General features: G+C 36.8%; 1 long non-coding RNA gene and 1 pseudogene across 1 annotated transcript, besides 1 other annotated feature; one reads left to right on the top strand and one right to left on the bottom strand.

Moving 5' to 3' along the window:
• Positions 3,275–3,775: an enhancer, noted in NCBI's record as "H3K27ac hESC enhancer chr13:79426863-79427363 (GRCh37/hg19 assembly coordinates)". NCBI's record gives its function as "activates a minimal SCP1, AML or CMV promoter by ChIP-STARR-seq in primed H9 embryonic stem cells {active_cell/tissue: H9 hESC(primed)}" and the evidence as "EXISTENCE:reporter gene assay evidence [ECO:0000049][PMID:30033119]".
• HSPD1P8 (heat shock protein family D (Hsp60) member 1 pseudogene 8) lies at positions 4,997–7,384 on the bottom strand (annotated as a pseudogene).
• Positions 16,453–69,184, top strand: LINC00331 (long intergenic non-protein coding RNA 331). The gene is made up of 5 exons (NR_046869.2): positions 16,453–16,563; positions 31,647–31,759; positions 64,201–64,342; positions 66,919–66,986; positions 69,024–69,184. It is a non-coding gene; the product is annotated as a long intergenic non-protein coding RNA 331 (long non-coding RNA).
• The last annotated feature ends 2,905 nt before the right edge of the window (positions 69,185–72,089 follow it).

The following is a 72,089-nucleotide window of genomic DNA, read 5'->3' as shown; positions in this document are numbered from 1 at the left end:
CCAAGGTAATTTATAGATTCAATGCCATCCCCATGAAGCTACCTATGACTTTCTTCACAAAATTGGAAAAATCTACTTTAAAGTTCATATGGAACCAAAAAAGAGCCTGCATTGCCAAGTCAATACTAAGCCAAAAAAGAACAAAGCTGGAGGCATCACGCTACCTGACTTCAAACTATACTACAAGGGTATAGTAACCAAAGCAGCATGGTACTGGTACCAAAACAGAGATATAGACAAATGGAACGCAACAGAGCCCTCAGAAATAATGCCACATATCCACAAGTATCTGATCTTTGACAAACCTGACAAAAACAAGAAATGGGGATAGGATTCCCTGTTTAATAAATGGTGCTGGGAAAACTGGCTAGCCATATGTAGAAAGCTGAAACTAGATCCCTTCCTTACACCTTATATAAAAATTAATCCAAGATGGATTAAGGACTTAAATGTTAGACCTAAAACCATAAAAACCCTAGAAGAAAACCTAGGCAGTACCATTCAGGACATAGGCATGGGCAAGGACTTCATGTCTAAAACACCAAAAGTAATGGCAACAGAAGTCAAAATTGACAAATGGGATCCACTTAAACTAAAGAGCTTCTGCAGAGCAAAAGAAACTACCATCAGAGTGAACAGGCAACCTACAGAATGGGAGAAAATTTTTGCAATCTACTCATCTGACAAGGGGCTAATATCCAGAATCTACAATGAACTCAAACAAATTTACAAGAAAAAAAGAAACAACCCTATTAACAAGTGGGTGAAGGATATGAACAGACACTTCTCAAAAGAAGACATTTATGCAGCCAACAGACACATGAAAAAATGTTCATCATCACTGGCCATCAGAGAAATGCAAATCAAAACCTCAGTGAGATACCATCTCACACCAGTTAGAATGGCATTCATTAAAAAGTCAGGAAACAACAGGTGCTGGAGAGGATGTGGAGAAATAGGAACACTTTTACACTGTTGGTGGGACTGTAAACTAGCTCAACCATTATGGAAGACAGTGTGGCGATTCCTCAAGGATCTAGAACTAGAAATACCATTTGACCCAGCCATCCCATTACTGGGTATATACCCAAAGGATTATAAATCATGCTGCTATAAAGACACGTGCACACGTATGTTTATTGTGGCACTATTCACAATAGCAAAGACTTGGAACCAGCCCAAATGTCCAACAATGATAGACTGGATTAAGAAAGTGTGGCACATATACACCATGGAATACTATGCGGCCATAAAAAAGGATGAATTCATGTCCTTTGTAGGGACATGGATGAAGCTGGAAACCATCATTCTAAGCAAACTATCCCAAGGACAAAAAACCAAACACCGCATGTTCTCATTCATAGATGGGAATTGAACAATGAGAACACATGGACACAGGAAGGGGAACATCACACACCGGGGACTGTTGTGGGGTGGGGGAGAGGGGAGGGATAGCATTAGGAGATATACCTAATGTTAAATGACGTGTTAATGGGTGCAGCACACCAACATGGCACATGTATATATATGTAACAAACCTGCATGTTGTGCACGTGTACCCTAAAACTTAAAGTATAATAAAAAAAAATGTTAAGTAAAAAAATAAAATAAAATAAATTTTTGATGTTGTAATTTACATGTTCTTATGTTGTATATACCACAATAAATCACTATAGCTATTATTTTTAATAGTTTTGTGTTTTCAGCTTTATAGTAAAGATATAAATGATTTAAACATCACCTTTACAGTATTAAAGTATTCTGAATTTGTGTATATACTTTTTTCAGTGAGTTTTATACTTTCAGCTGTTTTTGTGTTACTCTTTAGTATCCTTTTTTTTTTCAGGCTGATGTGCTTCTTTTAGCATTTCTTGTAAACAGTTCTGGTGTGACTGAACTCCCTCAGCCTTTGTTCTCTGGGAAACTCTCTCTCCTTTATTTCTGAACCACACCTTTTTCAGGTACAGTATTCTTACTTGGCAGTTTTTTTTTCTTTCCAGCACTTTTAATGTATCATCCCACTCTCTCCTGGCCTGTAACACCTCTGCTGAGAAATTAACTCCTATGTGTACTAGAACTTCCTTATATGTTATTTGCTTCTTTTATCTTGATACTTTCAGGATCCTCTTTCTTTCCTTGAGTTTTGACAGCTTTATTTTATTATGTCTTGGCGTAATCTTGTTTGGATTGAATCTGATTAGAGAATTTTGACATTTCTGTACCTAGATATTTATATCTTTCTCCAAAGTTGGAAAGTTTCCTGCTAATATTTCTTTAAATAAACACTTTAATTCTTTATCTTTCTCTTCTCCTTCACAAACTCCTATAACCCAAACATTTGCTCATCAATCTTATAATCTTACTTCATTCCTTTTCATTCTTTTTTCTTCTCTGACTTTATATTTTCCAATAACCGGTCTTCAGAATCATAGGTTCTTTCTTCTGCTTGATCAATTTTGCTATTAATGCTCACTATTGCATTATTTATTTTATTCATTGTATTTTCCAGCTCCAGAATTACTATTTTTTTAAATAACTTAAATTTCTCTGTTAATTTTTAGTATTGGTACTTTATTGTTTTCCTGATCTTATTGAAGATTTTTAAGTATTTATTGAAGTTGTCCTATGTTCCTTAAAAAAGTTGTTTTGAATATTTTGTCAGGCAGTCCATATATCTTTATTTCTTGTGGGTCAGCTACTAAGAGATTATTGTTTGGTGTGTTCTTTGGTTTTGTTATATCTTCTTGGTTTTTTGTGTTTTCGTTACCTTACATGGATGACTGCACATTCAGAAAGTGAGGACTTATTCCAGTCTTTGCAGACTGGCTTTGTGTGGAAAAGCTGCTTCAGGCAGCCTGCCTAGAGATTCTGGGCAGGCCATTTGGCATAATCTGAAGGTAAGCTTGCTGTTGGAGTCCTGAGATAGGCTGGTGTGGTGCCTGGGTCAGCAGGTAGGCAACCTGGTGCCTGGGTCTGCGGGTTGGGCATAAAGCCTGGATCCATGGGGGCTGATCTTGCATGGAATAGACCTGGAGCCTGAGTCCATGGAGGCTGGCTCAGTGTTGGAGTGGGCCTGGAGCTCGAGTCTGTGGGGATGGGTTTGGGCTATGGACCCACAGTTGCTGGCCTAGAACTTTGGTCTTCATGGGTAATCTTGCAGCCTCAGTCCATGTGGTCTAGCCTGGTACTGGGGTCTACTGGGGTCTACTGGGTTGAGCTTGGGCCCTGGATCTGTGGTACAGCACTAGACTCTGGGTCATCTGAAGCCTGGGACCACAGGGACCAGCCTGGCACTTGGGGTTTTCTCAGTGCTGTAGTTGGTATGAAGCCTGGGTCCACAGGACACAGTCTGGAGCCTAGGATTACAGGTGTTGGTTTAGTGCATTAGACCCTGGTACTGGCCTGGAGCCTATGTCCACTAGTGTTTGCCTGGAGCCTGGGTATGCAGGTGTTGGCCTAGAGGATAGGCCCATGAGGGCTGCCCTAGGTCTTGGGGCCTTGGGAATAGCCACTTACCTGGGTATACAGGGGCTGTCCTGGAGCCTGGGTCCATGGGGGTTGGTCAGATGCTGGAATCTATTGGGGCAGCCTGAACCCTGGGTCTGCTGGAGTGAGGACCTACAGGAGCTGGCCTGGAAGCTGGGTCTGGGGGTGCCAGTCTGATGACTAGGACTGCAAGTGTTGGTCTGGTGCTGAGGTCGGCCTGAAGCCTGGGTCCATGGGGGCCACTTCACTGTTAGGGGTGGTTTGGACCCTGGAGTTGTTGAAATCAGGTTGGCAGTGGGGCAGCCTGGAGACCAAGTCCACTGGGAAGGCCTAGAGCCTGGTGGGGGACTTTGCCTGGTTCTAGTGCTGGCCTGGAGGCCCAGTCCTTGGGTAGGGGCCTCAAGTCTGAGGTCATGGAGTCAGATCAGTGCTAGATTTTACTGAGGAGGGTCTGGTTTTGGAGTCTGAGGCACAGTCCTGTGCTCACTTCCTTCTTCCTCTCCTAGGCAGTATCTGTCTCCATGCCGTGCTGTCCAGGGTTGAAGAATGGGCAATGTGGCTAATGTCCATCCTACTCTCCTCAATGCGTCTTTTCTTTCTGTGCTACATCCAGACACTATTGTCCTTCACCAGGTTTCTTTAGCACTTGGAAAGATATTTCCGTGTGTGGATAGTTGTTTGCATTAATGTTTCTTCAGGGAACAAGCATTGGAGAGTTCTATTTCTCCATCTTGCTGATGTTCTCACTCCCTGAACCTATTTTGTAATAGAAGTTTTTAGAACTCCGAACCCCAATTAACAATCAGCCTTTTTCCCTCTCATATTTGCCACCTAGTGTTACTGAATTTAAACTGCTCTTCATACTCTTGAACTTTACAGCTTATTTACTGGTTCATTTATTTTTATTTTTTGACCTGAGACATCTTCTTAATTTCTAGTGAGCTAGAACAGAAATAAGGCTACTACTCCTTTTGCCCTGTTCTTTGGCAGTGTACCCAGCTTATATTCACAGCAGACTCACAGATTACCATCTCAGGAATACAAACAAAGGATTCTTTCTTCAGGTGTTTGCTTAATATCCATTTTTCTAGGACATCTTTTTCTGGCCACTCTTTTCTTCTAGACTCAAGTGCTCCAGAAGAGTTGCCCCTCTTACCTAATTGTCAGCTGGCTATGGTGGGCAGTGAGCAAATGTCAACTACTATGTCTTAAATACTCACTCAGCATCTAACATAATCCTTTACCCATGATTCAAATGGTCCTTAAAAGTACTGAATAAGCCTTTTTTGCATGAGAGCCAATTTGGAGAATTTAAAAATATCTTCAGGCTGCATTATTTAAAATTTTAAACTAATTTTTATTACGCAAAGGCTGTCACAAAATTGGATATTTCTCTACTTTGTACACAATTTTTCTTACTCTCCACAGAAAGGCTGCTTCTTCTCATCTGGTGATGGCAAGCACTAAAATCCTGATTTTAATAGAATGGCTGTAAAAACGTCTCAGTGATTTAGGTTGAAAGCACTATATTAGTTCATGGCTCTTGCACCCAATATCAAGAATGTACAAATGTTTTTTCATTCAAAAATACAAAATAAATTATCTGTAGGCATGGGCAATGACAGCAGTAAATTATTATATATTGTCAACTGAAACCAGTAACTGATGGTTATGGTGATTTTCTTAAATTTCAGCCAGCCTTCTCTTCAGTCATTTTCTTCACCTGACTTCTAAAGTTATTGTTGAGGAACACTGTTTTGAGCTTCCTGTCACAGTTCAATAACAAAGGTAAAGCACTATTCTAGGAATTAGAACAAACCATCTCCCATTCCACCTATTGCACTCATTCCAGGGTTCTCTTTTTTAGGAATTTCTATGACTACAACTTCTGCGGTAGGTAACAGAGAGGCCACCTCAGCAGCATGCAGTAAAGCAGTTCTCACAATGTTTGTTGAGTCAATGATTCCTTTTTCTACCATATTCACAGAATCTCCAATCATAGCATCATAACCAACTTCAGAGGAATCTTGCATAATTTTTTCAGCTATCAAAGATCCTTCAACACTTGCATTCTTAGCATTGGTCATTGAAGGAATTTTGAGTGTTCTTTTAATAATTTCTATACCACTTAAAAAAATCGTCATTAGTTGGAGTTAATGAGTCCAAGGCTGGAATGCACTGAAGCAGAACAATGCCATCTTCAATAGCAGCTCTTGTAGCATTAAGGACATCGGTAAATCTGTCTTTCTTGTCTTTCACCTGAACATCACTTGTCTCACCAACCATCAACACGGCTACTCCATCTGAAAGTTTTGCCAGATATTCATTCAGTTTTTTCTTTTCATATCCACTAGTTATGATATCTAACTACTTAATGATTTCTTGAATACATTTTTCAATTTAAGCTTTGTCATCTTTTCCTTTTAATAGCATAGCATCATCTTTGGCCACAATGACCTCTCCAAATTTTCCTGAGTCATGAGGCTGAGCATCTTCAAGATTTAGGGTTAACCCCTCTTCTCCAAACACTGCACTACCAGTAGCAATAGCCATATCTTTAAGCTGGCTCCGTTGTCACCAAAACCTGAAACTTTGGCTGCTACAACCTGAAGACCAACTTTTAGCCTATTCAAGATGAGCGTACTTAACGTTTCTTCATCAATATCTTCAGCAATTGTGACCAAAGGCTTAAGGTAAGCACTGGCAATTTCAAGAGCAGGTACAATGGACTGGACACCAGAAATGTTCTTTTCACTCAGTAGAACATAGGCATCCTGGAATTCACATTTATGACCTTTTGATGTATTAATAAGCATGGAAAAATGTAGCCTCAATCAAACTTCATGCCTTCAGTAATTTCTTTTTTCTTTTCTTTTTTTTTTTTTTTTTGAGACGGAGTCTCGCTCTGTCGCCCAGGCTGGAGTGCAGTGGCGGGATCTCGGCTCACTGCAAGCTCCGCCTCCCGGGTTCACGCCATTCTCCTGCCTCAGCCTCCCAAGTAGCTAGGACTACAGGCGCCCGCCACTACGCCCGGCTATTTTTTGTATTTTTAGTAGAGACGGGGTTTCACCGTTTTAGCTGGGATGGTCTCGATCTCCTGACCTCGTGATCCGCCCGCCTCGGCCTCCCAAAGTGCTGGGATTACAGGCGTGAGCCACCACGCCCGGCCGCCTTCAGTAATTTCTAATTCATCATTCAATGTTTTTCCATCTTTCACTGTGAGCACAACCTTTCTCCCAACCTTTTTCATTGCACCAGAAATGATGCTACCAATTTTTTTTTGTCTCCCTTTGCAGAAATTGTAGCAACCTGAGCAATTTCTTCAGGGGTTGTCACAGGTTTAGACTGCTTCCTAAGTTCAGCAATTACAGTATCAACATCTAACCTCACACACTTCCGATTTCCACTGGATTAGCACCTTTGCTAACCTTCTCAAGGCCTTCTTTGCAGTAGAGCATGCCAGTATGGTAGCAGTGGTGATACCATCCCCAGCTTCTTTATTTGTGTTATTAGCAACATTTTGAACAAGTTTAGCTCCAATATTTTTATATTTATCCTTTAAGTCAATTGACTTTGCAACAGTCACACCATCTTTTTTTACTTTGGAACTTCCTCAGCTCTCTTCAATAATAACTGTTCTTCCCTTTGGCCCTATTGTAATGGCTAGAGAATTGGCTAAAAGGCCTACACCTTGAAGCATTAAGTTTTGGGCATCTGCACCAAAGTTTACATCTTTGGCATCAGCCTGAGGAAGATGAGGCTTCAGTACCCTGGACACCAGTCTTATTTGGCAAAAAAAAAAAAAAAAAAAAAAAATACTGTGGGTAATTGAAGCATTTCTGCAGGGCTGCAGCGGGGCGTGCGCACAGTGAGACAGGTCATTGGCAGTGAGTGAGGGACAGAGTGTAGGGCCCATTTTTTTTTTAATTCAAAGTGAAAATAGCTTCATCACATTCCATAGAATTATTTCTAAATTTTGCCATAATTAAGAATACTGCTTTATTAAGCAAAATAATGTTAATAAACAAATGGTGCTGCTTTTGAAGCCACAAAAATGTTGCTATCTGATCCTATTTGAGATGTAGTAACTCATACCACCTCTACTCATTCATATCTTACATTTTTAAAGTTCTTTACAACTCAGAAGTGAGTTCACAAACATTTTCTAACTTCAATCTCAAAGTTTTTCTTCAAATACATATCAATATACCCACTTCTCAGTTAGGGAAAGTCACAGCTCAAAGAAGTGCAAAAAAATATTGCCCAAAGTGACTCTGTTATACTTGGACTTGAATGAGCTCAATGCCTTTACTGTTATGTGAGAACTCCAGAACAATGTGAGTTATTGTTTAGTGAGAACTTCAAGTGAAGCAAGTCTGTTTCTAGGCCTCAGATGATAAACATTAAATCCCAAACAGCTTCCAACCCAAACCAGATTCTGATTATAGCAACGCCTCCACATTCAAATTGCGAAGGCTAAGTGTACAACCTGAAGAGCTCCAATGTCCCGAAATTTCTCAGAAAAGCTGGGTGCTCTGTGCTGGTCCTAGAGTCCCCAGGGGCTACTGGTTCTTAAAGGCCCCATCCTGCTTTTGACCTGATCTGGGTCTGAAAGTGGTACTTTCTCCCATAGTTGACCTCTACGTTGGTCATCACACGGCTGGAAATAAGAAATTCTAAAGCACATTCACCCTTTTACAGGGTCTAAAGTCTTTCCCTATGCCTAGCAGTGCTTCAGAAATTTGAGCAGGCATTAGAATCACCTAGAGAACAGGAAGTCTTGTTAAATCAGTTTGCTGGACCTTACCCCCAGAGTTTCTGATGCAGTGGGTCTTGCGTGGGAACAGAGAACATCAGTTCTTACCAGTTGTCAGGTAATTTCTTACCAATTACCAGTTGTCAGGTAATGCTGCTGCTGTTTGTCTGGAGACCACACTTTGAGAACCACTATCCTAATTCTTCATTTGATTTTTCAAGAGCTGAAATGTTTTAAAATCATTTCTTTTGAAATCAGATCTTGAGTCCTTCCAGAAGTTAGGCATTTCATTCACTCATAAATCTCAAGTTGCTCAATTACAAAGCAAGAGAAAAGTACCTTGGCTACAAATGTTCCAAAGCCAATTATTAATGCCAGTTCCACCATTTCACAGCTTTTAAGCCTTGAGCAAAAAGTAGCTCTATTTTCTCAACTATATGTCCAGTCCAATAACTAACATGAAGATAAAATTATGCCTCTGTTAAAAAAAAACTGATAGTGTTTACTTGAAAATAAGGTAATGTCTTAGGTATGAAAATCTAAATGAGATATTCCCCTGTTGTGGAATGGACCAGGTACTGGTGTAAGGTTACTTGTCTAAAAATATACAGCAAGGAAAGTCAGAATCAGATATAGAATTCAGGCCTATTCATTCCCCTTTACAGATTTCCCCCAGGTACACTACTCCACAACGATAACAATAGTAGACAAATACTCTAATGGGCTTTGGAAAGCCTAATATAGAACCTGACAAGAAATAAAGTGATCCATCCACTCCTCTAGGTATCTATTTCAATGGTTCCATTAGTAATAAAATTTCTCTTCTGGATGCATAATTGATAACAAAATAAAAATAAAAATATATCTTTAATCTAAGTATCTGAGTACAATACATATTACAGTGCAGTAATCATTCCTGCAAAACTCAGGGGTGTGATTTTATTATGCCAGGTTTCAAATTCCCTTAAAGCTCATCAACAGGGCTTTCAGCTAAGTTCAGCCTGTGAGACTTTTATGTTTGTGTCTGGGGGGTTACTTCCTTGTTCTGTAAGTGAGAGCCTCCTTCATTTCCAACAAATAATTTTATTACTGTAAATCTTTTACTCCCTTAAAGTAAATAATTTAAAACTCAAAATCCAAGAATGATACCAAGATAAGATCTGTGCTGATGCTGAGAACGAGGCACATCTAGAAGTTATCTAATAGGTTAGATGGGGGAAAGCTGAGGAAATTACTTCAAAGTCAATTTGTTTGCTTTCTTCTAAAAATAGGAGAGTAGACAGTAAAGATTTGCAAATGGTTTGCATGAAGTAGAAGGCTGCCCAGGTACTAATGATTTGCTATAGACTAGCAAAAAAATTCAATTCTATTTCACTCAGTTCAGTGAGCATTAAATAAGTACCCTCTATGCACTCAGTAATATTTTAGCCACTGAAAATGCAAAGATGAAGAGGACATAGCCTCTGTCCTCAAAGAATTGAAAAAAGTCATTGCAATATTCAAAATGAAATGGTTTCACTTCCACACTTAGATTTATATTGCCAAGTTTTCAACATGGGTCACATTTTTAAAACTCAGTTATACTTTAGGTTGGTTTCATTCAAGTCAACAAACACATATTGGGCATTTAGTATGGGGTAAGGAGCACATGATAAACAAGACATAGTACCTTCCTGCAGAGTGTGATCAGCTTCTTATAAAAGTGGCAGAAGGAAAAGGAATGATAAACAATATGTGATAAACATTGTCACTGAAAAAAATCATTTGTAATTCCTAATGAGTATATTTCATTATAAGAAGTATTTATGTCTCTCCATTATCTGTGCTTGGGACCTGAGTTCATCAAACAGCCCTGTGCTTGAGCCTGCATGAGCTAGAAGAATAAGGGCAGTTATGACCTATGATCATGTCACCTTCAGAATAGTCAGTCCCAAGCATGTTTTAACCTAGATTATCTGTAATTTTTTCCCTCACTTTGGGACATTAGTGTTGGCTCAGGTGGGAAGTAAATATTAACAAAATAGCTTTGAGCTTAACAAAATAGATGAGATCATTTAGCTCACGTGAGACCACAAGATGATCTGAAATCACAAGAACTGACTACTTCTTCCTCTGTGCGCTGCTCTGCCTTATGACCTTAAGCAAGAATGGCCACATGGCACTTGATTTTTGACAGTCCCTCAAGATTCTTGAGTGCAGGGACATTGTTTTATCATTCTAGACCTAGAGATCAGCATAGAGTTGAGCACATACATTACTTTTCACAGATGTTTGTCAAACACAGAAGCCTGGAGAACATCAAGTGTGAGGTGGCAGGAAAGAAAGACCAGTGAAGTTCCTTGTATAGTTTCTTTATATTGTGTCCCTGACATCCACATCTCTTACTATTCCTTGCAGCACTAGTAAATATTGAAGAAGAAAACAGAAAAGAGGAAGGAAGATAAAACTCATTATGCAATTTTTTTAATGTACAGAAAAAGAAACAAGACTGGGCGGACTTATGCCAACATTTTAAATCTTTCTATATAGTGGGATTATGAGTGATGTTTTCCATATGTTTAAATGTTTTTCTAAAATTTCAAAACTTCTAAATTTAGCCTTTCTAAGCATTACAATAATTTTGTGAGTTGCAAAATTGACTATATATATACCCCCTTTTCTTTTGTCTGCTAAAGAGAGGTTGGTTGCGGTGGCCTAGGACTGTAATCCCAGCACTTTGGGAGGCTGAGGTGGGAAAATCACTTGAGTCCAGGAGTTCAAGACCAGCGTGGGAAATATAGTGAGACCCTGTCTCCTCAAAAAATAAAGAGTTAGCTGGGCATGGTGGCACACATGTGTAGTTCCAGCTATTCAGAGGCTGGGGCAGGAAAATCACTGGAGCCCAGGAGGTCAAGGCTGCAGTGAGCTGAGATTGCACCACTGCACTCTAGTGTGGACAACAGAATGAGACCCTGTCTCAAATTAGTTAATTAATTAATGTATTAAAGCCAAATATTTTTTTAAAAACCATGTAATTATATGTTACTGTTTAGCTGAGTTGCTATGAAAGTCTATGTCAGTTATCTGAATGAAATACGAATGTTTTGAATATATGCTAAGTCTCTCTGCCAAAAAAATAGTGCCAGTTCACTGTGTTCTTATTCACAATTATTACAGTATCAAACAAGTAATAAATAATAATTTTATATTTCTGGGAGTATAGATTAACCTTTTCCTTTTTTGAAAAGGATTTTACAAGGGAAAATTCTAATTTAAAATACAAAGTGAATAACACTTGCAAGTAAAACCACAAAAACTTCTAAGGGCTGACACTCCTTTAATGTGGGAAATATTTGTTAAAAGTTATATTTCCTTTTTTTATATATTTAATGAATATGACTTTGCCTCCAGAGTCTTTTATTTTTCTTATATACTCTCCAGAAGCACTTCAAAGAATATCATAATCAAATGTATTTTTAATGCCTAGAACATATTAGTAATAATTAGTGTTTCATGTACTGTTTTGTATGCAATGTTCGACCTTTGGAATTAATTTTGAAATGCATGTTTCTACACCTCTAATCAGGCTTTTATTTAACTAAATTAGTAAGCTAAAACCTGATAAAACAACAAAGATTTTCATATTATTCAAAGGAAGTGGTTTTATTTAAAGGGTCCACTGTCTTATTGTGTGGTTTCACAAATTCAGGAATTATTTTTGTCAGCACATTCATGAGCACTAGATAAAAGTCTGTACTAGGCACTATGGAAACACAAAGGTTAATATGGAATATGGATATTGCTTGCGAGAAGCTTAAAGTCTAATTGAGAAAAACAAGACTTGAGAACACAATCATTTAAAATATGACGAAAGTGATTAAGATTACAAGAAAAGCACAGATAAGCACCATGGAAATAAGAGAAGGGAATAAGAGATTAAGTAGCATGTGGACTAGGACTGGATGAGTAAGATACAGACACGAGAGGATGGCTATGACAAGCATTACAGCTTTGAGCGCTTATCTACCATATTAAATTGTAACTATTGGTTTACATGTCTATCTCTGTTTTATGAGACAATGAACTCTGAAAGGACCAGGTCCAATCCCTTTGTACAACCTCAGCAGCTAAGACAGGAACTGAAACAGCACTAACATATATTTGTTGAATGTTGACTGATTACAGTGGGAACGAGTACAACAATGGTAAATCATGGAAGCTCCAAGGAGGGGCAAAGACAGCGTATCAAGTGGTGATGAGCTGAGTTTGCTGGGGCGATAGCAGTACGAAGAAGAGTTGTGAGAGCCTAAGTGAGGAATCTGAGCTGGAGACAACTATTAGAAGACCTGGGATGTCAGGTCTGGACTTTGTCTTTGTATAATGGGGAACTGGTTGAACATTTTTCAATAGGGAAGGACACCACCTGAGCTGTGGAAAAAGACTGGTGGTAGGATGTGAGGAAACCATTATTGTCTGGTCTGAGATCACACTAGCATTCAATAGAGGCCGTGGGTGGCAGGGGGTGGCGGGGACACAAGGGTGGTAGATGGAGAAGATCTGCCGCATATAGAACCAACAGGACATTGCAACTGAGTGAATTTAGGGCTCACAGAAGGAAAATAATGAATGAAAACAGGTTTTCCACCTTAGCTGGAGAATATTGTGTTCATTATTAAGTGAAAGAAATGTACATGTGTAAGGTAAGACTAAGGTGTCTACTTTGACTATGTTGGGTCTAGAATGCCCAACTTTACACAGCCAACAAATGTCCCAACCAGTCCTCAAATTCAGATCTTCGACTTCCAACTAAGTGCTATTTTGGGGACACAATAGCCCTCTTATTTTTAATACATGAATGATTGGCTTCTATTGGAAATCTTCCATTGAAATAAATTTCACCTACAGTTTGAAATAAATAATACACTGCTATGGATTAAGTTGTGTATCTCCAAAATTCATATGTTGAAGCCCTAACCCCTAATATGACTGTATTTGGAGATGGGGTTTTTAAGAGATAAATAAGTTTAAATGAGGTCCAAAAGGTGGACTCCCAATCCTATAGCATTGGTGGCCTTATTAGAAAAGGAACAGAGTGAGATCACTTTCTCCCCGCTTGTGCACACACCAAGGACAGGCCATGGGAGGACACAGTTAAAAGGTGGCAGTCAAAAAACCAGGAAGAGATCCCTTACTGGAATCCCACCATGTTGGCACCCTGAACTCAGACTTCCAGACTCCAAAGCTGTGAGAAAGTAAATTTCTGTTGTTTAAGCTGCCTTGTCTGTGGTATTTTGTTATGGCAGCCTGAGTTAAAACATGCATGTTTCCATACAGGACAGTAAGGAGCTGAGTTATCACTCCAACCCAAACTGTACTTTCACTCTCAAGCATGAAATAAGCTTTTCATTTGTGTTTTTGCTTTTGTTTTTAATCTGAATTAACTAAATGCTCTCAACTATTGAATGACCAAAAGTCTGTACCATCCTTGAGGTAAAACTGGCCTTCTGTCTACCGTGGTAACTAACACACAGAAGGCACTAGTTTTTCTTCTGAGTGAATGAGCATTATTCATTTCCCTGCCTGGGTGGTAGAAAAGCCACTAAACCCAAACCTAAGTAGGAGTGCTCTTAAAAACCTCTAACCATCATCAGAGACCCAAATGACAACAGCCTAGGGAATATGGAATGTCATTTTCCCCCAAATATATTATATTCTTTCTTAAATTCTCTTCTAATTAAAAATACTTCTTGTAGTCAACCAGCATCACTAAATAAAGAACACAGAAATTGTTTTAGGCAGCTCACTAACACATATGGAATAGTAGCTCTATTTTACTAAACTATTTTAGCCTGTTCAGACAAAAAACAAAACAAAACATTGGATGTCTATAAATAGCCTAAATGAAGAAAAATATTAAGCAATACAGCAGGGCAAATGAAATATTTTACTTTTATTTCTATGTATGAAAGAAAAAGTGAGGTTTGATATCAGGGATTTTATACTATATTGGGAAAAATAACTAATACTTCCTTAGAGTTTAATGGCACAATTTTACTCTACTTGGATTTAATTTACAAGAGTATATAATTGGCCCTTTAATATTGCCACATTACAATGATCATCTGCTGTACATCCTGTAGTTAATTCCACTCTACCAGCACAACCTGGTGATTAATTTCCAGTTTGGTGGCTTGACTTCTGCATGTCTCATCATCTTCTTCAAACCTGTCCTCATGATCAAGACATAACAATTTTAGCTTTCTTTACATTAGTCAAAAGCAGTTAGCATTGTCAGGTAACTGCAAAAAAATTCTTATTGAAATTGAAGAGACTGTGCAAAGTATATGACTGTATAAACTTATTAAGAGAACTAAAATGGTTCAGTTCTGAAGCTAATTTTTGCATGGAAAGATCAGGGGGAAGGCACCATTCACAATGATTTCTCAGACTATCTAACCTGATTGTTGTCATAGAGCCTGTCTGCTCTGCCGTTTGTGAATGTTTACCCAAGATCAGTCCCTATGAGTGGTATTCATGAGGCAGTTCAGTGGTGCAACCCTGTGCTGGGAACTAACAGGCCATTACTGACTCGTTGTCTATTCATTTTAGATTGTTTCTATGGAGGATTTATAGAAACAATACCAAGGTGGCACCAAGGTGGCTATCAATGCTGTTTACAGACAATTTAGAGGAATAAACCTGCAGTTATGCCCGGGCTGGCTTCCCTTGCGGTCCTGGGGCATAGTGTTCTAATCCTATTGTGACGTGATTGTTGCACCATAAAGTGCTCCACAGAGGCCTGTAATTGGCATACAGGTTCAAATTAGATTGCTGTGTGTTTAGGAAAGCTAGGGTCATTTCGCATCAGCACCTCTCATTAAGAAGCAGGCGAGGAAGTTCTCTATTACAGGAAATCTAATGTATATATTATCTTTTATGATAAAGACAATACCTAGAGTACACACTCACTGACACAGGCACACATATATTACCCATCTTGTCTTTCATCACCATGAGGAGGGTAACATGAAAATGCAAAACACATTTCTGAGAATGGCAATTAAATATTTACCAGCAATGTATCATGGAACACTAGCTTTGGGAGCTAAAAAGGAGAGACAGGAGGAAAAATAATGGATGAGAAAAATCCAACAATTAGTTCTGCTTTTTTCTAATAATATCATGACTTGAAGGTAGCCTTCCTCTGGAAGCCAAGCAAGTCTGTGGTATCTATGTTTTCAACTCTAGTGATGGGTGAACTCAAGTGAAGTTTCAGGACGAAACATCCTCTTTCTAAACTTGTTTTAAGCTTCTTTTCAAAATCTTCAAGGCTTCAAACCATTGACAACAAAATGCGTTTGTTAATGGGTAGTCTACACATGGTGGGAGGTTACTCTCTGGATAGTTAAAATCTAGGACAGACAACATTCCAGTAGAAAGAATAAAAATTTCACAATCCAGTAATATAAATGAATAAACATTTTTCAGGTCTTTCTTCAGTCTTTCTGAGACCCATGGAGTAAAAAAATAAAAATAAAAAAAATACTTAAAGGAGAGTGAAATCAGAAGAAAACTATCTGAGCCAATAGGAATGTAATGTTAGTAAATGAAGAAACAAAACATTTAAAAATTAATTATGATGATGAAAGAAGGAATATGAGGGACAGTGAAAGAATCAAAACACAAACAGCACAATGTGGATATATTAGAAAATAAGTAAGGGGGCTGGGTGTGGTGGCTTACGCCTGCAATCCCAGCACTTTGGGAGGCTGAGACGGGCAGATCATCAGAGGTCAGGAGTTTGAGACCAGCCTGGCCAACATGGTGAAACCCCGCCTCTACTAATATTGCAAAAATTAGCCGGGCGTGGTGGCACACGCCTGTAGTCCCTGCTACTCAGTACCCTGAAGCATGAGAATTGCTTGAACCCGGGAGGTGGAGGTAGCAGTAAGCTAAGATCGTGCCACTGTACTCCAGCCTGGGAGATAGAGCGAGACTGTATCAATAAATAAATAAATAAATAAATAAATAAATAAATAAATAAAAGCAAGTGAGGGAAGTCAGAGAAAAGAGATGATGCTGTGGTCTGAACATTTGTGTCCCCCCAAATTCCTATGTTGAAGTCATAATCCCCAAAGTAATGGTATTGCGAGGGGGGCTTTGAGGAAGTGATTAGGTCACAAATGGGATTAGTGCCCTTATAAAAGGGACCCCAGGGAGGTAGCCCCTTCTACCATGTGTGGACACAGCAAGAAGGCAGCATCTATAAGCTAGGAAGGAGGCCCTCACCAGACTTGGAATCTGCTGGCTTCCTGATCTTGGCCTTTCTAGCCTCCAGAACTGTAAGAAATACATTTCTGTTGTGTATGAGTTACACAGTTTATAGTATTTTGTTATAGTAGCCTGAATGGCCTAAGGCACACAGTAAGAAGGAAAAGGAGCGTGGGGAGGGGGGTTTAAAAGGACACGGAGAAAGAGATATTTTTCCATTTTGAAAAAGGAAACTGATTTGCTTTCAGATGGGTGAAAGCTGTGGAAGAATACAGACTGACCAGGAACCCCACCCTAAGGAAGAGGTCAGCTAGTGCATGTCCACGTGCACACACACACATGCACACATGTGCACAGACATGCAGTCACACACACACATGCACACACATTCAAGAAAATCTCTGGAATCCAAACACAGCCTCTGACCATCAGTCATAGAAATGAACCTCAGAGATACCAGGGCAAGGTTCCTGTTATGGATTGAATTGCATCCCTCCTCCCCACATATTTTGAAATTCTAACTCCCAGTAACTTAGAATGTAAACTTATTTGGATATAGGGTCTTCAGAGAAGTAACCAAGTTAAAATTAGGCCATTGGAAGTGGGAGACCCTAATCTCAAATGGCTAGTCCTTAGAAAAATGGGAAAATATTGGCGCACACATAGAGGGAAGGCGTTAGGAAAAGTCACGGGAGGAGACAGTTGTCTTCACACCAAGGAGAGAGGCCTGGGACAGATCCTTCCTTCACAGAAGGAAGCAAACCCCCTGATACTTTAATCTCAGACTTCTAGCCTGCAGAACTGTGAGACGATAAGTTTCTGTTGTTTTATGGATGAACTCAAAGGATATTATGCTAAGACAAATAAGTCAGGCATACAAATAGAAATACTGCATGATCTTACTTATATGTAGGATCTAAAAAAGTCAACCTCTTAGAAGTAGAAAATAGAACTGTGGTTACCAGAGGCTGTGGGATGGAAGGGGATGGGAAGATGTAGTTCAAAGAATACAAAGATTCAGTTAGGAGGAATAAATTTTAAAGATCTATTACACATCATGGTGCCCATAATATTCCTCAAGGATCTAGAACCAGAAATACCATTTGACCATTTGACCCAGCAATTCCATTACTGGGGATATACCCAAAGGATTATAAATCATTCTACTATAAAGACACATGCACATGTATGTTTATTGCTGCACTGTTCACAATAGCAATGACTTGGAACCAACCCAAATGCCCATCAGTGATAGACTGGATAAAGAAAATGTGGCACATATACAACATGGAATGCTACACAGCCATAAAAAAGGATGGGTTCCATTCTAAGCAAACTATCACAAGGACAGAAAACCAAACACCGCATGTTCTCACTCATAGGTGGGAGTTGAACAATGAGAACTCATGGACACAGGAAGGGGAACATCACACACCTGGGCCGGTTGTGGGGTGGGGGGCTGGAGGAGGGAGAGCATCAGGAAAAACACCTAATGTAAATGACGAGTTAATGGGTGCAACAAACCAACATGGCACATATATACCTATGTAACAAAACTGCACGTTGTGCACATGTACCCTGGAACTTAAAGTATAATAATTAAAAAAAAAAAAGGATGAGTTCATGTCCTTTACAAGGACATGGATAAAGCTGCAAGCCATCATTCTCAGCAACTAACACAGGAACAGAAAGCCAAATACTGCATGTTCTCACTCATAAGTGGGAGTTGAACAATGAGAACACATGGACACAGGAAGGGGAACATCACACACCGGGACCTGTCGGGGGTGGGGGACAAGGGAAGGGATAGCATTAGGAGAAATACCTAATGTAGATGACAGGTTTATGGGTACAGCAAACCACCACGGCACGTGTATACCTATGTAACAAACCTGCACGTTCTGCACATGTATCCCAGAACTTAAAGTACAATTTTTAAAAAGTTTAAAAAAACTAATGTATTATAAATTTCAAAATTGCTGAAAAAGTAGATTTTAAATGTTTCTACCTCACACACAAAAAAAGATAAGTATGTGGGGTGACGGATGTTAGTCAGCTGTAGTGATACACAATGTAAACACATATCAAAACATCACATTGTGCCCCACAAATATATGCAATTATTACCTGTAATTTAAAAATAAATAAATAGATTATTTCTGTTGTTTAAGCCACTCAGTTTGTTATGCCAGCGCTAGCAAATAAATAGTTTTCTAGCTAGGAAGTCTTACTACCAGTGGCTAGATCCTCAGCACCCCTCTCCCAACCTTCCAGATTGCCCGGGAATGCCTTCAGGAGACTCCTTAAGATGGACCTCAGGGATGCAGATGCCTTGCCTTCTGCACTGCAGCCTCTGAATTGCTTGCTACTTTCTTACTTGTGCACAGCAAGGGGGCATAATTACCCATTGGCAAGTGCTTCTGGCCTCTGGACTTCAGGGACCTAGACGTTCAAAGCCTGCTGGAATAAAAGAACTTCCTAAGGTTCAGAACACAACCTAACACCAGCATTCAGGGAAACAACACAAAGACTTGTCCATGATGGTTACAGCCACCCAAAAAAGCCATCTTCATATATGTGTAGTTTCAATAGTTTCCATTGGTCTTCTGGTGACAGTGCATTCACCCAAACACACTAGCACACTAGGTGTACCATCCATCTCCATAGAAGAGTGGGACATAGCCGCTGATGGATTCTTTGTGAGGCCAATCCAAGACCCCCATATGCTATTACTATATGATCTGAATGCCAAGGAAGCAGTCAGTCCCACCTTACCCCAGAGCCAGCTGCTTCCTTACTAATGTACTCTCTACTATAATTTCAGGGAAGGACCTAAAAAACATACTTCTTGGCTTGGCAGTGATCTTAGAGGCACTTGTATCCTAGATGTCCCAGAGACACTGATCATAGGTCATGTCCTTCCTGTCCTCCCTGAGAGACAATGTAGTTTGGTGAAAAAGGCATGACAAAGATGTGTGACCTTGAGACTGTCAGCCTCATCATCCAAAAAATGAGGGGCAAATGTACTAGAAAATCTCTAGATCCTTTCTCTGATCGTTATATTCCTGACACTTTGAGGGGTTCCTGTTTCCTAAATGCTCCAGGTTTTGCAGGCTTGGAGTGATTCCCAAAGCCATCCTTTATCAGCGCTATCTGGCTTCATCAACAGTTTTCTCCAAGGTGAATACTCAGATAGCCCCCTCTAAGTCTCTTTTACAAGTAAAGAGAATGAACACTCCACAATCCGTATGAAACCCTAGCACATCAGTGGTTTAAGTGGATTTCTTTCACCACCAGAAAGCTCTTGTTACGTAATGTAACTATTAGGCTGGGCTGAACTTCATCTGATGATAAATGATAGGTCACAGAAAGTTCATGCCCAATAACAGAAGTAGCATATCAGTATTACCCAGAGCACACACATATGAAAGATGGAAGAGCCATCAATAATCATGTTTGGTCCTTGTAATTATTATTAGCTTAGTAATAGTTATTGCCATCCTCACTCTTTCTGCTGAAAGAGAGGCTTTCTGCTAAAGAGCAACTAATAACAATGAAGGGTCAAATGTACACAACAAATAATACTCCTCACCCAGACACATAATACAGCTTCTAATGAGCTAATAAATGCTTTGGGGTGTGTGTGTGTGCACATGTACTCATCTGTGTGTGTGCTTAACCCAAGAAAATTAAACTTGCTAGGTGGCATGGGAGTTGCCAACGAATACATTTTCTTTTCTTTCTGCTAAATCATAGACCTACCATAAGCTTTCTTTGAAACGCTGCAATGTAGCAGGGACTAGCAAAAGAATTCCCCTTCTGGCTGCACTTTGAATCTTCTTAAAACCTAATTCAAAGTATTGTCATTCTTTTGTAGACACAAGTCTATAAACTCATTCTCCAGATAGAAGTTTTGAAACAAAACATGGGGACTTCTGAGACATAAAGGGCTCCTTAGTAATTAAGATAAAATAAGGATTCCCACACTGGCTCTCTATTACAGATCTGTGAAATAGCTCAATACTTCACTTCACTGGGCTAAAGCCCATTCGGGCCATCAAGTTGAAAACTGCTGTATTATTCTTTGATGTCTACAGCTTAGTAGCACAAAGCTGGTCTCTGAGCACTTACTCTCTATAAAGAAACTCCAAATGTTTGGCCTTTGGGCTGTAAATATTGTGTCACCATTGATTTTTAACATATAAAGTGTATTTTCCTGAATGTCAAGTATTTTCAAAGTGCAGGCCCTCCCAAGAGTACAAAGTAGAAGGAATTAAAGGTGGCTTAAAAGCTAGAGCTACAAGCAAGCAGGGAAGAAAGGCAAGGCACGAAGAAATGAAAGGGAGGAATAAGTGTACACAATATTCCAAGTATTGTGTTCTCTTTCATGGTTTAGTTTAAAATGTTACAGGAAAATTTATCTCATTATCACTGAAGACATTTTAGCACCAATAATAATCAGTTCTATTTTTCTTACCTTACAATACCAACTGTGTTCTAAAACACTACATACAGCACTACAGTGAAATCTCTATAAGGGTGTTATCTCATTCATCTCTCTATCTCTTTATTACTTGTTATAGTAAATGAATCCAGAAAAGATTTGTTAAAAGAATAAATTCTACCAAAATTTCTACTTCCTAAATTCTATTTCAAAGCAACTGCTGTCAAATGCCGTATTAGAACTTCTGTTCAAATTAGAAAATAAAGCTACTAGAAAATAATTCTGAGATGTTTATACATAAAAAGTTTGTCAAATTTCACCTTGATTTCTTGGCACAGAGTCAGATTCAAAGCAAATCAAGTGACATTTTCTTGTTTTTTTGTAAGTTAGAAAAAATGTCCTGAGCTGTGTCCCAGACCCTCAGGGGATCACCTTGCTCTTTCTTCATCAGCCTCCTGTGTCAAGTCACAATCGGACCATCAAGGAGTTTTGACCTCCTAGATGCAAGCTGAGATGTCTCTGGGGATTCCGATGAGCTAGGGGAGCTATTCTCTTTCCCTCAGTCAATCAGTCCTCACCACACAGATGCGACTGAAGTTAGGAAAGACCTCTTTATGCAAAGCATTTCTGACCTGCATTTGCCTGTGTGTAAAGCTTAAATAGTAAAGTTTTTATCACCTATATATTTTTATAAAGAAGTATAAACAGCACCAGACCAACCTCCAAATCCTTCATTGCTTTATAAAACTTGAAATTATATATATATATATATAATGAAAATAATTACTCAATTTAAAAAGAGTTTAAAATGTAGACTTCTAGCTTGAGAGTCCCAAAAAATAAAATTGTAAAACTACAGCATTGCTGGAACAGACTGGAAGGATGTCTAAAGGAATAGAGTTAAGAAGCAAACATGTCAAAACCCACTTATATAAATTGTGAAGAGTAAATGCCAAAACGGTTCCCACCAACTTCATTCAAATTGTTAATCTCTTTTTGTATAAAGTTCTGCTTGCTTGAGAGTTCTATGGTGACCATTTGTAATTTTTCCAATCCTTTTATCCCCCTCTGATGTTCATTCTCTGTCTCCTGTGATTGCTCCTGACCATCAATAATTAACTGGGAAAATGCCCTGATATCTATACTTCAGCAGTTTGTCTAGCAATAAATATTCACATTCCTTAATCATGCTGTATCTATGCTTAATACCACATCCATGCATGGTCTTTAAAGATGTTTTTCAGACTGCTAATAAGAAACAGGTTGACTATTTTAAATTCCATATAAAATGCAAAGGAATGTATTCTAACTCAGCTCAATGTAAACCAGCCAGTATTAATTCAGCTCCCCTCATATTCTCAGCTAAATGCCAAGGGGTCACCAAGGAAAAGCAAAGGAAATTAGCCTTTGCCAAAATACCGCGACACCTCAGGCCCATCTTATCATGAAGTAACTGCACAACCTTTGGCCCCTCATTTCTCTGGCCTTTAGCTTCTTTAAATTAAAATAGCTGGCCTGGCTGGACTTTAAGGTCTCTTTGGTATTTCAGATAATTCCTATGTCTTCTGAGCCTTTAAAGATGGTGTGTGTGTTTTTAATCACACTCATAAGGAAGTAAGTGAATGAGGTAAGGACCAGAGGAAATGAAAGATAAAACTGAGGGATAATATGATAAGCAATATATATTTGTTCATTGTCTGACAGCAAGAGAGGAATCTGAAGTGAAACAATGAACAAATATATATTATTCATGGTTATGGGACTATGAATATATTTGTAAGAAAGAGATTTTTACTTTTATAGGTATTTTATTCAGAAAAATGACTATTTGCATACACACCAAATAGTCTGAAATGCTAATAACAATAGGTTTAATCCAAAATTATGTTAAAATAGTAATGCACACACTATTCTTTTAGAAATTTATGGACATTTTACGTTCTTATTCTTAGTTGCAGTAATAAAGCTTTTTCTCTACAAAGGGGCATAAAACAAAGTTAAAAACCAAAATTCTATTTAATGCATATATTAAAAAAGATAGATAACACTGTAGATATGACATGGCAATGTTAACTATGAAAATAATTACAGGCTGAGGTTAGCAATTAAGTCATTATGAAGTGACATCATATTGATATAATTTTATTTCATTATTATTCTTTTAATGCAGTAATCACTAAAAATATACACATACTCCAGGCTGGGCATCTTCAAATTCAGCTCTTTTTCAGGAATTTGGAGCTCTTCAGATCAACAGTTTCCACAAACAGTATATTGCCTTTTTCTCTTCACTTTCTTGGTGACGTTTGGCTACCTGATAATAATATATTCAATACAAAGTTTAGGAGGAAGATGCTTCCCTCACTTGATTACATTGGATAGAATAGTTTAGACACACATGGTTTGTCTATAACCAACCTAATTTCATGGTAAATATTAAAAGCTAATATTCATTTATTTATTCCTTGATCCCCAACTTCGTACCAGGCTTTGTTCTAGTAGTTATGGCTCCATCACTAACTGAAACAGAAAAAATTTCTTTGCCTTCTAGCAACTGACAGTCCAGTGTTCGGAAGGCAGATAATAAACATAATAAACATAAAAATTGACCAGTGCTGCTTAAAAAGTGGCAGTACATATGATGGACTATTTTTTCCTTATACAGAGGTGCAGTCTTATGAATAATGCATCTTGCCTCCGCAAAGCATTCAGATACTGATATAATTAGACTCATTTCTGAGGTCCTCCTATAGTTCATGCATCAAACACAGGCCCTTCAGGCAGCTGTGTTTGGGTCTATAAGCATGGGATGTTAAAGAAATGAGCACAGTCATGCTAACACTGCCCTCACTGCCTTACAGATGTAGGATGACAGTGATTGCCCAAGGCGTTCTAATTACGCAGTATTTAGTAGGCTGGATCTAGCACACACCTGCCAGAAACTTAAGAGGGGAGATGCTGCGCCAGGATTTTTATCTTACACAGGAACCCAGCTGGAAGCCAAGTTCTAAAGAGGCTGGTGGCTGCATAAAAACCACATGCCTTCAGAGTTTGGTTGGAGGTCCCTGGAATTCTCTTAAAGATGTGTCTCATCAGTCAGGGTCTCATTCAACAACGATCAGCCACAGGCCTTGAAGACATGCATGTGCTTCTGCCACAACTTGGAGTTAGAAACATGATTTATAAAATCCAATGACTACACATCTCACCTAGACATATATCTGAATAGTTTTCCAAATGAGGCATGAGGAATGTTTACAAAATAGATAACATTTGATTGACTGTTATACACCACCATCAAAATATGCAAATAAATGGTTTTGAAATTAAATAATGTGTATATGTTTAAATGGCTCCCCAGTTGAAAACTGAACACATTAAATGATATTAAAGTAAAAATGCACATTTCACAATGACTTGGAGAGATTCACTATTTAAAATTTATAAATATTTTTCTAAGACAGAAATTTTAAAATCAACCTGTCTGCTACTGTTGCTTCTATTTTTGCAGATCAAGTTCTCTATCTACTACACTTTAGGTTTTAGTATGGCACTATTTTAAACTCTATGTCATATAAAAAATTCCAGAAAACAAAAAGAAATCCATAAAATGACTCTTTTTCCAGACTGTCAGAAGCAAACTTAGAAAAAAAGTCATCCATTTGCTTATTGAATACACCTGCTTGTAAATTTGATAATAGGACATACAATTAACCACTAGCTTCTATGCCATTTTGTAGGTGAAAATCAGAAATCTCATTTTGCCCATGATCAAGTTAATGAAGCAGAGACATGGAAGCTAAAATTAATTTTTGTCCCTGCAACTTACAGAATGCAAATTCCCAAATGGATCCTACTGGAAAGTTTCTGTATTCATTGAATTTCTACCCATTTGTCTGTATAGACCTTGTTTGTCATCATATTATCTGTAAAATATTACTATGAAAATACTTCAAATTATAAAGTTAGAGACCATAGAGGATCTGAAATGTAATCGAGCCCATGCCTCTACCTTACAACAATGCCTCGCCTCAAACACCCCAGACATGTTTATATCTGTCCCATTTTAAAGACATTGACTGGGCTGGGCGCAGTTGTTCATACCTGTAATCCCAGCCCTTTGAGAGGCCAAGGCAGGAGGATCACCTCAGTCCAGGTGTTCAAGACCAGCCTGGCAAAATAGTAAGACCTCATCTCTACAGAAATATTTAAAAATTACGCAAGTGTGGTGGCATGCGCCTGTAGTCCCAGGTATGCTGGAGGATTACTTGAGCCTGGGAGGTTGAGGCTGCAATGAGTCATGATTGCACCACTGAACTCAAGCTTGGGTGACAGAGGGAGACCCTGTCTCAAAAACAAACAAAGAAAAAGACATTGAATGATAGAGACTCTAAAACTTCCCTCTCTGGAAAACTCAATTCAGCATTTTTAAGTGTCAGGATCTGGAAAGTACACATTATACTGAACTCAAATTCATGCTGCCGTAGTTCTGTTTCCTCTGTCTGTTCTTCCCATGGATAGAGAATGGTGGCTATAGTTGCAGGTTTATCATCTCCCATGTAAATCCTATCAGACCACAGCCAGGACCCTCGCTTCATTGCTAGTGCAAATGTTTTAGCTCTATTTTCTAGTCCTAAAATCCTTGTATGCTATAAACCACTCTAAATTCAGAGCAGTCATATTTTTATTCCTTAAAGCTTGCTTCATCTAGAAATCCAGAATTCCTACCTCTAACTCCCTACATATTAATAATAGACTGTGTGTGCAATTTAGTTCAGAAGCAGAAACCTCCCAGTGGAAATGGATTCCCTGTGGTCAATTTCTGGATTTTTCTGCACTGGAGCCACAGAACCATCTCTGGAACCATGGACAGTGCCCTAGACTAAGTATCCTCATTAAAGGGAAGGTCAATTCTCACCTTTTAGTCAGAGAATGTACCAGTTTCAGATTTTAGTGTGAGAATTTCTAAGAAAGCTTGTTAAGACTGCAGATTCACTTTGTTGTGATATTCCCCCCAACCCCGACATTCTGACATGGAATATCTGAGCCAGAACCCAGAATCTGAATTTTTAAAAAGCCTCTTCACAGCACGACCTACTCTATCCACAGTTCCACAGTGATTCTGAGGCATATTCTCTGTGAATTACATTTGAAAGAGTGTTTCCTCTATCTGCCTTTGTCCTTTTATTTTCAATTTCTTTTGGGGGGAGGAAAGTTATGAATTCATATTGAACTGACCAGAAGCAAGATTTGACCTGAATTCAGAGCGTACAGAGAAGAAACGCTCCATGGATAAACTGGGGGAAGAGAAAAGCTTGCTGAAACCTTCTCAGCACAGCCTTTTCACTTTATTTCCATTTATTTGTTCATTCACTCATTCCTTCACTCTTATATTCAGATTCAACCAACAGTTTTTTGGGTTTCAGAGTCTCAGAGCCTCAGGGTGGAGAAGAGTTCTGACTCATCCTGTGTAACAGCTCTTGATAATAAATGGGTAAAACAAATAAATGTTTATTCCTAAATGAATAAAATTTATAAGTTATATTAAATATAATGTAATAATTTATAGTAAATAATATTAAATATAATTTAATAATTTATAAAACATTATATTTAAATTATACTTAGGAATAAATTATATTTAATGTGAATAAATTATATTTAATGTAAATAAATTTGTTTTAACTATATTTCTAAATATTTCTATACAGGAATTCAAATGAGTTATAAATCATTGTGGGCTGGACGGTATAAAAAAGCTTTTAAAAATTGTTTAGTCATTCCATAAATATGTATTGAACACCCACCATGTGAATAAATTAATGAAAAATTGCTGTTGGATACTTCATTTCAGAAGGCAATGGTTAAAAGATAAAATATATGCTAAGCCATTCTACTCATTCACTTATGAAACATTTACTGAGTGTTTACTACATGCCAAATAATCAACTAAATGGTAACAATGTAAAGATGAATTCCCTCAACCACAAACCACCAGGCCTTTGCACAGGATGTTTCATTTCGCTGTATATTTTTTTCCTTCCTTTTCCTTGTGAACTTCCCCAGAAGACTTCTGTGATCAGTCTGTTAATAATTTTCTCTAGCACACTCTCTCTCTGCTCTTTAGCACCATATAACTTTCTATTACAGAACTTAAACAGAGCTAATATTATCTTTGCCTGTATGATCATCTGATTTCTGTCTGCTTTCCTCACCAGACCATAATCACCATGAGTGTGGGGACCATGACGATTATTTTACAAATCTTCAGCTTCTGGCTCAATACAGGATGTGAAGTTAATGCTCAATAAATCTGTAACGGTAGAGTTAACGAATGAAAATAGTCTGAAGGTTTATTTCCAATAACATATTCACTTTCCCGAGTTACCCAATGAAATATACACATATCGCCAGAAGTACCCTCACAATTGATATAGAAAACAATAGTCCACTTCCCTTCTGAATGAGATGTTCTAAATTTAGTTTCTCTTATATTTTGCCTAATTTCAGAGATATATCCTTTATATAAGCAAGTCACTGAACCACATCTTCCAACATGAATAGTGTGTATCTGATGAGTCTTAACTCAAGGTCAAAGAGTACTAGAAAGTGCCCAGAAAGCCCAGTCTACCCCAAGATCTCACTCAAGTGAATGACCTCCAGTTTACCATTCTGCACAAATTACAGAATATGATACTGGATTTGCAATTGGAAAAGGTCAGTCTTCAGAGGAGCCCCAGAACCCATGGAGAAAGACAGCCTACTCTTCTAGTAGCTAGGATCGCTACCTGGGGAGCAAGAGTTCATGCAAATGAGCTCTCAACCAGGCATGCTTCTGTTCTGGTGTGTGTATCAGCCATGTGAAGCCTTTTCAATCTTTTGGGCTAGAGCAATTTTTCTAGCCTGGTGCATAACTATGAGTCTCACCTTTTACCTGCATCAACATGATCTATGTAAAACTTTGATTGAAAAGAAAGAATTAGAGTGGTTGAAGACTTTTCCTTTTAGATTTTGAGGATTATATTTAACATAAACTGAAATCCCGATGCTCTCTATTAAGTCAAGTGCATGGTATGAAGGACATATTCTTATTATGTGTTGAGTTTGGAGACCCAACAAGTAAAAATAATGCATAATTACATGACATTATGTCGCATTTATCTTTGCTTTTTAAAAAACCTAAATACTTTATAGAGATTGCCTGTTATTTACCTACACATCTATTATTACCTGTCCAGATGTTTTAGCATTCTTTAGTAGACAGCAGGCTTGCCAAGTCAGGCAGCTTTCAAAGACATGGAGACTTGGAAGAGTGAGGGGTGGATAATAAGTAATTAATGGGTACAATGTACATTATTTGGGTGACGAATTCCCTAAAAGCCCTGACTTGACCACTACACAATTTATGCATGTAACAAAATTGCACATGTACCCCATAAATGTGTACTTAAAAAAGACATACCAAGAATCATACAATGAATTAAAATGCTATGTAAAATGCAGTACATAATTGCCTTCAATGATAAATGCCTCCTTATAAGGTGATACAGAAGTTAGGATCCTTTCAGAAATTCCAACTACAACTGACTTTTAAAAGCTATAAATATATTATCTCACATAACAGAGCCTTAGGTATGATAACCTCATACCTAAGACCTTCCACAGGCAGGGCTGCAGCTCCAACTTTTGGCATTTCTCTTTGTCTTATGCCTTCAGTATATGTCAGCTTTGTTTTCAAGCTGGTTTTCTTCTTGGTTGCAGGAGGGCTGCCAGCAGCAGCTGGGACCCAACCTTCCTTATTCATGTTCGGCTGAAAGAGAAAGACTCTTTCCCCAGCGTGGAATGAAAGCCTTTCTTTTCATTTGATTGGTCCAACTTGGTCACATGCCCACCACAGCTGGACCAATGGCAGTTGGAGTCCCTTCAAGCTAAAGATGGATTCAGCTTCCCCTGAGTTCCACGGGCTGTCAGGGGAGAAATAGATGCCTGAACAGCCCTGGAATTCTGGTTGGAGGGAGGAAGAGAGGAGCAGCCACTAGGCAGGCAATCAGCAGTATTAGTTGAAGATGGCTAAAGGTAGTCTAGCTCTAAGTCCTGAAGCAAAAAACTGCCCAAAGAAGAATTTTTAAAAACGCAAATTTGACTGTGTCTATAATACTCAACAATTACATAGTACGGAATATTTAATCGCTAAAACCAATCATTTATTCATCATTTCTGTTAGTTGTATAATTGTTTATTTCCATTTTCAATAGTCCTTTCGCTTCATTAGATTTTGAACCTCTTTTTATGTCTTCTGCTTCATCACAGAGCCCCCATGGCATCTACTCCATGACTTTACATCCAGCAGGGACTAAACCATTTGACGGACTGCTAAATTCCAGCCAACTGGCTGCCTTACTGCTTGGCCTTTTGGCTAACAGCAAGCACAGCATCAGCTTAGTCAGTGTGAAGTCTTCCATCCAGGGATTCTTCCCTGTCCTGGCAGGAGGACAAACCCTACAGGCTAATTACTAAGCATGTGGTTTTTAATTAATAATGCCCATGATTAACATGGGGAAATTTTTATATAATACAGAATATTATGTAGACTGAAAAATATAACCATCTGAAAACACACTTGATTTTAGGGAATAGAGGAAGCAAATATTGAAGCAAATATCTTCAATAGTTAAAACAGAAACACACACACACATACACACACACAAACACACACACATGAGTTATGAAATTAAGATTTTCCTGGTGTAGTGAATAAACTTTAAAAGATTCCAGCATGATCTGAGACAGTTTTTATTCTGAAGGGTTGTGAAGGGCAATGAAGCCTACTGGTAAATAAGATTAATAAAAATAATAAGTTAATAAATCCTACTCACCTCTGACAATATCCTTTTATAACTGTAGTTTTAGAATACTGAATAAGCGCTGTGGAAGACTGTAATTAAAGCTTATTTCTGATAGATGAAGTTACAGGAGAGTGACAGTTGCTCAATTGTTTGCTATTGACTTAATGTGCTTGGATTGGTTCAGAGAACAAAGCCCTTGTATGTTTTTGCTGACTCAAATGAAATTTCCAGTAAAATTAAGAATTTGTATATGCTCCAGTGAATGCAGTAGTTTATATTCTCCACCTGGTTTATCTATTTTGTTATTAGTCTTTAAGAAGATGATTAAGTTGTCTGATTCAATCTTGCAATTCAGTTCTTAAAAAATAAAAATGAAAAAGGTATAAATTGTAATACCATCTGCATTCTATCTTTTGAAACACATAATGCAAAGAAAATTGTTATAAAACACTAAATATTGCAAAATAAAATGTATTCAAGCATTCTCTAAGTGTCCCTAGGTGATGTTTTCAAGTATTTAGGTTATTATTGTTCTTCCTCTCTGTTCCAACCATTTTTAGATAATAGTATTTGGTGGCTGTGCCCCAAGATGAATTTTTTAAAGTGCATTTTTTTCATCGAACCCTACTTTATTTAGCTACTGTAAACACATCCAATTTCCTTGAGTTAAATACCAATGTCCCCACATGATCTATATTAACCCTCCAATAGGAACAGAGTTAGTACAGATAATTGAAATCCAAAAAATAAGGCCTAACTTAGTGGATATTAAAAACTCCCCAAAGCCAAATCTTTTATCAGACTTGAAAAATATTAATAACATTAATAACATTAACAGTAATTTCAACTCTTATTTGCTTTGCATAAATCATTTTATTTATTCCTCATATCAACCTGGAGTATTGTCATCTCCACTTTATACATTAGCAAACAGGCTCAGAGGCTATGCTAAGCGCTCATAATTTCTCCTCATCTGTTGTATTAAACATGATCTAGTACTCTTAACTAATAAATGGCACAATCAAGGGGCGGTTGTTTGATGTACAATAACTTCTGAAGAATTAGAGACAAGTGCAATACTTCACAGTTCAATAATAGAGAAACTGAGACCAGGATGAGGAAAGCAATTTGACAGCATATGGGTTTTATCTCGTGTTACTAAATGCAGGCAGAAGAATCTGAGATTCAGTGAGACTCTGCAGCAGCTTTCTTGGCAAGGAGCATCTTTCTCTAGTCTGGCAGATCATAGTTGCTACTTTACTTAAGGAGAACAGTATTTCTTCCTGGTACTTAATGAGAATGAAATCATTCAGCACATGGATCAAATATTGAAATGTAAAATAATAATTATGAAGAAGATCATGACAATGGTTAAAACCATAAAAATACTAGAAAAATACTTATATAACCTTGAGGTATGGAATGACTTTTTAAACAAGACCTTAAAAAGAGAACCATAAAGAAACAAAACAATAACTTTGATTATATAAGAATTAAAATGGGGAGGGAGAGTTAAGATAAAAGCACCATAAACAAAGTTAAAGGGAAATAGGTTAGCATAGAAAAATATTAAGCAACAGGTCTAGACAGATGGTTAATATCCTTAATGTAGAAAGAGTTCATGCAAAACGTGCAGGGAAAAAACCAGGCATCCCTTCAACATACACATTACACAAAGAGCTTAGAACATAAACAGGCAAAAAAATAATTGTAAATGGCCAAGAAATAGAATTTTGAAATGCCCATTTTTACTTATAATAACCAAACAAATGCACTGTCTCATAAGAATATTTTGTTTATAATAATTGTATAATAAGGAAATAATGTTTAAAACTCATTTTACATGAGATTATGTCCTTTGCAGGAACATGGATGAAGCTGGAGGCCATTATCCTTAGCAAACTAACACAAGAACAGAAAACCAAATACCGCATGTTCTTCCTTATAAGTGGGAGCTACATGATGAGATGAGAACATGTGAGCACATAAAGGGGAACAACTCACACTGGGGCCTATTGGAGGGTGGAGGTGGAAGGAGGGAGAGGATCAGGAAAAATAACTAATGGGTACTAGGTTTAATACCTGGTTGATAAAATAATCTGTACAACAAAACCCCATGACACAAGTCTACCTATGTAACAAACCTGCACATGCACCCCTCTTCTCATAACTTGTCTGTGGGTTTCTGTCAACACCAATCAAACAGTTGGTTGATCGGTGTGTTTTAACAAAATATATCAACAACAAAAATAAAAGTTAAATAAAACAAACAAAAAACTTTATTCTACCTTTTTCACTTGGAGATAGAATAAACTGTTTTCATAAAGTACTTGAAGCATCAGCATGCATAATGTTGATTTAGAAATTTTACACCATAGCAATTTGAAAATACAACACATATTAATATAAACAGAGTGCCCATGTCTAAAATTATCCTTGTAAGATCTTTCTGAAATGATGTGTTCAGCTATTTCAACCTCACAAATTTCACTGGTCTGCTTTATAAATATCCTTTAACATATATCTCTTTAAAATATGCAGTAACATTGAAACCATAAAAGTGGACATTGGATGGAACCTTCAAGTGATACCATTGTCTTTCAGGGTACCTCCAAATTTAGGGTCTGTATTCAGTGTAGTGTTCATTCATGGATTTGATTATACATTGTTTTCTTTTATTACATATGAAGTTTTACATATATAGCTCATCTTTATTTAGAGTGAGTCTACCACAAAACCAAATATAAGCACTTCATGTTCCCTTTAATTCATGAAGATCACACAGGAAAAAGTGTATGGGCTTTGGAAAAGGGCTCAATTCAAATACTGGCTTTGCCATTCACAAGCTTTTTGGTCTTGGGTAAGGTATCTAAAACTCAGTTTCTTTGTGTGCAATTGGAATTATAGTATATTTTTATATAGGTTTAAAAAAGGATTCAAATTGGCACATGCTAGGCACTCACTACACAGTAGCTATTATAAATGAAGCAGGTGGAAGTTAAGGATCATTATTTATATGACTAAAGTGGATTAAACTGTATCCCCCAAAGGGATATGATAATGTTCTTATTCCTGATACTTGTGAATGTAAATTTATTTGGATACAGGATCTTTGTAGATATATTCACATTAAATGAGCTTATACTGGGTTAGATCCAGTATACTGGGCTGTAAATCCAAAGACTGGTGTCCTTATAAGAGGAGACACACAGAGGAGACACACAGAGAAGGCCATGTGAAGACAAACAGCTTAAAGTGATGTATCTACAAGCTCAAGAATGTCAAGGATTTATAGGAGCCACCAGAAGCTAGGAGAGGCAGGGAAGAATTCTTTCTTAGAGACTTCCAAGGGAGCATGGCCCTATTGACGCCTTGAGGACGTCTAGCCCTCAGAAGTGTGACAGAATAAATTTCTATTTTTTAAAGCCACTTGACTATGGCAACATCAAGAAACTAACACAATAATTTAGTCAAAATTCTCACTCGGACTTTACAATATCGTTTAAGACTACATAATAGTGATGTCAGTTAACAGGTTAAGTAAATTAGAAATTCCCTTTGAAAAGTCTCTAGTACATCACAATGGTAGGTGAACTGGGATGAGGCTAATTGCAATAATATAGGTTAAAAAAACAGCAGCTTTGCCGGTGACATCAAAATAATTCAAGCAAATCTCAAAGATTTGGGTGTTGAATTATGCACTGAATTATCTTTATTATACAGCCCCTTTTTTTTTTTTTTTTTTTTGAGACGGAGTCTCGCTCTTTCACCCAGGCTGAAGTGCAGTGGGCGCCTTCTCGGCTCACTGCAAGCTCCGCCTCCCGGGTTCACGCCATTCTCCTGCCTCAGCCTCCCGAGTAGCTGGGACTACAGGCGCCCGCCACCGCGCCCGGCTAATTTTTTTTTGTATCTTTAGTAGAGACGGGATTTCACCGTGTTAGCCAGGATGGTCTCGATCTTCTGACCTCTTGATCCGCCTGCCTCGGCCTCCCAAAGTGCTGATATTACAGGAGTGAGCCGCCGTGCCCAGCCTATTATACACCTTTTTATATGTAAATGTATACATCATTATCACATCTAGAAAGCCATCGAAAAGATGTTCAAGTTCTGACAAAGCTGTATTCTAAGAACTGATCTTATCTTTAAAATAAAGACTAATGGAAAGAAAGAATTACAACTAAGAAAAGTCAACCCCTAAAATGTCAAATGATGCTGACAGAAACTAGCAAAAACGGAAAAAAAGGAAATTGACATTACAGATTCCACTTTAATAGACTTCAAAGTTTCTTTTAATAAAGCAAAATTAGAATATTCTATTCCTTTACTTATGCAATTATGTCTATGCAGCTCCATCTTATTCTGGGATGTTTCTCCCCTACTAAAAGCCAAAATTTTGAAAGTTCGGATATTTTAGAGTAATTTTGGCAATCAATTTCTTGTTTTTAAAAAAATCCTTTAAAGGTAACTCTCTCAAAAAAGATAATCTTTGAGTCCCAGACTAATTAAGTGTCCTGCTGAGTTTAAGCAGCAACAGTTTGGACTTTAGGAAAATGTTAATACCAGCACTAAAATTTATTCTGTTAATTGCTCTAATAATCAATAAGTAATTTTCATTCTAAACTATGTTCTTTATGTGACTTAAATAAATGAACTGAAGATCATTTACATTTCAATAACAATTCCTAATAATGTCACATTATTAAATTCCACCCTGGTTCTCAATAACATTGGTTAGAGACCAATAAAGGGACTTATTACCTTGGTCATGTCCTCAGGGGCACAGAGTGAACCAGTGGGTGAAAGATTTTAATGTTGCACAACGTTTCTGAGTGAGCCTTTCTTCTCTTTGAACTTTTGCCACAGTTTAGTTACCGACTAGCTTTTTTCTTTCCTCCTCTCTGCTTCCTTCCCTCCCTTCCTTTCTCTTTTCTCCTCCTCTCCTTTTTCTCTCTTCTGTTTCTCTAAAATAGTTTTGATCCTAGTACTGGCAGAAGATTTATAAAGGGAAGAAACTTCTGCATCTTAATTTTATGGCGAATGATTAATAGAAAAAGCAAAACAGTTTAAGAAAATCTCTGTAGAGTGAATTCAAGGTTCTTTACACTGAAAAATTTGGTAATTACTTATATATGTAGATTTATATATGTATATATGAGATAGATATATATATATCCTATTTAAACATTATTTCTAAGATAAATATTTTGGACCTATATTTCTAGGTTGGTTATTTACATTGACCAAATTCAATCACTTACTTCTTCATGTTGTGCTGTGTTGTTGCAGTGAAGTAGAATCCACGGTGTATTAGTGAAAAGTGTTTCTATAGCTAAATTGTGTATAACTAAAATAATGAAAATCATTACCATTTTTAAATACATTCTTAACAATGCTTTTGTGATACCAACACACTTGCTGATGATATTGAAATTTTTCTGTTAATTAAACAACCCCTAACCACTCGGTACATTTCGGATATGTACACTTCGTAATTACCTCCATTATTGAAATGGTTGGCTTGATTTATCCATATCACAGTAACACTGTAGCTTCTGTTACTTTTGTCTTTAGAAAAACATAGGTCCCAGCGAGGGAATATAAAACTATTACTGTAAATTAAATATTAAAGCTAACTTATTCTTGCATAAGAATGCTGTCAAATAATGCTGATAACTGTTGCTAAGATAGAAACCATTTTTTGGCTTTTTTTTGGAAGCACAAATTAAAATCCAATTTTTAGTTCTTTTGGTAAATTGCATGTAGTTAGTGTGTGTGGTTTTACTGATGGTAGTAGCTTAAGGGGGAGCTATTATAGTCTTAGTTTAGCGATTAAGAAATACAACATTTGTTGAAGGACTAAGGCCTTTTAGTCTAGAATGGATTAGCACTTGATCCTTCCTTAAGCATTTTTATACAGGAGTGCATTATCCTTGGAGCCACCCTGGGCTCCATGCCTCATTAGCTTGGGTGTTAGATAAATCAAAGGCAACCTCTGAGACAAAGATAAGCAAACTGCAGGCCAGCAAGATGATGATGTATGGATCCAGGAGGCTAATAGGAAAGTATTGACAGGAAAATGGTGTGCTTATCCTGCAATCACTGCATATTGCAATGAGAGCTCCCAAAAGCAGATGGGATACACTTCAGGGAATGTACAACTACAAGACTGTTAGGCAGAAATGGATCCTTGTGTTTTAAATTCTAACAAGAACTCGGTTTCTTTCTAGCAGCACTTCAAATGCATCAAAATATGTAATGGCACAGACCACGGCAAACTCTAAAAAAGAATCTCATTTTAGAAAACGGAGCATCGGAATTATTTTCAGTCCAGAATATTCTTTTTCTCACCAATATAATCTTTACAAAGCAAAAAATAAACAGTCATGCATGCCTTCCATGATTATAACCATCCTATCTGTCTTTAATACATGATAAAGTTTGCTACCATTATATCTGTTTTATCAGTCTTTAATATATTAAGAAGTTTGCTTCTTGATACTTCTACAGGATTCAAAATGAACACCATAGGAGCAAATTTTAATGTGGAAAAATGCACACATACACAAACACACACACATATTAGACATGTTTTGAAGCTAAATAACATTTTTTGGTTCTCATCCATGATCAATCTCTTTATTTATTTATAATAAATTAGACTTTGAGGATTCTGTCCAGGATTTTAGGCTTATTCTTCTACTTTTGGGGGGGTATTTTTTTTCTTTTGGAGATTATGCATTTTGTACATTTCTTAAGCCAATTCAGCCATTTGTAAAATCTAAAATTTTAGCATAAAACTGATAATACTATGATGATCCTACCCACTCAGATCGCACATTCAGAAAAACATTCATTAATACTCATTTGACCTATGCCTATTGGGGTACTGCTGAGGGTTGAAGGTTAACTAACAGAATTGATTATTCAAATCATGATGTACTCCTTCAATCACCTCTTTCCTGGCTCAAAATAGGACTCCCTGATTTCCTATAAATAATGGACAGTCAACTGTTCTGAAATGAGAGCAGCTATGAGCCCTCTGGTTCACTTCCTTTATTTCTGGGACCATGCATGGAAACTAAATATATTTATCCAGATGATGACCCAGGAGTTAGGAGAGTTCTGCAGCCCCATAAAGGCCTGGGTATTTCTTCACAGAGGATACATTCTAACTCATGCCCTCCTGTTGTGAAGGAGGTGGGTCTGCTTTGGACTCAGGTCACTATATTACAATGATAAGTGAGGGTCCTCCTGCAGTCAGGAAATAAGCAAGAATCTCCCAGATAGGCTTCAAGAAGAAATCACAGGAGAAATATGGTTATGGTTCCAATCAAATACTTTCTCCAAATTTGGGTATAGGTCCAAAATACTTCTCTTATAAATAATGTTCAAATAGGATATATATTATATATTTTTATATATTATATATTTTTACAATATTATATATTTTAATATATTTTAATATATTTTATATTAATATATTATATATTTATATATTATGTATAAATTATATATAAATACATAAATATATATTTATATTTATATATTATTTTATAATATTCAAATAGGATATATATAATATATAAATTTATACACTCTATTTGAACATTATAAGAGAAGTATTTTGGTTCTATATATATAAAATATATATATAATTATGTATGGTAGATTTATATATATATGAATTTATAAATCTACATAGATAAATAATTCCCAAGTATCTACTCTTCCTATTCATGATTACAGTTCCTGAAAATTAGGAACCACAATTTATTGTAATTGATATATTAATTTTACGGTTGCTGGAATGCTCTGTTGTTATTATCTAAAAATCTAAGATTTTCCTATGTTTGAGCCACTAGGGTACTTCATCTCATATACTACACACATGAATTTAGTATAACTCTTACTAATGGAACACGTAGCATACTTTAATTCATTATAACATTTTATGTAGATTTCTGAATGCCTTGTTCAAAGGCAAATAGAGAAACAGGAAGATTTTTGTAGTTTAATTGCATTTGAGGGGAAGGAGCAAAAAATCGATGAAACTCTATTGCTAAGTCTACATTTTAAAGATTAGAAAAGGAGATCTCCTTTACCCTCAAATGAAACTGCTTGCAAAGCCCAAACAATTAGCAATTGGCAAAGCAGAACTAGATTCTTAAGTTTGCTGACAATTAGTTTGATGTCTCTAATATGCTGCCACTTTAATAAGCATAGAATTTAGGGGTGGGAAGGAATATTACTATACTAAAGTTACTAAAAGTGAAAAAGCAGCAAGTAAATTTTTTTTTCTTTTTTTGAGACAGAGTCTCTCTGTGTCGCCCAGGCTGGAGTGCAGAGGCGCAATCTCGGCTCACTGTAACCTCCGCCTCCCGGGTTCAAGCGATTCTCCTGCCTCAGTCTCCAGCGTAGCAGGGACTACAGGCGCGTGCCACCAGGCCCGGCTAATTTTTTGTATTTTTAGTAGAGACAGGGTTTCACTGTGTTAGCCAGGATGGTCTCTATCTCCTGACCTCGTGATCTGCCCATCTTGGCCTCCCAAAGTGCTGGGATTACAGGCGTGAGTCACCACGTCCGGTCAGAAGCAAGTAAATTTTTTAAAAATAAAACTGAATGAAAATGAAAACATAGCTCTCTCAGGCCACTAGCTATCTCTAATACAATTTCACCATTGCAAAGAAAATACCGTTCCTACTACGGTCCAAGTGACTGGTTAGACAGGAAGCTCATCACGCTGTGCCACTCAGGCCTGACACTTAGGAGATGCTCCTGGTTTGACAGAATAGAAACTGTGTTCTGCCTATTTGGCCCAGCTGGAATTAATTGTTCTACTTAGTACTTGCTTCCACCTTTCTTCCTTTTTCTCCCAAAACTTCTGACTTAAAACTTTTTCTAACAACCATTAAAGCTATTATTTTGAAAACTGTGAAGGAGATTATAAAATTTTTCTGAATAAAAATGATTTAAACAAATCACCTCATCAATTGGGCCAATACAATTGCTATAAAAATATAAAAGAAAATAGTCAATTGGTTTACCTCCCTCTAAATCATTATTCCTGAAAGTTGTGGAGTATTTTAAGCTCATGGAAATAGTTGGGTCATATATTTTCATTTCTGCTTTTAAAGTTTTGCTGCTCTTGGCTAGAAGGATGTTCTCTCTTTCTTTTTTTCTCTCCTTATCTGTCTCAGAAAGGAAGGAACAGTCAAGGGGAGCCACGCTAGTTAGGTTACTCTTTTTTAAAAAAATGAAGATCTATTTGATAAATCAATGAAATTGTAATTTTAAGAATAATATATAATGCATTGCAAGTAAGGATTTTAAAACTATAGTTAATTATGTCACCTGTTATATCTCAGGAGTTACCTCCAGCATTATTTTTTAAATTATAACCAGCCAACCAGCCACTTACTAGAACTCGAGCCTGCAGTGTTGTTCCTCAAAGAGGATGCCCTTCACCCCTGAGCTGAGCTCCTTAGGAAGCTGCAAGGAAATCAAACATCCAAATGAAGTATATCCAGACCCATTTTGCAAAGGACGCTACCTCAACCTGCTACCTAATCATGCCTTCCACCTGCAATTTGTGCTCATGGTAGCTATTATTTATTTTATTTCTCCTTCCAAAAACCAACCCTGGAAACCCTCAGCTGGCAAATGTGCCCTCTTCATCATGTTCTGCCTTTGTTCTGCGGGTCCAGGCTGCTTTCTCGGCATTGCCCATTAGCCCAGGGAACATTGTGATTAATGCGCCCGCTCCCTGCCCCAGCCAACAGGCCCGTCCTGTGGCTGCTCTCTGAACAGTCACCGGTGTCCCTGTGCCTTGAACTGCCTTCCCTTTATCTGCCCGCCGCGGGCCTGCAGCTGGGCCTCCCTGTGGCCTGACCGACTGCCTCCTGCACCCCGGGACTCAGGAAGGGTGCGTTCATTACTCATCTGTGACAATAGCCCATCGAGTAAGATGTAGAACTCAATTCCAGCAGAAAGACCTATAATGCTGGAGTCAGGAGGTTATCGCTGAGGGACCTGCACCTTGCTCCTCGCCTCTCTTATCGAGAGCTTTACAGGCTCTGCTGGGGCCAGCAACTTGTAAAGCTGAGGGCGGCAGATTTGGCCTCAGATTAACATACATCTTCCTAAGTGGTACTACATTTAATTAAAAAGTAAACCTTAGTTTTTTTTTTGTTGTTGTTGTTACTGTAGTATGGGAAAACAGGAGATGTGGATTACAAAATCTGGGCTGACAGTGGACAGGAAAAGAAAGCAGATCCCTGAACACTTCTGTCCCTGGCTGTCTGTAACCCCCTTTCCTCCCAGTGGAGGCAAATTACTCATTAGTGCCTAGGAATCCTCTCCCTGAGTCTGGCAAAGCTTGTTCCAGCACTGACACCATCGAAGGATCCCAGACCACACCTGGTGCTTAGCCCTGGAATATGCTTTGCTGCTATGTAGTCAAATCCATCTCCCCCATTCTGGCCTTTTATGTTTTCCTTTGAGGGCCTGTGTGTTCAAGCTAGTGACCAAAGTTTTGATGTGTGCATCATCCAATGGAGCATTTACTACCTCCTGGAAGTGCTGATTTGATGACAGTTAGAAAACTTAAAGAGCCAAAGTGCAAGAGGTAGAATCAGAATAGAGAAAGGGGCATCCCTGGAATATGCCTTTTTATCATTTTATCATCTTCTAGAACCATTTACATAACAATATTAAGGTAAAATATAAGTGTTAGAATCACTTCAACTTCATTAAACAGGTATTCATCAAATTGCAATAATTAACCAGACATCAGAGAAGATTTGTTATACTTGATAAGAAAATTCAGGTCACGATCACAGTATCATTGAAAACCACTCATGCAATGAAATACTATAATCTTAAAATATTTTTCAGTGATTTCAAAAGGCTTGTTAATCAACAGATAATATTATAAAACCAAATGTTGGAATATTGGAGGATATGAGGAAATAAGAGAAATTTTAATTAGAAATAGTTTAAGATAGAGTATAACCAGCAAAAAATATAAACAGTATATTCTTTCGTATTAGTGTAATAGTAGTTGTGTATATCTTTTCTAAAAACTTTGTAATGTCATCATCCTTCTGTAATTTCACAAGGGCTTAACTTATACTTTCAGCATATTCGCCTCTTTTCTAAACAATACAATCTTCTACAGCTTTGCCATTTTCTGGTTCTGTACTTTATGCTACTTCACTAACTGCTCAGCTTCTACCATTCCCACCATGCCAAGCATGTGTCACTTTCGTTAGAAATATTCCAAAATATATGCCTGATGTCACCATCCTCCATGCCTCTCCCTGTGAAAAAGAGTACTCTGGAACTTATACAGATGTTTGTTTAGGAGGTAGAGATACATCCTAAATCAGCACCTCCACAGAGTTCCACAAACCTTAGTTCTTTGAAGTATCTATTGTTATTATTATTTTTTTAATTGTAGTTGCTATTTGGGAAAAGTCTTGAGTTTAAAAAATCTCAACAAGTCTTCTTAGAACCTGCAAATGTTACCATACACTGCAGTACTCTTAAGATGCAAAAGCATTACTTATTTCTCAAATATATTTGACTACAGCATTCTTTTTAGGTAGCGCCTGTGAGGGGTAGCTTCCCATAGAAGAATACACTTGGAGAAGCCCATACCCTCACTTTTTCTCAATAGCATATGAGGAGATTTGCTTATATTGCAACTTCCTGTAGAGAGTCATGTGATAGGAGGCAGAATTATACAATGAAGAGAAAATTCAAAAAATATGTGAAACTCTCAGTACACTTCATGGACTGTGGAAGATGGTGTTAGGTATTATTACTCTAAAAAGCCACCTTCTCTTTGATGCCTTTTGCACCACCCCAGGCAGAGTGTTACTTCCCTCAAGCTTCCCTAGCAGTAAGCACCTATCTCTAGCAGAGCATCCACTACATCACTTTAAGCACTGTACATAAATGTCTCTCCACTTGCTTCTTAGCAGAGGGCCAATGTCTAATTCATTCTTCCATCTCCATTTCCTAGTATTGCATTGGGCACACAGTTGGGATTCAGAGATGTTTGTTGAGAGAATCAATCAGCCCGTGACAAAAATTTTGTATTTGCATAGTAAAATATAACACATTTTAAAAATGATAACAGATTCAAGACTTGCGCTCTATAACTTCCAAAATATCCAGGGCAACTCCTCAGCAATATTACAGCAAAAACAGTATCAATAACTGCATCCACTGTGCATCAGGGTAATTTTTCTGCCAGGCATTGTGTGTTTATATATATTATCCTCCCAATCTTTGTAACAGCTCTTGAGGTAGATAATATTATCTCCACTAGATAAATGAGGGAACTGAGGCTGGCAGGGCTAAGTAACCTACCCACAGTCATGCAGAGGGTACAAGGTGGAGCAGAGGGATTTGAATCCAGGCTGGTGGGAGTCCATCCTCATATATTAGCTATTCCACCCTACCGATGAGGAAATGAAATATGTATTGTAAGAGAGCACAGTGCCGTGCGATTCTTTTTTATTATTCTTATACTTTAAGTTCTGGGATACATGTGCAGAATGTGCAGGTTTGTTACATAGGTATACACGTGCCATGGTGATTTGCTGCTCCTTGCTTAGATAGATATGCACTAGCTGGAAAACAAACAAACAAACAACAACAACAACAAAAACCACCACTCACTTGACCTTACTAGTCTCATCCTGTAAGAGACAGTGGAGCATAGTACAAAGTCACCAAATTTTAGTGGCAGATGCTTTGTTTTTGCAAGACCAATTTACTCAGTTTCTCTGAGTAATTTGAGTAAGTAATGTAATGCCCATTATAATAAAGAAAACTAGGAGGTTTCATTATTATGTTTTATAATAATAAAACTAGGAGTTTTATTACAATGGATATTACAATACTTAACTGTTTTGTCAGTTACATGTAAAAAGTCAAGTACAATACCTAGTAGATACTCAAAACATCAAGTGTTTGATATGATATGATTATGATGTATTTTCCTCCTTCCTTTCAGAGTTGTACCTTCCAAAGAAACAGAGCCTTTTGATATTTCCTCCCTACTCACTTTGCAATCCCTTTTGTTCAACTTCTGACACTGTCTACCTAAATCTGCACTCTCAACTTCTATCACTTACCTTCTAGTTCTAAAATACAATGCTCTTGTCTCAATTTTTACTTTCATGTCTTCTATATTACTTACAACTGTTTTAAGAATAATGTTTACTGAGTATATTTTCATTTAAAAAGCAACTCCTATTCTGTATATAAAAGTTTAAAATTACAAGAAAAATGTAAAGAATAAAATCATTTACTGCTCATTATTTTAAAAATAAAGCTATTAATTTTTTGGTTTTCTTTAATATACCTTTAATTATATATACACACACATGCACACACACATACACATATATAAATTTGGGATAACATTATGGAAAGTTTGAATCCATGTATATTTACTTAACAACATAGGCATTAACCTATGTATTTAAATTTCATTTTAAACCAATATTTAACAGCTATGGAATATATCATAACTTATCTGACTCTTCCAATTTTGTTTAGAATGCAAGTGTTAAAATACACATTCTTGAGTAGGAATCTTTTACTATTTTACCATGAAATATAGTTCTTGAATTAAAAGAATATTAATATTTTCAGATTCTTGATACATGCTATTAAGTTGCTTTCCAGAACACCTAAGCCTATGTTTTCCAATGTGATAGTTTCCAATGTGATAGCCACATGTGACTATTTAAGTGTAAATTTAAATTTATTAGACTCGGCCAGGCTTGGTGGCTCATACCTGTAATCCTAGCACTTTGGGAGGCTAAGCTGGGCAGATCGCTTGAACCCAGGAGTTTGAGACCAACCTGGCCAACATGGCAAAACCTCATCTCTACTAAAAATACAAAAATTAGCTGGGCATGGTGGCACTTGCCTGTAGTCTCAGGTACTTGGGAGGCTGACATGGGAGGATCGCTTGAGCCTGGGAGGTGGAGGGTGCAGTGAGCGGAGATTGCACTATTGCACTCCAGCCTGGGTAACAGAGCCAGACTCTGTCTCAAAATAAATAAATAAATTTATTAGACTTATAAAAGTTACAAATTCAGCTCTGCAGTGACACTAGCTATATATCAAGTGTTTGATAACCATAGATATAGAACTCTTAATCATTGCAGAGACTTATATTGAACAATGATGAGGCAAGAATGATCCAGAAGGAAAATGGAACCATTTGCATTTCTGCTTGATCCTGCAAAAGGGAGCAGATCAAAACTGGTGACCTTCTCAAGCTATGCAGATTGAATAGCTGTGTAGCAGAAAAGAGGCAAGATATGAAAAGTTCAACTTATATTTAACACAAAATTCAATTGTATTTATGTTTACTGATTTTTCCCAGGGCAGAAAGACTATTTAGCCCATGTAATAATACATGTATGTTAGTACATTAGTACATGTATTAGTACTAATTACTAATTAGAACTAATGTAATAATGCACTAACCAATGTACTAATATATGTACCATGTACGTTATAACCCATGTACCAATACATAAGTTAAATAGTCTCTCTCCTCCTAAAAAGTACTTATGTTGCTAAAGGCTTGTTTTAAACTCTCAGAGTCAATATTTTTTAATCTTGCTAGGGTCTTGGACTCTGGACTAGTGTCCATCAAGGCCCACTGTGGGGGAAAAAAAGAAGAAGCATTAGGAGGCTTTTGTAAGAGAGGAACCAGAAGTGGGTAGAAACCCCAAAGAAATTGTAAGAAGAAAGAAAGGGCCAGCCAAGAAGGCATTCACTTGCTTTGAAGTTTCAAATGCTTAAGTAAGGCCCCATCTTGCAGCATGGTCTGAGAGTATGTATATTTCAGTGAAGTACCAGGAGAAGCACCACTAAGGAGCTTCATTTCTCAGACAACATGCTAAAGTGTAATAGTGTTCCATAGCTCAAGAACCCAGCTGTTTCTCCAGTTGACTTAGTGGTTCTTATCTTAAAAGAATTGTAGATGGAATTCAGTGTGCTTGGCAGAAAAATAAATAAAAATCTTACTCAGACAGTTGATAAGGTATATTAGACTAGTTGAAACTCCCACTTTGCCTCATCTATAAAAATAGTGAAACAAACAACATATAGAACAACGAAACAAACATAATGAAGTAAAACATTATTTTAAGGTGCAGGTCAAGATCTAAGCCCACTGAGACTTAAATAATCTAGTCTACTGAGCCATCTCTCTCTTTTTGTCCCAGGGCCTTTTATTGCATAACACTAGCCCCATCAATAGGAGCTCACAGTCTAGATTAGAAATATTTTAATTCATAAACACCCATGGTGAACACTTATATATTTAAAATATATGAGGCTGGGCATGGTGGCTTATGCCTGTAATCCTAGCACTCTGGGAGGCCAAGGCTGGCGGGTTGCCTGAGCTCAGGAGTTCAAGACCAGCCTGGCAAACATGGAAAAACCCTGTCTCTATGACAAATACAAAAAATTAGCTGGGCATAGTGGCGCACACCTGTAGTCCCAGCTACTCGGGAGGCTGAGGCATGAGAATCACTTGAACCTGGGAGGCGGAGGTTGCAGTGAGCCAAGATTGTGCCACTACACTCCAGCCTGGATGACAGAGTGAGACTTTTTCTCAAAAAAATAATAAATAAATAAATACATAAAGGATATGAAAGAGAAAAAGATTATTAAATTAACCTTTAATACCTCTAACACTTCTTGATTTTTGTTTTTCCAGTTTATTTCATGAGGAGTTCAGCTTATTTACTCTCATTTAAACCACTTTGTCCCTGAAAATTTAATTAAGAAAGAATGATACTTATATGCTGATTTTCATTATGGTCAGTTGAGGAATACACCTATTTTTTACAAGCACATGTAACCCAAATGTCAAAGTGTCAAATATGAATACGCTTAGTTAAAAAACTTAATTTAAAAAGTTTGAAAAGTTCTATTATGTTGGCATGCTTAAATATTGATATGTTAATATGCATTCTTTCATCAGCATTTAAAAATTATAGAAAATATAGAAGATGTCTGTGTATGCTGAGATAACTCATCTCAAATTTATATGAATATGTCAGAAAAGACTGTTTTCAAAATAAACTGGGGAGTTATAACAAATACAACTGAGATTTTTTTAAAAAACAGAGTTTACTCAAAGAAATAATAGCAGAAAACTTTCCAATCCTGAAGACAGATACAAATATCTAGGTGCAGGCAAGCCAAAAGTCTCCATCAAATTCAATCCAAATAAGACTATCCTGTGACATAATCAAACTGTTGAAAATTAAGGATCGGCAATACAGAAAAAGCCAATAATATGTAAGGAAGTTCCAAAATGCCTAGCAGCAGACTTCTCAGCAGAAATCTTATAGACCAAGAGATAGTGGGATGATATATTCAAAGTGGTGAGAAGAAAAAACAAAACATAGCAAAACTCTCCTTCAGAAATGAAGGCAAGATAAACACTTTCCTAGACAAACAAAAATTGAGGGAGTTCATCTACAATAGACCTATCTTATAATAAATGCTTAAGAGAATTCTTCATGGTAAAAGAAAGGCGTGCTAATGAGTAACATACAAATATATGAAAGTATAAAACTCACTAGTAAAAGTAAGTAGACAGTCAAATTCAGAAAACTCTAGTACTGTAATGGTGATATGTAAATCACTTATACCTTTAGTATAAACATTAAAAGACAAAATTGTTTAATTAATAACTGCAGGTATATGCAATATAAAAAATATTAATTGTAACATCAAAAATTCCAAATGGAAGGAGTCAAGTAAACTGTAGAGTGCTTCTTATGGTGATCAAAATGAAGTTGTTATCAGCCTAAAATACACTGCTATAACAGTAAGTTGTTCTTTTAAGCCTCATAGTAACCACAAAGTAAAAACCAATAGTAGATACACCAAAAGTAAAAATCAAGGAATTGAAACATACCACTGAGAAAATCACTTAACAACAAAGAAAGACAGCAAAAGAGGAAGAAACTAAAATATACAAAACAACTAGAAAGAATTAGCAAAATGGCAGTAGTAAATCCTTACCTATCAGCAATTACCTCAAATGTAAGTGGATTAAATTCTCCAATCAAGAGACATATAGTGGCTGAATGAATAAAAAAAAAAAAGACCCAACTACATGCTGCCTACAAGGAACTCACTAACCTGTAAGGACACACATAGTCTTGAGAGTGAAGAGAGAGCAAAAGATATTGCATTCAAATTGAAACAAAAAGAGCAGGAATAGCTATACTTATATTAGGTGAAAAAAACTTTAAATCAAAAATTGTAAAAAGAGACAGAGAAGGTCATTCTGTAATAATCAACAAGTCAATCCACCGAAATAATATAAAAATTATAAATATATATTCACCTAAGATTAGAGCACCAAAGTATATAAAGCAAATATTAATAAATTTGAAGGGAAAAATAGACTGAGATATAATAATAGTAGGGGGCTTCAACACCACACTTTCAGCAATGGACACATCATCCAGACAGAAAATCAATTTTTAAAAACCCTCAAAATTAGACTACATGTTAGACCAAAAGGACCAAATAGACATTTACAGAACATTCTGTCCAATAGCTATAGAATACACCTTCTTCTCAAGTGCATATGGAGCTTTCTCTGTGATAGATGATGTGTTAGGCCACAAAACAAGTCTTAACAAATGTAAGAATATTGAAATCATATCAAGTATCCTTTCTGACCAAAATGGTAGAAAACTAGAAATCAATAATTTCTACGAACTTCAGAAAATTTACGAAATACGTAAAAGTTAAGCATCCTGCTCTTGAACAACCAATAGGCTAATCAAGAAATTAAATCAAAATTTTAAAAGTATCTTGAGACAAAGGAAAATAAAACACAACTTACCAAAACTTATAAGAACTGCAGCAACAGCAGTTCAAGAAGGAAGTTTCTAGCAATAAATGCTTACATCAAAAAAGAAGAAAAATGCAAATGAGTAATCTACTGTTGCATCTCAAAAAACTAGAAAGAGCAAAATAACTCCAAAATTAGTAGAAGAAAGGAAATAATAAGGATCAGAGCAGATAAATGAAATTCAGACTAATAAAAAATCCAAAAGATCAATGAAACAAATGGTTGTTTTTTTAGAAAAGATAAACAAAATTAACAAGCCTTTATCTAGATTGACTAAGAAAAAAAGAGAGAAGAGCAAATAAAACAAAAAATGAAAAGGGAGTTATTGCAACTGATACCACAGAAATACGAAGGATCATAAGAGACTGTTATGAATAATTATATACCAACATATTAGTGAACAAATTATTTGACACATGCAACCTACCAAGATTAAATTATAAATAGAAAATTCAAACAGACCAATAAATGAGCAAGGAGTTTGAATCAGTAATAAAATGTCACCCATTAAAGCACAGGACCAAATGGCTTGATAGCTAATTTCTAAATTTAGCCAATTCATACCTAAATTATAAATCCATTTAAAGAAAAACTAACGCAAATTCTTCTAAAATTCTCCTCAAAAAATTTAAGAAGGAATACTCTAAATTTAACTTCATGAGATTAGCATTACCTTGATATCAAAGCCAGGAAAGGACATTACATAAAAAGAAAACTATAGAAAAAATATCACTAATGAACATAGATTCACAAATCCTCAACAAAATACTAGTAAACCAAATTCAACAGCACATTAGAAAAATCATTCGCCATGATCAAGTGAGATTTATCTCAAGAATGTATGAATGGTCCAACCTATGCTGATTAATAAACATGATACATCACATTAACAGAATGAAGAAAAAAACATAATTGTTTCAAGAGATGTAGGAAGAGCATTTGACAAACTTTAACATCATCTCATGAAAAAAAGCTCTCAACAAATTAGGTATAGAAGAAATGTGCCTTGACACAATAAAGACGATATATTGGCAATCTCACAGCTAATGTAATATTTAATGGGGAAAATTGAAAGCTTGTCCTCTAAGATCAGGAATAAGATAAGGATGCCTACTCTTGCCACTTCTATTCAACATTGTACTGAAAGTCCTAGCCAGACCAATTAAGCAAGATAAAAAATAAAAGGCATCCAAATTGTAAAGGAATAAATTGTCCCAGTTTTCAGGGATCTTATATATAGAAAACCCTAAACACTCCATGAAAAAACTATGAGAACTAATAAATGAATTCAGTCAAGTTGGGGGATACAAAGTCAATATAAAAATATCAGTAGAGGTTCTATACACTAACTTCAAACTATCTGAAAAAGAAATCAAGAAAACACTAATTCTATTTATAATATGTAAAAAGATAAAACTCTTCAGAATAAATTTGGCCAAGGAGGTGAAACATTTCTATACTAAAATCTATAAAAGAGAAGACTTAAGAAAAGAAATGGAAAAAGACTCAAATATCTTAATTGTATTGCTTGAAAACCAGCAATGCCAAGTTATATTTCTCAATAAATAAAATTATCTCTAAAAAAAAAAAGAAAAAAGAAAAAGACTCAAATAAATGAAAAGATACCTCATGCTTATGGATTGAAGAATTAATATTGTTTAAGTTTCCATACTACCCACAGAGATCTACAGATTCAATGCAATCCCTATGAAAATATCAAAGACATTCATTATAGAAAGATAACAATCTTAAAATTCATATGGAACCACAAAAGACCCTGAATAGCCAATGCAGTCTTCTTTTGTATTTTTTAATTGATATATCATAGTTATGCATAGTTTGGGGGTACATGTGACATTTTTATACATGTGTACAATGTGTAATAAAATCAGGGTAATTAGGATAGCCATCACCTCCGACATTTATCTTTTGCTGTGTTGGGAATGTTAAAATTCTTATCTTTTAAACTATATAATAAATTATTATTAACTATAATTTCCCTACTATACCGTTGAGGCCTGAAATTGATCCCTTCTATCTGACAGTATTTTCATGCCCGTTAACCAACTTCACTTCATTCCCTCCTTTTCGCTTCTCTCCTCAGACTCTGGTAGCCGCTATTCTACTCTCTACCTCCAGGAGGCCATGGTGTTTAGCTCCCACATATGAATGAGAACATGTGATATTTGTCTTTCTGTGCCTGGTTTATTTCACTTAACATAATATCCTCCAGGTTTATCTATTTTCCTTCTTTTTAAACACTGAATATTATTCCATTGTGTATATATACCACTTTTTCTTTCTTTATCCAGTAATCCCTTGATGGACAGTTAAGTTGATTCCATATCTTGGCTACTGTGAATAGTGCTGCAATAAACATAGGAATGCATATATCTCTTCAGCACACTGATTTAATTTTCTCTGGATATATACCAGTAGTGGAATTGCTGGATCGTATGATACCTCTGTATTTAGTTTTTTCAGAAAACCCCATACTGTTTTCTATAATGTACCACTTTACATTTCCACCAACGGTCTGTGAGCATTCCTCTTTCTCCACATCCTCATCGGCTTTTGTTATTTTTTCATTTTTTGATAATAGCTATTCTAACTGGGGTGAGGTGATATCTCATTATAATGGTGATTTGCACATCTCTTATGGTTAGTGATATTGAGGATATTTTCATATGCCTTTTGGCCATTTGTATGTCTTCTTTTGAGAAATGTCTATTCAGGTCTTTTGCTCATTTTAAAAATCAGATTATTTGTTTTTTGGCCATTGGGTTGAGTTCCTTATATATTATGGTTATTAATTCCCTGCTGAATGAAGAGTTTGCAAATATTTTCTTCCATCTGTAGGTTGTCTCTTTACTTTAATTGTTGCCTTTGTTGGGCAGAAGCTTGTTATCTTGATATAATTCCATTTGCCTATTTTTGCGTTTGTTGCCTATGTTTTTGAGGTCTTATCCCAAAAATCTTTGCCTGGACCAATGTCCTGCTACACTTTCCAATATTTTATTCTATTAGATTCATAGCTTTGGGTCCTATATTTACATCTTTAATCAATTTTGAGTTCATTTGATTGATTTTTGTACATGGTGAAAGATGAAAATCTAGTTTCATTCTTCTTCATGTGGATATCCAGTTTTCCCAGAAGCATTTATTAAAGAGACTTCTTTCCCCAATGTATGTTCTTGGCACCTTTATTGAAAATGAGTTGGCTATAAATGCATGGACTTATTTCTGAGTCCTCTATTCTGTTTCATTGGCCTATGTGTCTCTTTTTACACCAATATCATGCTGTTTGGGTTGCTATACCTTTATAGTATAATTTGAAATCAGGTGGTGTGATGCCTCTAGTATTGTTCTTTTTGCTCAGTATTGCTTTGTCTTTATGAGGTCTTCAGTGGTTCCATACAAATGTTATGATTGTTTTTTCTATTCTGTAAGAAATATCATTGATATTTTGACAGAAATTGCATTGAATCTGTGTATTTCTTTGGGTGTACAGAAATATACCCAAATACATTTTAACAATATTAGCAATATTAATTCTTCTAATCAATGACATTTTAACAATATTAATTTTTCTAATCCATGAGTGTGAAATATATTTCCATTTTTGTGTCCTTTTCAATTTTTTTTCCTCAGTATTTTATAGCTTTCCTTGTATAGATCTTTTACTTCTTTGGTTAAATTGATTCCTAGGTTGTTGTTTTATGTAGCTATTGCAGTGGAATTGCTTTCTTGATTTCCTTTTCAGATTAAGCACTTAACTGACAGAGATGCTCCTAATTTTTGTATTTTGATTTTGCATTGTACAATTTTACTAAATTTATCAGTTCTAAGATCATTTTTGGTGGAGTCTTTACGTTTTGTCTAAATATAAGATCATGTCAATTGCAAACAAAAATAATTTGACTTATTAATTTTCTATTTGGATGCCCTTTTTCTCTTGCCTAATTGGTCTGGTTAGGATTTCCAGTACTATGTTGAATACAAGTGTGAAAGTGGGCATCTTTGACTTGTTCCAGATCTTAGTTAAAAGGCTTTCAACTTTTCCCCATTCAGTATGATATTAGCTGTGGGCTTGTCATATATGGTCTTTATTATGTTGAGGTATATTCCTTCTATACCCAGTTTGTTGAGGGTTTTTTTTTTTTATCATGAAGCAATGTTGACTTTTACTGAATGTTTTTTCAGCATCTATTGAAATGACCATATGGTTTTGTCCTTGATATCTTTGATGTGATGTATCATGTTTATTGATTTGCATGAATTGAACCATCCTTACATCCGTGAGATGAATCTCACTTGATCATGACAAATGATCTTTTTAATGTGTTGTTGAATTCTGTTTGATAGTGCTTTTTTGAGAATTTGTACATCCATGTTCATCAGATATATTGGCTAGTAATTTTTTTTATCATGACTTTGTCTGGTTTTGGTATCAGGATAATGCCAGCCTTGTAGAATTAGTTTGGAGGCATTCTCTCTTCTTCCATTTCTTGAAATACTTTGAGTAGTATGGCTTTAGTTCTTTAAGTATTTGGTAGAATTCAGCAGTGACTCCATCAGGTCCAGTACCTTTCCTTGATGGGAGATTTTATTTCTGATTCAATCTTATTACTCATAATTGGTCTGTTCACGTTTTCTATTTCCTCGTGGTACAATCTTGGTGGGTTGTATGTATCCAGGAATTTATTCATTTCTTCTAGGTTTTCCAACTTGTTGGTGGATAGTTGTTCATAATAGTCTCTAACGATCCTTTCTATTTCTGTGTTATCCATTGTAATGCCTCCTTTTTCATTTTTGGTCTTATTTAATCTTCTCTCCTTTTCTCTTAATATAGCTAAGTTTGTCGATTTTTTTTATTCTTTCAAAAAGCTAACTTTTTATTTTGTTGATCCTTTGCACAGTTTAGTCGCAATTTGATTTATTCTCTAACCTTTATTATTTCTTTTATTCTAATGATTTTGTTACTTTTCTAGTTCCTTGAGATGAATCATTAGGTTATTTATTTGGAGTCCTTCTATTTTGTTGGTGTAGGTGTTTATTGCTATAAAATTCCCACTTAGGGCCAGGAGCACTGGCTCACACCTATAATCCCAGCACTTTGGGAGGCCAAGGTGGATGGATCACAAGGTCAGAAGTTTAAGACCAGCCTGGCTAATACGGTGAAATCCCGTCTCTACTAAAAATGCAAAAATTAGCCAGGTGTGGTGGCATGTGCCTGTAGTCCCAGCTACTTGGGAGGCTGAGGAAGGAGAATCGCTTGAACCCAGGAGGCAGAGGTTGCAGTGAGCCAAGATTGCACCACTGCACTCCAGCCTGGGTGACAGAGTGAGACTCTGTCTCAAAAAAAAAAAAAAAAAAGTTCCCATTTAGTACTGTTTTTGCTGTACCCCATAGGTTCTAGTATGTTGTGTTTCCATTTTCATTCGTTTCAAGAAATATTTTAATTTCCTTCATAATTTCTTCATTGATCCTTGGGTCACTGAGGAGCATGTTGGCCAAAGCAATCTTGAGTAAAAGAACAAAACTGGAGGACTCACACTACCTGATTTTAAAATAGAGAACAAAACTACAGTAACCAATACAGCATGGTACTGGCATAAAAAGATACATAGACCAGTGGAACAGAATAGAAAACTTAGGAATGAATTCATGCATTTATGGCAAGCAATTTTTGGCAAGGTGCCAAGAACACAAAATAGGGAAAAGACAGTTTCCCAATAAATGGTGTTGGGAAAACTGGATATCCACATGCAGAAGAATAAAATTAGACCCTCATTTCAAGCCATATACAAAACTCAACTCAAAATGGGTTAAAGATGTAAATGTAATGAACTACTAAAAGAAAACATAGGTGAAAGGCTCTGATATGATTAGGCTTTGTGTCTCCACTCAAATCTCATCTTGAATTATAATTCCCATAATCTCCACACGTCAAGGGAGAGATCAGATGGAGGTAATTGGATCATGGGGATGGTTTCCCCAATGGTGTTCTCATGATAGTGAGTGAGTTCCCATGAGATCTGATGGTTTTATAAGGGGCTCCTCTCCCTTCACTTGGCACTTCTCCTTCCTGCCGCCTTATGAAGAAGGTGCCTTGCTTCCCCTTTACCTTCTGCCACGATTGTAAGTTTCTTGAGGCCTCCTCAGCCATGCTGAACTGTGAGTTAGTTAAACTTCTTTCCTTTGTAAACTTAGTCTTGGGAAGTTTTTTATAGCAGTATGAAAACGGACTAATACAAGCTCCATGACAGTGATCCAGGAAATATTTTTATTGAATATTACCTCAGGCAACATAAGTAAAAATAGCCAAATGGGAATTCATCAAACTAAAAAGTTTCTATACAATAAAGCAAACAATCAACAGACTAAAGATAAAACCTACAGAATGAGAGAAAAAAATTGCAAGCTATACATCTGATAAAATATTAATACCTGTATTTAAAACATAAGGAATTTTAAAAGCTCAATAACAATAAGTCACCCAATTAAAAATGGAGAAAAATCCTGAACTGACATTTCTCAAAGAAAGACATACAAATGGCCAACTGGTATATGAAAAATTGCTTAACATCACGAATCATGTTAAGCTAATAATGGTCTTACTCTTATGTGGGATCTAAAAAAGTTGATCTTATAAAAGTAGAGAGCAGAATGGTGGTTGCCAGACACTAGGGTGGTTAGGGTGGAGAAGTTTGAGGAGATGTGGCTCAAAAGATACAAAATTACAGTTAGATAGGAGAAATAAGTTCAAAAGCTCTATTGTACAACATGGTTATTATAGTTAATAACAATGTATTGTATTGTTGAAATTTGCTAAAATAGTATATTACTATATAGTAGATAGTACACCATAAAAATGGTAACTATGTTAGGTAATACATATTTTAATTAGTGAGATTCAATTATTTTACAATGTATATATCCTTCAAAACATCATGTTGTACACAATAAATGCATACAATTTATCTGTCCATTTAAAACAAATAAGTAAATTTGAAAAAAATAGAAGAAAACAAATTGAATTTAAAATTGGGTAAAAAATCTGAACAGACATCTCACCAAAAAAAATACTCAGATAACAAATAAGGATAAGAAAAGATGCTGCTATGACTTGGCTGTGTCTCCACCCAAGCCTCATCTTGAATTGTAGCTCCCATAATTCCCATGTGCTGTGGGAGGGACATGGTGGGAGATAATTGAATCATGGGGGTGGTTTCCCTCATACTGTGCTCATGGTAGTGAATAAATCTCACAAGATCTGAAGGTTTGGTAAGGGGTTTCCCCTTTTGCTTGGCTCTCATTCCCTCTTGCCTGCTGCCATGTAAGAGGTGCCTATTGCCTTCTGCCATGATTGTGAGGGCTCCCCACCCATGTGGAACTGTGAGTCCATTAAACCTCTTTTTCTTTATAAATTACCCAGTCTATGGATAACTGAGTTCAGAAGTTTGAGACCAGCCTGGCCAACATGGTGAAACCCTGTCTCTACTAAAACATACAAAAATTAGCTGGGCGTAGTGGTACGTATCTGTAATCCCAGCTACTCAAGAGGCTGAGGCTGGAGAATCACCTGAACTCGGGAGGCGGAGGTTGCAGTGAGCCGAGATCACGCCACTGCACTCCAGCTTTGGTGATAGTGCGAGACTCCATCTCAAAAATAAATAAATAAATAAATAAAAATTAAAAAGATAAAAATTACCCAGTCTCGGGTATGTCTTTATTAGTGTGAAAATGGACTAATACAGATGGTTAACATCATATTTCTTTAGGGAATTGCAAATTAAAACAATAACGAAATATCTCTGCACACTTAATACGGTGACTAATATCCAAAACACTAACACCACCAAATCCTGAGAAGGATGTGGAGCACCAAGAACTCTTATCCACTGCTGGTGGGAATGCAAAATAGTGCAGCCTCTTTGAAAGATAGTTTGGCACCTTCTTACAAAGCTAAATATATTCTTACCACATAATCTGACAATCGCACCCCTAGATCTTTACCCAAGTGAACTGAAAACCTATATCCACACAAAAATTTGCACAAGAATGCTTATATTAGCTTTATTCATAATTGTCCCAAACTGGCAGCAACTAAGACATCCTTCAACGCCTGAATGAATAAGCAAACTGTGGTATCTATGCACCATAGATGGAATATTCTTTTGCGCCACAAAGAGAAGAAGGAATCTTAAATGTATATTGTTATGTAATCCTAGCACTTTGGAAGGCTGAGAGGAGTGGATCACTGGAGCCCAGGAGTTTGAGACCAGCCTGAGCAACATGGGGAAACCACGTCTCTACCAAGAAAAATAAATAAATACAAAAATTAGCCTGGCATTGAAGGTGCACACTTCTCAGCTACTCAGAAGGCTGAGGTAGGAGGATGGCTTGGGCCAGGCATGCAGAGGATACAGTGAACCAGCTGAGATTGTGCGACTGCACTCCAGCCTGAGCAAGAGCCAGACCCTGTGTCAAAAAACAAAAACCAAACAAACAAAAAAACAAAGGCAGTCAGTCTGAAAAAGCTACATACTGTATGACTCTAACTATATGGCATTCTGGAAAAGGCAAAACTATGGAGAGAGTAAAAAGACCAGTGGTGGCCAGGAAATGGGGTTGTGAGTAGGGAGCACAGAGGATTTTTTAGGGTAGTGGAATTACAGGCATTCCTTATTTTGTTGCACTTTGCTTTATTGCATTTTGTAGATACCGTGCTTTTTACAAATTGAAGGTTTGTGGCAACCCTGCCTCAAGCAAGTCTATAGGTGCCATTTTCCAACAGCATGCTCACTTCATGTCTCTGTGTTACATTTTGATAATTCTCACAATATTTTAAACTTTTTCATTATTAGTATATGTGTTACGGTGATCTGTAATCAGTGATATTTGATGTTACTATTGTAATTGTCTTGGGATACCATGGACCATCCACACACAAAACCATAAACTTAATTGATAAATGTTTTGTGTGATCTGACTGCTCCACAATAAGCCCTTCCGCCATCTCACTCCTTCTTCTGGGGTCTCTGACAGATGACAGTATTGGAATTAGGCCAATTAATAACTCTACAATGGCCTCTAAGGGTTCAAATGAAAGGATGAGCTGCATATCTCTACTTAAAATCAAAACTAGAAATAAGCTTAGTGAGGAAGGCATATCAAAAGCCGAGACAGGCTGAAAGCTAGGCCTCTTGTACCAATTAGCCAAGTTGTGAATGCAAATAAAAAGTTCTTCAAAAAATTTACAGTGCTACTGCACTGAGCACACCAATGATAAACAAACAAAAAAAGAAACAAAACAGCCTTATTGCTGATATAGAGAAAATTTAATAGTCGGAATGGAAGAACAAAGCATCCACAGCATTCCCTTAAGTAAAAGCCCAATGCAGAGCAACGACCTAACTCTCATCAATTCTAGGAAGGCTGAAAGTGGTAAGGAGTTGTAGAAGAAAAGTTGGAAGCTAGCAGAGATTAGTTCATGAGGTTTAGGAAAAGAAGCCATCTTCAAAACCACAAAAGCACAATGTGAAGCAGCAAGTGCTGAATGTAGAAGCTCAAGCAAGTTATTCAGATCTAGATAAGAGCATTGATGAAGGTGGCCACACTAAACAACAGATTTTTGATGTAGATGAAACAGCCTTCTCTTGGAAGAAGATGTCTTCTAGGACTTTTATAGCTAGACAGAAAAAGTCAAAACCTGGTTTCAAAGCTTCAAAGGACAGGCTGACTCTCTTCTTAGGGGCTAACGCTGCAGGTGACTTTAAGTTGAAGCCAATTTCCCATTCTGAAAATCCTGGGACCCTTAGGAATTATGCTAAATCTACTCTGCCTGTGCTCTATAAATGCAATAACAAAGCCTGGATAACAGCATATCTGTTTACAGCATGGTTTACTGAATTTTGAAGCCACCTACTATTGAAACCTACTTCTCAGAAAAAAGATTCTTGAGATTTCTTTTTTATCTTTGCTCATTCATAATGCACCTGATCATCCAAGACCTCTGATGGAGATGTACAAGGAAATCGATGGGTTTTTCATATCTGCTAACATAACCTCCATTCTTCGGCCTGTGGATTCAGAAAAAATTTGACTTTTAAGTCTCATTATTTAAGAATTTTGTAAGCTATAGCTGCCATAGATAGTGCTTTCTCTGATAGATCTGGGCAAAGTAAATTGAAAACCTTCTGGAAAGGAGTCACCATTCTAGATGCCATTAAGAACATTCATGATTCATGAGGGAAAGTCAAAATGTCAACATTAACAGGAGTTTGGAAGAACTTGATTCCAACCCTCATGAATGACTTTGAGGGGTTCAAGACTTCAGCGGAGGAAGTAACTGCAGATGTGGTGGAAACAGCAAGAGAAGTAGAATTCGAAGTGATGCCTTGAAGATGGGACTGAATATGGCTGCAATATCATGATAAAACTTGAACAAATTAGGAGATGCTTCTTATAAATGAGTGATGGAAGTTGTTTCTTGAGATAGAATCTACTCATGGAGAAAGTGCTCTGAGAAGTGTTGAAATTACAACAAAATATTTAAAATATACATAAACTTAGTTGATAAAACAGGAGCAGGGTTTAAGATGATTTTGAAAGAAGTTCTACTGTGGCTAAAATGCTATCAAACAGCATCACATGCTACAGAGAAATCTTTCATGAAAGAAAGAGTCCATCAATGCAGCAAACCTCATGGATATATTATTTTAAGAAATTGCCACAGCCACCCCAACCTTCAGCAAGAAATTGCCACAGCCACCCCAACCACCATCCTGATTGGTGGGCAGCCATTAACATCCAGGTGGGACCCTCCACCAGCAAAAAGACTATGATTTGCTAAAGGCTCAAATGATTGTTAACATTTTTTAGCAATTAAGTATTTTTAAATTAAGTTTTGCACATTTTTAGAGATAATGCTATTTCACACTTAATAGACCACAGTATCATGTAAATGTAATAATTTATATGTGCTAAGAAACCAAAACATTTTTTGTGACTTGCTTTATTGAGATATTCACTTTATTTCAGTGGCCTGAAACCAAACCCTACTGAACATGCCTTGATATGCCTCTATTCTGTCTGACACCATAATGTTAGATACAGAAGTTTATGCATTTGCAAACTTCACAAAACTGTATAACACAAAAAGTGAACATTAATGTAAACTATGGATATTCATTAGTAATAATAAATATCAGTTTATCTGTTGTAACAAATGTACCACACCAATGCAAGATGTTAATAATAGGGGAAACTGGGGGAAAGGGGGGAAGGAGAGCATTATAGGAACTCTCTATCCTTTCTGTTCAACTTTTCTATAAACTTAAAACTGCTTTAAATATGAAGTCTATCGACTTTTTACTTCTAAAAATATTTTATCAAATCACAATTATATTAGTAAATAAAGTGGAAAGTCTCCTGGTTGGATTTATTTAGTAAAATTATAAAATTAAGTAGTGAATATTCTACAGAGAGAATACCATGTAAAATCTAATGCTAATTGAACAGATTAACCCTTTTCCATGCCCCCACTACCCCACCATGACCCATGCACAGAGTCCATATTGTTGAGTTAAGGCTTAATGAAGACACTTAGGAAAGAAGATTTCACAAACAGTGGGGGAGAGAGATTATTTCAGTAACCTGTTAAGGCAAAATAACAACGAAAAGTCATTTTTTTAAATGTTTGATAGCTGTGTTAGTCCATTTGCTTTGCTATAAAGGAATACCTGAAACTGGGTAATTTATAAAGAAGAGGCTTATTTTGGCTCACAGTTCTGCAGGCTGTATAAGCATGGCACCAACATTTGCTTGGCTTCTGGTAAGGCCTCAGGAACCTTACAATCAGGTGGAAAGCAAACGAGGAGCAGGTGCATCACATGGTGAGAGGGAGCAACAGTGAGAGAGGGAAGAGGTTCCAGGCTCTTTAAACAACAATATCTTGCCTGAGCTCATACAGCGAGAACTGCCTCATTACCATGAGGATGGCACAAAGCCATTCATGAGGGTTCCATCCCCATGACCCAAACACCCCCACCAGGACCCACCTCCAACACTGGGGATTTGGGTGGGGAAAAACATCCAAACCATATCACTAGCCAACTGATGCCTTTCATGCAATTGAATCTGTACTCTTTGTAAGTCATTGACACAAAGTCATACATAAGTATGTACTCATTCTTATAAATCATTTGCGCAGATACCTTAACATTTTAGCTATCCTATCTGAGTAAAATAACTAATAAGTGGAGTCAGATCCAAAGAGAGCAAGTGGGATTCTGAGGATGTGGGGTTGGAAGAACACTATTGATTGATGTAGTATTGGTCAGAGGGCCCTACTGAGAAGTCATCAATGGTTAAATTTCAGCCTTGGGGGCATATTGAGTAGTGGTCCTCAAGGGGTCAGCCCTGCACCTGGTGCTGTTTAATGTTTTCACAAATGACTCCAATGATGGCCTTTAGATTGTGTTTCTAAAGCTGGCTCATATTCTGGTAAAAAATAATAATTCATAACCCACATGATATGGTGGAGAAACAGAGATGCTTAAACAGATTGCTATACAGAGGGAAAGTGTAAGGAAATTTATTTTAGAAAACAGATTCCCTGCACATACAATGCAGTGGTCCTGCACAAAATCTTTACCCAGGCCTTGCCCTCATTTGTTTGGCTGACTTGTTTCTAGGAGAGCCTGGGCAGGTTTTCTATTCTCCTGAGTGGAACCATCAGACTTTTCTTGAGGGATTGGCCCTCTAGTGAAGAGCATGGAGTGGACTGGGCCAGGGAAAGATCCTCAGATAATCCTTACATGTAAGTTGGCAAAATCTTTAGCCTCTACCTTATTGTTAGCTATGAGTAGCAGGGATGCAGGTACCTCAAGAGACCAGCTGAGATAAAGAAAGTTCATAATGTCCACAATTACTTTGATGACACAAGTGAAAATCTTATAAATTATGATATTTAATTGATTAGCCTATAAACATATACTTTTTATGGTTTAAAACATTTTTATAGTTTTTTTACTATACTACATTACATAGTGTAATATATATTACACTATACTTATTAATAGGATAATAACAAGTGCCATAGGAATTCAGAAAATTTAAAAAATAACTATTATTAATTAGGAAGGACAAAGAAGGCCCCACTGTACAGCTGAACTTTGAAAGAAAGGAAGTACTTGGATAAAACAAGATAGGAAAATTTTCTAACAAAACGGTAATAAAAATTATACTCTAAAATAGGATTTCTCAAGCTCAACACTTTTAACAACTGGGGCCAGATAATCATTTGTTGTTAAAACCTGTCCTGTGCTTTGTAGGATATTTAGTAACATCGCTGGTCTCTACCACTACATGTATTGGTGTTCTCTTTGCTATAACAACCTAAAATATATCAGATGGTGCAAATGTTCAGGGAAGTGGGGGTGGAGGGGGAGAGAAAGTGGGGAGGGAGGAAATCATCCCCTACTGAGAACCATTGCTTTAAAGGAGAAATAGTTGACATCCAAAACTTCATTTTCTCAATGAGAAAGTTAAATTACAGTAAGATTAAGTAATTTGGTCAAAGCAAGCAAGTAAGATGCAGATTCAAGAGTAGAATCCAGGTCTTCTGGCTCCCAGTCCAAACTCTTTTATAACTTAATTCTGCTGCTTTGAGTTCTGGAGACCTGGACAAAGTCAAGGAGAGCAGGTTCGGAATAGTCTGTTTGCAACAATACCAGGCTCATGGATTATCTTTGAACATACTGTGTATGACAAAAGCAGTAGTTCTCAGTAGGTGGTGATTTCCTCCCTCCCCGCTTTCTCTCTGCCTCCAGCCCCACTTCCCTGAACATTTGCACCGACTGATACATTTTAGGTTGTTACAGCCAGGAGAACACAATACATGCATTGGTAGAGACCACAGATGTTGCCAAACATCCTACAAAGCACAGGACACGTTTTAACAAATGATTATCTGACCTAGATCCCTCAGGAGGCAAGCAGATGTTATGTTCTGAATCTCTCAGGACAGAGTGCTTACTACTTCAAGGATAAGAGCAGGATAGCAAGAGGAAGAAGTAGAAGTTTATGAAGGTGGTGAATCCCCAAAGCTGAAAGTAATTTCTAATTCACTGTTGTGATTTCAGGATATCCACAGTAGATCAACTGATGCTTCAGGGTAAGCAGGCCCAATCACCTTGCAATTAAGGTGATAGAGGCCTCCATTTGTTATATAATCATAAACATAGGAAATAGAGTTTTCGTAAGTTAATCTGACCCACACCTCAGAAAAAGTGGGTGAACTCTGAAAGCACAGCAATAAAAGAAAAAAATGAACAGGTTAACTTTTGTCAAAATTTTTAAAATTTGTATTTCAAAAGACATTATCAAGAGTGAGAAAATAACCCACAGAATGTGGGAGAATGTTTGCAAAGCACATATCTGATAAAGGATTCGTATCTAGAACGTACATAAAACTCTTCCATCTCAAAAGGACACATAAGTCAATTAAAAATGGTCAAAGCATCCGAATTAGCATTTATTCAGAGAATATACAAATGACCAAAAGCATATGAAAAAATTCTCCACATCATTAATCATTAGGGAAATATAAATCAAAATCACAATAAGATAGCATCACACTAATTAAAATGGCTATAATCAAAAGGACAGACAATAACAAGTATTGACAAGAATGCAGAGAAACTAGAGCCCTCAAATACTTATCTCAGGAATCTAAGATGGTGCAGCTACTTTGGAGAACATTTTGGCACATTCTTAAAGGGTCAAATATAAATTTATCATACCACCTAAAAATCTCACTCTTAGGAATCTACTCAAAATAAATGAAAATATGTCCACACAAAACCTTGTACGCAAGTATTGATAGCCGTATTATTCACAATAGCCAAAAAATGGAAATGACCCAAATGTCCATCTGCTGACAGATAAACAAAATGTGTTATATCCATATAATGAATTTTATCAGCAATAAAAAAGGAAAGTACTGACAGATATTACAGCTGGATAACCCTCAAAAACATTATACTAACTGAAACACACACACAGAAGAACACATATTGTATAATTCCTTATATAAAGTGTCCAAAAAAGCAAATAATAAGAGAAACTAAGTAGATTAGTGGTTGCCTAGGACTGGGAGGAAAAAACAGGAAATAACTGTAATTAGGTACAAAATGTCTTTTTTAGAGAAATGTAAATACTCCAAAATTATATTATGATAGTTATACAACTCTGAAAGTATACTAAAGTCTACTAAATTGGACAATTGAAATGGATGAAGTTATGGTATATAGATCATGTCTGAATAAAGCAGCTTAGAAAATACCTCCTTCAAGATAAATGAAACAGCAAGACATAAACCGGGAGGAAAGAGTTGTGATATATATGTCTGACAGGACTTGTACTGCACCATCCCAAAAGTGAATGAAATCTAAATCTTTGAATTTAAAAAGAGTAAGATAAAAGAAGCAAGATGACATTCCCAAGAGAACATTTCTTGGTGGGCATCATTCATATGACACAACAGATATTAAGTAGAGATTATAATATTTAAATTAAATGACATGTAGCAAGCTAGAAAGTTTTGATAAGAATCCTTTCTTACAGTGAATATACTTGCAGAACAATCTTTACTCCAAATCAGCTAGTTCCTAGTAACAGTGTCCCAAAAGCAACAACAACAACAAAGTGTGGCTGAAGTTTGAATAGCAAAACATTGTGTCAAAAGATTGAGTAAGGAAAAAAAATAGCATAACTTAGTGTGGTTAGAGAAGAAGGTCTTTAAAGAGAAGCGATAGCCTGGCAATTTCTTTGCAAATGCAGAGCATGAAAGATAAGGGGAACATGATAAGCTGCTGTAGGTAGATAATAGCAAAAGGAAAGAAGGTTCACTGCCCTATTCAAAAGCCCCCAGTGGGCCTCGGTTGATGGTGAGGCATTCAAGGGCTTCCTTAATATGGCCATCATTCCAGTTTTCACCATCCTGTAGGACTGCCACCCCACCCTCTGGATGCTCTGTACCCCTGTTCTCCATACCTTATATATTTTCTCCACCTCAACCAAACACCCTTATTTTCCAGTGTGTAACGTCCTCTCCCAATCATCACCTGTTGATATCCTAGTCAATTTTCAAAGCTCCCTTCTTCTATGAAGCTTTCCTTCGATCTCCTTACTGGAAATAAGTCTCTGTTCTCTCCTCCTACAGCACTTCATCTTTTTCTCTTAGCATTTATCCCATCTCAGTGTTACAGCTCTCCGTATAACTGTCTTCTCTTCCTTCAGTATTATAAACTCCTTCAGGTAAGCAGCTCTGCTTACTCATCTCGTACTCCTGCCTAGTAAGAGCCCAGAAAACCTTCAGCTCTCAATACATTCTGAATAAAATTTCCAACGGAAAGAGTAAAGAAGATTCCATCTTGAAGTAAGCAATCAAATCTACCAAATCTCATCTCATATCAATTTCTAATAACAGTGCCCAAAGGAACCAAGTGAAATTACCAAATTAGAAGTGATAAGAGGTTGACTCTCTCCAGAAATTTATTGTAATTAGAAAGAGGTAATGGTGTCTAAATAAGATGAAAGAAGATATTTTAAAGATGATAATAACAAAAACTGTAAGTATTACTTTAAAAGGTATTGTAGAAATTGTTTTAAAGATTTAAATTCTAACTTTTTAAGGCATTATCTATGTAAACAAATTGAAGTAAATAAATCTTGGGTGGGGGAGCAGTGATTAGAAAGAATAGGAAGCAACCTAAAACAAGATAATAATTCTATATAAATTGTTAATTCCATAACAGCATTTAGTAGTAAAGACATAGGAAAGACTTCTAATAATGAAAAGGAAACAAAATATAAGAACATATTCATGATAATAACAGAAAATTATTCAGGAGTACACATTTATTCAATCTGTCAATCAAGCAAACAACCGAAATATTTTTAGTATACTCTATGCCAGAAATGGTGCTGGGTGTAGAAGAAACAAAACACTCTTCATAAATAGCTATGGATATATTAAAATGTCAGCAAAATAAAAGTTATATGTGTTTTAGGTTCTAATGAACACAGTAGAGCACACGTTCAATTCTACCCTTGAAATGACCAAATTTCACGGTAGAAATTACTAGAGTGGTTCAGGAAAGGCTTTACAGAGGAAGGACCCCTTGAGCTGAGACTGGAACATCTTGAAGGGTAAGTAGACTGTCATTGGTAGGGGTATGAAGAAGGAGAAAAGCTAAAGGCTTCATTTTAGAAGGAAGATTAAGAGCAAAAGCACAAAGCTGAGGAATCATCTATGTGTGCTGGGAGCTACAAACAGATCAATATGTCTGAAATCCAGGATGCAAGGAAACATACAGGAAGAAGGTCTTAGAGTGGTTTGCTAAGCTGAAAAGTTTAGAGTTTGTTAATGTGGACTACTTGAAGAGTTTTAAGCTGGCCATATACAGGCAGATTTGCATTTTAGAGTAACACTTTGGTGGGAAGGAGGAAGAAGAAGTGGAGGGAAGCAAGACTAGAGAAAGATGTCATTAGAAAACTCTAACAGTACTCTAGTCCAGTGATGACAGAGGCCTGGTATGTGGTAGTGAGGATGAAGAGAGGTGACAGATTGGAGATATATTTAGAAAGCTGATTCAACAGGACACGGTGATTAATGGCAAACGGAGAGGAAAAGACAATGAGGAGTCCAGGTTTTTGGCTTAGGCAATTGGGGCATGTCATCTTGTACAGTAGGAAAAATGGAAGGAGGAGTGGTTAATGGGAAGACGATGAATTCTATTTCAGACATCCTAGGTTTGAGGAAACTGTGAGGACATCTAAGTGGCAATTTCCAAAAGGCAGCTGAATTAATGTGTCTGGAGATAAGAAAAAGGTAGGGCTGGAATTAGACATTTAAGAATCGTCTCATATATTGGTTAATTTAGTCCATCAGAGTGAGTGGGATTTCCAAGGTTAATGTATAGAGTCTGAAGAGAACTGAAAATTCTCTTCAGAGGAGGGAAGGAAGGAAGGAAGGAAGGAAGGAAGGAAGGAAGGAAGGAAGGAAGGAAGGAAGGAAGGATCAAACTTCAGACAGCAACCAACACAACATGAAAGAGATGGCTACTTCAAAGGAAATGCTTTTGCAAGTTCATGCCTGCTGTATAATTTTACTCATGCTATTTCCCATCAGTATTTTATCCCTCCTAAATCTAAGTCTAGTAGAACCCTTCCCAATCCTTCCTTATCAACAGTTTAACCAATGCTGCCATGAAAAATCCTCTTCTTGGGAGTCTTATTCTATAGGAACAGGTTATGGACAACTTTATCTTTCCCTAAGATGAGAAAAATTCTTTAGAAAATCCCCTGGTGCATGAAAGAAAAAGTGCAAACTCTTTTATCCTCACTACAAAAATTAAGAGCATGCCTATGTCTTCTTTATTCTATGTCACAATTTTTTAAGTACTTCACCGTTTAATTAATTCATTAAAAAGCATTCATTAAGAGTCTGCCTTTTGCAATTAACATGCTGATCTGTCTGTATATTGCACTACAGATTTAAGCAGATGGGAAGCCCTAGAATTATATGATTGATAATTTAGGGCTTAGAGGTAAAGCATCATAGAAAAATCCTTAGATCAGTCCTTCTGAACCACAGTGGTTGTTGGAGTACATTAAAAATATCAAGAATGCCACAATCAAATAATCAGATCAGCAGGCAGATAGAAATGTAGGGTTTATCTGTGAGGTAACTATGATTGATCAGGTGAAAGTAAAGAGAATTTAAGATTGATGCATATACAGGGTTTGTTATACCATTCTTTTACTTTTGTTTGCTTGAAATTTTCTGAAGAAAAACCAAAAGACAGAAAGAATCCCAGATAGAGAACACAAAAGATAAAAATCAATTTGCCTATTAAATCTAGTCAAAGAAAGAGAGGCAGGATGGTTGAAGGAGACAAAATATAGAGTTGAGAATGTCAGCTCTGAAAAAACTCATGCATATGAATTGTAGCCCCACAATTTTTCCACTGTTAAATGCTCTTAGAGGATTTGCTTAACCTCTCTGTGCCTCAGTTTTCTTATCGGAAAAAAATAGTGATAATATCCATCTCTTTGAGGTGAGAATTATATGAGATAAATTTAGCATAGTGTCTGGCACATAAAAAACCACCATTAAATATTAGCTATTTATTATCCCTAACAGACTAGAATGAGGTGAAGCCAGAAAGGAAGAGTCATAATCAAAGAAGAGAGTGATCAAGAATCCAAAATGTATGTTTCATGTTCCACTTGCCATTCAATCCATCCACTAACTTATTTCATCTTTATTATCTATAGTTTGAACTTTAGTTTTGATATGTTATTCCCCCGTTTGATGTTAGATCTCAGATTAACCCCATTGGACCTGATACAGCTATTAATAGTTGCTCAGAGGATCTCGACATAGTGTATATATTTAAACTTAGCAAGCATTCTAAGAGAATCCCTGGGTGACTTTAGTATGCTGCAGCCTTGTGCAAAGGCAGCTGGGAGCATGTTGATCAGTAGGGAAGGGCCCCAAAAACAACTGTGTAGGGATGCTGGGAGGGTTGGGTGAGACTACCTAAAATAACTGTACCCTTTAGAAGACAGGGAACATTCTTCTGTAGTTAGTTGTTTCATTCCCAGAATCTAGCACAGAGTCTGTCACTCAGTCGACACCCAATAATAATTGACTGAATAAACAAATGAATGAATAAACAAACTTGTACTGAGATCCTACGATAAAGAGGTAGGAAACTGTTTCCCAGTATTTTCATTCTGAATGAACTTGAAATTTTAGCTAGAATGAATTTGCTGCTGATCAGTTCAACTAAAGTCCATGAACTCAAAGTTAGCTGAGCCCCTGACTTGCTTGATTTGGATCTAAACTCACAAAATGGAGCTTTTCAAGAACCAACAAGGATGACTGACAGATGGCAAGAATCTGTGGAGGAGACATAGGCCCTCCCCAAAGACACTGTGACAGCCACACTGGTAGAAACTGCAGCCCCCTGTCTTCAGGATGACCAGAGCTGCTCAACCTTTTAGCTTGTGTTTACTACAATTTTCATGCTTCAAACTTCTTCATCCCTTCATCAGGAGGGCAATTTCTCTATTTCGTTTCAAGCATCTGTTCTCCATAATGAGCTTTATTTATTCATTTAGAGATGGGGTGTCTCACTCTGTCACCCAGGCTGGAGTGCAATAGCACAATCATAGCTCACAGCAGCTTCAAATTCCTAGGCTCATGTGATCCTCCTGCCTTAGCCTCCTGAGTAGCTGGGACTACAGGTGCATGCCATGCACCACCATGTTTGGCTAATTTTTTTTTTCACTTTCTCAATTTTTGTAGAGACAGGGGTGTCCCTTTGTTGCCCAGGCTGTTCTCAAACTCCTGGCCTCAAGCAATCTTTTCACCTTGGCCTCTCAAAATGCTGGGGTTACAGGTGTGAGCCACTGCCTCTGACCAGAAACTATTTTTAAAACACCAAATTTCATTCACTTTATCTAAACCTGCAATGGCATGACATGCAGTTTTTATTTTAGTCCCTGACTTTTTCTAATCTTAACTTGATTCCCATAATTTTATATTTTTGAGGCTCCCTCTCAGAATATTCTTCTTATTTACTTGAGCGTTTTAATTTCTTTTTCCTTTTTTTTTCCTTCCTACTGTTTTGTTTTTGAATTGTTCCTTGGCCAACAATATTTTTGGTGTAACTATGTGTTAGGGAATGTAAAAAAAATGTTTTTCAAATTATCTTAGTTTATATTTCATCCCCTCATGGTAGACATGATTATTCCCATTTTGCAAATGAGAAAAAGGGACCTAAACATTAAATAATTTGTCCAAGGCTTTATAACTGGCAAAGTAGGGAACCAATTCACTGTCTTCTAAAAACATAGGCAGGTTCTGTTTTACCTAGCATCACTGTGAATTGAAAATAGACTTGGAAAAAATAAAATCAATCTTCCATATGCGATAACTCATATAGACAGATATTTAGAAAAAGAAACCCAAAGTATTTCTTTTTGGCTTTCTGGTTCTTTTTCAAAGCAGAAATAGAGGGCTTGTAGGAAACAAATAAGTATTCGAAAGCTCCTATTTCTCCCTCACTGAGCCAGGGCTTCTTTAAAAAGCGATCCCGTGCCAGAGTTGGAGCCTTCAGTTCACTCAGCAGTGACAGCTTTTATTTAAACTCTGTGGGTTCTATATTCCCTTTTGCCTAAGAGCTCTATGTCTCTCCTCATTTGTAATGGTCTTTTTTTTTTTCCTCTCACTTATGCCAGAGACAGAGAGAGCAGGCTCTTAGAGAAATGGGAGAACTACCGCACTGACTCTGCACGTAGGAGACAGGCAGGAGAGGAGCGCCCCAGCCAGAGCTCAACATGCGCAAACAGGAAGTGTGTCCGAGGTTTTCTGGAGCTCACAGGAGCCGGGGACCCACAGCCAGACGTTTATCTGTATGTGTCTTAAATTATGTTTTTGAAAGACTGTAGTCAGTTGTGTGACAATCTATAGGAAACCAAACATTTGCACGACTCTACTCTTTTTCCCAATTTTTAAATATTTTTATTTAGAAACTCATGTAATTAATAGTTTAACTGTGAACCAGAATAACCAATACATATGTATTGTACACATTTTTATCTCTTAATTATTCACAGCCTAAATAATCTAGATCTAATGACCATTTAGAACCAAAACTATACTGGAAGTTTCCCAACTACAACCATCGCTGACCCAAGTATTGGTCAATTTTCCTAGCTGCTTGCTAGGACATTGTATTGCTGAGGCCATTTTTTACAAAGGACACAGATTTGGCCTTTGAAACATGCAGATAAAAAAACAGATGGATTTTTATCTGTTCATTCAAAGTGGGGGGGAGGGGCCAAGTGATTTGTGTGTTTTGTGTATCTCTATTGGAGAACAATAAACTGATTGAGAGGGTTTATTTTTTTTTTTTTTTAGGAAAGAAAAGCAGACAAGACAAACTAAATCAGCAACCATCCCTTTGGATGCCAGCTGACCTCGGATGGAGATTTAGTGCTAGATGTAAAAGGCTTTGTTTACAGACAATTAAAAACCACATAAATTTAAATTGTCAAAGAAGAAATGGTTTCCAAAGCTTCTAACAGCCTGGTAGCCCCTCCTCAGCCCTGTGCAGGAAAGGCCCAGAGGCAAATACAAAGCCACCAACCCAAATGCCTGTGGAGTTTGCCAGAAAGCCAGATCCTGCTGCTTCTGCTGCTTGTTACTGATGTTGAAAAATAAAATCTTATACAGCTTCAAATGTAGGTTCTTTGAGTGCTAATCAAACAGCAAGAAGGCAACAGATGACCACGGAGGAGGTGGCTGCACGAAAGTACGCCACAAAGTATGGAATTACTGCAAGTAGGCCTTTCGGCAATCAATGTGTCTGAACCTTTTGTGTGCTCTCCATTTTTTCCCACCGAAGGAACTAGATGCAAAGATTAAAAAGTGACACAAACACAAACGATCGTCAGACTTAGAGCCTGAAATATTCTGAATGTTCTTATCTGTGTATTTTACTTCTTCCCGTCAGCCATCAGGCAAAAGGACTGAAGCTCCAGACAAGAGCAGCTCCATAGGAAAAAACAAAAACAAAAAAACACCCTTCCATGTTTGCATCAATATTTGGTGCTGATGTTGATGAATAAGTAATGATGTGTAGGTGTTGATAACATTTATACACAGCCCTGATTGGTTCTGACACAGGTGCTCCATGGAGGATGAGGTTTACAAGCCGAAAACGGTCAGGGGAAAGCCATGGTTTCGGGCTGTCCCTCACAGATGCGGGATTTTGCACCTGTGTTTGAAGTTGCTCTTTCATTTAGTTTCTCTGCAGAAAAGCCAGGCACAATGTTCAAACTGGGAGCACCTGTGTTTGGGGCCAACTTGGACTATTTTGTGGCCTGAAAGTGGTCTCTTAGATCCATTACTTAAACTTAACAAGAAAACTTTTTTTTCCCCTTGGAGTTTTAAAATTGGAGGTTAAAAAAATTAAGTTATGGATACACATATTAGTCTCATCACAGGACCAAGCATATGCAAAGTGTTGTACAGCTTACTTACATTATTCAAGGACTTGAGTGATAAAAGACAAATGCCATTAAAAATTGGATGAGCCCCGAAACCCTGCTCATCGATTGAAATCTTTGTTTAAATCACAAGGCAATTTTCCTGTTAGGGATGCGACATTTAGGCACCAGAGTCAACTCAAATTTAATACAATCTTATTCTATTCTAATTTAAAGGCAGAAATTGAACATTGTTTACAGCTAAATTAAAATTTGGGTGATTTTTTTCCTCTAATAAACTGACAACAATATTGATAGATTCTTCACTTTCTGTTTAATTGGGTTAAGAACATTAAAAATTCTCCAGTTTAAAATAATAAGTCTTTTGAAACCGTAACTAATCTTTCATTCCCTAAGGTTTGGCCAGTGACAACTGGAGGCAAATCAAGAAGAATTTATCACTTGGAATCATGGCCACAAGTCTCATTAAGAAAATTGCAGGGAGAACAATTAAATGGCATGTTCAAATTCTTCGGACTTGGCATTGGTAAATCTAAAGGCTAAGCAAATGCATTATGTAAATCTATTGGTTGCTTTTTTAAGTCAAATTTCTAATGTATGTTATATTTCAAAATAAACTATTTTAATTTGTATTAAAGAACAAATGCAGGGGAAAATGATATACTTATCATCAATGTAAAATATAACTGTCTGACCAAAATTCTGCTGATAAATTATGCTGGTAACAGCATTCTGAAGAAACAGATGTATTATTTAGATATTATATCCAAGTGCAGGTGTCAATCAAGTAATTATGTATTAAATATATATTGTGTAGTTGGTATCACTAAAGAGGTATGGATAGATAAAATATTATATTAACAGTTTTCCACAAATAGTAACTGAGTACAAAAAAATTGTCAGATTAACACTTGTTTTATTTTTTATCAATTAGCTAAGCCTTTGATTTGAATTCTCCACCCTCTGGCGTCAAGGAAATGCCTTTTCTTTCTTTTCTTTAAACAAAGGATTATTCTTCCTCAAAAGGGGCTTGTCTAGTTCTTTTATTGTTTTATGTCACACAAGGGAAAAATGCTTTTGAGGCATCACTACTGAATTTAGCAGGGATGAGAGTTTACTGCTATATAATCATTAGTCAATGCAGTAGCTGAAACCTTAAACAAAAGAAAACAAACTACAAACAGGCAAGCATCCCCTAAAGGCACATCAGAACACCAGAGAGGGGCGGCATGGATTTCAAACAAGGTTGCCCAAGCATGTGCTAAATATTGCTGCTTTTGACTTTAAACTGCA

The sequence above is a fragment of the Homo sapiens genome, chromosome 13 (genome assembly GCF_000001405.40).
Source record: "Homo sapiens chromosome 13, GRCh38.p14 Primary Assembly".
Lineage (NCBI taxonomy): Eukaryota > Metazoa > Chordata > Mammalia > Primates > Hominidae > Homo > Homo sapiens.
The sequence above is the reverse complement of the archived record's forward strand: the minus strand, read 5'-3'. Positions and strand labels throughout refer to the sequence as shown.